Below are 72,089 nucleotides of genomic sequence, written 5' to 3'. Positions count from 1 at the left end.
AGAATAAGGAAAATTCAGATGATCCTGATTGAGTAGTTCTATTTGTTGAATGCTGTGTCACTAGAAGCAAACCTGTTGAACTGAAATTCAGGTAAACACTTCCACATTGGATTTTGAAGTAAACATCATCATAAAAATGGGTATGCAAGACATAAATTGTGAGAATGATTTAATTGAATGGCAAAGCATTTTATTTTGTGTAAAGGCACTGTATGTTATTACTTTTAGAGTATTAAATGAAAAAGAGCCCTCTCAGAGGACTCTCTAGACATTACTTTTATATAAGATCAAGTCAGGCAAGATGATCTAATAATCCATTGTGACAATAACATTTATAAATCTAGGAAAATTTTAAAATAAACTATAAACCCAAAAATGGTGTGGTATTTCTAAGTCTTAATTATTTTATTAAGACTTAATTTCTAAGTTTAACTAGATGTAGTTGCAGGGTAGGTCTGCCTTTTTTTTTCTGTTTTTGAAAAATTGTGGTGACTATGTAGAGCTAATACAAAGTTTGGGTATTTGTGGTTTTTTACTAGTTCAGGTGTCGCTGTGGAGCAGGACGGGAACGAAAGACTCCAAGTTAGAAGGCAAAGAGAATGAACTCTGATTTATTTCAAATGTGCTGCTCTATATATAGAGAACATCGTGCGGATTAATTTCATTTGCCTTAGAGTAAAAACATCCCACACCATTGGTGTGCAGTGAATGATGCACGGTGGCAGAACCTATCTATAAACAATGTGAACAACAAGATAGATTAGAGAATTATTTACATTCTTTCCCAACTGCTTCCCAGGCTCTCACCTGGTTAGAAAACCTTTCTCTTTCTCTCTGACTGAGCTGAGAATATCCACATTCAGGGCAGTAATAAGAAAGCATGTATGTTCAGATGTTACTAATTAATACCAGTTTAAGAATCTACATAAAGAGATGGACTGAACTACTTTTCTTTTGCTTTGTCTCCTCTTAACAGCAGCAGGAAACAGTCAAAAACAATTGTATTTACTTGACTGTTGTATACCAGTTTCACAGACCCAAAGAATTATGTTTAAGTGAGCTGCCAAACCTGGTTTGGTGCCAGCCTGAGCACTCCCAGTTTATCACCAGCTGACCTGCTGCTGCAATTCTAATACCTACTTTCTTGCTCCTATTCTCATATTTCCCTATGAATAAGATTCTGCATATCCCTCTTTTCCTGGGGTTAAGACATGACTGGAGAAGTCTGTAGCCTACAAAGCTACAGCTAATATTCACCTGAGTGTCTACCTGTGCTTATAATCTCCATAAGGCATTGGAAGCACTACATTTTATGGGTATCTGTATCTAAACTTACAACATTCACTGTAGCCTGACACTCTCCCAATTGGTTTCCAGCAGAATTCATGCCAGTGGGCACAGTCTGGATCTGATTTGGAGGACGGCGATGGAAATAGGGATCGTTAAAAACACCCCATTATCATATGGTCTGGTAGTTGGCTACAGTGCAGTTCTACAAACATGATTTAGTACAGATGTTTCATTTAAACTCTAGGTTTATAAAGGTACACATTTTTTTGGTTTACTCTGATTATAACCACAGTCTACTCCTCCCCAGTAATCAACTGCTAGAATTTGTCAAATGTTGTCATTTAATATGTGGGTCACTTCCAATGCTGTGTTTGTTGCATGGAATGCTTCACTTCCATAGAAACAGATGTTTTAACTTAACAGCAAAAAGAGCTAAACAAGTGCATGTGAAGGCACAGTGCAAATAATGTGTTTCATTTCTGTTATTTATAGCTGTCCACAGCTATCATAATTTTTTTATTTGAAAATTATTAAATCAATTACAAGAAGTTTATTTGCGGATACTGCCAAGCACGATGCATGTTAGGAGACTGTTTCTGGGAAAAGTGTCTTCTTCTGGGCCATGCAGAAGCATTTCAAAGAAGTCAGTGCATTTCTGAAAGACTGCAGTACAATAGGGTCTACACACTAGGCCTCAAAGTATATGCAAAAAAGAAACCCTCTTTAGATCTCCCAGCTGTTCTGGCAGATCATGTCAGGTGTCAGGGCAGTGGAGCTAATACATAGTTAACTCCTCAGCATGTTTGAAGAGCATCTCTTGCCCTCTTTAGTACAGCTGAGGTGGTGGTTAGAAGGAAGACTCAGGGGAGAGGGCTCTCTCTGCAAAATGGCTGAGATGAGAAGATGGCTTTCTTCCTTCTTTCAGTTTTATTTGATTGAAATACATCCTATCTAAACAAGGAATCACAGTTGTATGAAAAACTACTAACAGTCTTATCTAAAACAAAAGCGGGAAATATTTTTTGAAACACAGAACTATATACAAGTTCTACAACACAGTAACAAGTCAGCCATCTGTGAAATTCTTTGCTCATTTAAATCCTACCTGACTAGTTTCAGGTCACTGTAGGAGCCACTGATTTTTATAACAACAGTAACGTTTGAAAGCAAGCCATGCTGCATAGTTTCCAAAACGCAAAGGCAGAGTAATTCGTAACAGTGCTGTAACATTCCACATCCAGGGACAGTACACATAAAGAGAGAGCTGCCTGTACCCAAGGTAAGAGCTGATGCTCTAACATAATTTCCCAAACAAACCCAATAATTTTTACACCTGAGCCATGGGCAAACCTGAAAGTACAGCCTAGGTTATTTAAAAAGTTCACTGTGTTGGTTTTCATGCCCACCAATTACCCTGGACATGTACTCCACCTCCTATGCTGGATTCTCAGGGCAGTAGTCAGAGCCAGGCCAGATGAGAGAGATATCTGTGTTTGGAAAGTCTCAGCAAATGTGGGACACAAAAGCAGTAAACAAATCAATGGGATGCCAGACCAAATGTGTTCCACATTTGTGAAAATAACAAAGTTGAGTCAGGAAGAAAGGTTTATGTGTCTTCTCATACAATCCTTCCCAAGGTACTTTCTTTCAATCCCCCCCAAATTAAATCCAGCCCAGACAGCAGCAATATTTGTGAGTGCACAGCATCAACCAAATGTATTGCAAAGCCACTGACAGCTCCATGGGGCTTGGCCTGAGCCACGGCTCCAAGGGTGAGCAGGTGTTTCCTCCCACAGTCTTCCTCAGCAGCCAGGCTCATGGATGTGCTGCCACACAGCACTGCTGGAGGAAGAGCCTGTGCCTCACCTGCCACTTGCAGTGGACCCAAGCTGAGGAGCCAGGCTGGCAACTTCTTCCCACACAACTCTCAAATCTCTGCCCCTGCCATGAATTCCTGCAAGGGAAAATCTCTGGATCATTTCTTGAGCCATGAGAAAGACCCTGTGACACCTGTTTGTGCCAGGGATGGAAAGCCTTTGCAAATATCTTTTTGAGGGACTTGTGAAACCACGGGAATCAGCTCACCTCTCCTGAACAGGTTAGACTGCATATGGTAGCTCCACAATTTGGTGAATCGTAGCTATGCTGCAGGAATGGGAAGCAGGCAAGAGGCAGTATGGGACAGAACTGTTGTTCACATAAAATTTGAAAAAAATAAATTACTGAAAGCTTTATTCAAAGTTTCTACTAATTCATTTTTGTATTAAAATTGTGAGATGCCAAAAAAATTACTCATGGCTATTAATTAAAAGAGTGCTTTGCCACATCCATAATGAGAAATGTGAATTTTTGAAAGCTGGGTAATCTGGAAGGCTTTTACAACTCCTCTCTGTATTCAAATTCAGTATTTGATGTTCACATATAGTGAGTCAGCACGGTCCAACCCAACCCTACAATAAAGAAAAATAATGTCAGCTGATGGCTTTAAAACCTATACTTCAGATGAAAATAAGTAAGTCAGCATGACTGGCAGCAGAAAAATTTGAAGATATCTTTAGTTAATGTACTTTATTTTAAGGATTATGGGTACTGTATTTATTCAGTTAACTCCTCAGCCTTTTTCCCTGACAGCAATTTTCTACAAAGAAAGTGCTATAAAATTCTTTTGAATTAATTTTTGTCTTAGGAGTAATAAGTAAATTTATGGTACAATTTACATGAATGAGGCTAGTTATTTAATTCCTTTAAATTTAGAATTTCATTGTCCACCTGAACTATATATTATTTTTGATCTTTGTTGCATGACATAATCTTTATAAAGTGAGTGGATGGGTCTCACTAATTTAACTGGGACTTTCATCCAATTAGAAGTTTGGTTAAAGAAAGAAGACATATTACACTAGCACGAGATAAGCAAATTAAAGGAATACTATGGTATTACGTATTATTCTTTCTTAACTAAAAAAACCCATAATTTTCATATATATATATATATATATATATATATATATATATATATGGTCTTCACATTTAATATATGTTCTCCTCTTGAACAAATAAACCAAAAAACCATACGGTAATAAAACTCAACTGATTTGGTAGACCTCAAAATCCAGAATCCTTTTATGCCTCAGCTATGCACAGTTTTGCCTCCATATTATAGTCACACCTATCTTCTCTGATAGGGCTATTTACCACAAAATGAATGTCTGGAACAAGGATTTGAGGATCCAACTTGAAATATCATAAAGAAAAAAGTCTTACTCTGTGATATTAGGTGTGGCCTCTTTCTGCTTTTCTTTCTCTCACACCTATTTGCTGTTCCTTTGTTAACTAATTCTCTAGACAAGCTTAAAAAATAAGGGAAAAGGCATAACATAGTTACAGATTGCTTTCTGTACCTGGAACCATAGACATGTGTCTTCTACCAAGTTTTTCCATGTTCTTCAACTTTCTTATTTGCTGCAAAAATTAATGGAAGAAAATATTCCCCCGGAGAAATCCAGGCCTGTTTGGGAATTTTTCTGCCAGACATCCAGGGGCTTAAGTGAATCTCTTGCCATTCTGCCTTCTCCATGGGATTCCTTTCCCTCCTATGATGTGCATGCCCATGGATGCCATGGATCAAAAAAAAAAGTAAACAAAAAAAAATGTAGGATCAACAGTAAATTCGGGTGACGTCCCAGAAGTCTTCGAATTCTTGAGTTTTTGTGTTTGTTTTTTTTGTTTTTTTTTTTTTTTTTGTTCAGGTCTTTTAGCATTCTCAAGTAAAAGTTTTGTGTTCTGGGGAAACACATTTCTCCCAGCACCACATCGCTGAACATGCAGCAATGCCAAATTTGGTAGTGCTGCAGTTGTTTTGATGGGAAGATCAAGAAGTTAATTCACAAGAGACAGAGGTAAGTTTACCTTTTCTAAACTGCCTAACAAGACTGAGGAAAAAGCACTTTTTTTTTTCCAATCTCTACTTAGAATTTCAAAAATGAATTTGTCTATTAACACTCACACAAAAGTAAATGCCATTTTGCTGACACCAGAATATTTCGGGGAAACTCAACTGGACAAAAATCCACAAGACCTACAATTACAAATCAGTTGCTTTCATGCTAGAAATCTGTCATTTAGAAGGTTCCAAGATAGTATTTTGTGATGTTTTGTTTGGCGTTTTATTTTACATTATTTTATTAAGCCTTATTAAAAGAAGAAGAGCTACTTTATATTTTCAGAATCCTTAAAGATATCATCATCAAGTTCACAAACTTTTCACTGAAACATCTTTTACTTGCTTCTTAGGCCAAAAGACCTTGTGTTTGATAATGAAACAGCTGGACATATGGATATTGCATCTGCATACTGCATAGTAGGATTACTATATGTGAATAAAACAAAAGTAAAAATTTTATACATATAAATATAATACAATACAATAATTATGTTCATAATTTACATTAAATTTTACAGTACATTCAATAGTCTTTTTATCACAGTAAAATTTAAAGGAGGTATTTTGGTATAACCTAAAGCAACATTTTAATTAAAAAATATTTTTGTGAAAAATTTCTGCTCCCTTACATAGGTAAAATAAAATAAGCTTAGCTATTACTCCCAGAATTAGGAGGCAGAAACATCTACTTCTCCTTTATTATTTATCTGGAAACATGAAATCCCCTAAATTGACATTATTCATTTTTACTTCTTGCAAAATTGTATAAAATGATAAAATACATAAAAAAATAAAAATATTGTAGCATAAAACTGAATGAGGTATTTTAACTTCATAGAACTTTTTTCTTAAATTATAAAATCTAGAATTTCTGGGGCTTGAGAGACATACAGAAGCAGATTTTTTTTTTTTTTTTTTTTTTTCACTCGGGAAAAATCTTTTAACCCATTTGGAGTGCAATGACAGCTCAAAATTCCATTCTGAGATTCCAAAATGCTGGAAAATTTTGCACTGCAGGAAAATTAAAGCTCTAACTCTCATTTGATGAAACTTTGGATTCCACCCCACTGAGCTACAGAGACCTCAGTGCCACTCTCTCTGTGTCTCATCTTACAGAGATGTGATGAAACACTGATTTTTTTTTTGTGCATTTTAGCTTAGTATACAAGTGTTCAGGTATTAATCTGATCCTCTTTTCTTTTCCACGCTGCAGAGAAACATTTTATCTTTTTAAGGAGTGGACTAAAGGCTTCTCCCACCCTACTTTTTTTTGATCTGAGCACTTGTGATTACATCTGCAATCTTTCAGTCTCACACTAAATCTTCCAGCACAGCACAGCACATCCCAGGAGACAGCATGTTCTCCTGGCTGGCCTTGCAGCTGCAGGACACAAAGCACTTCAAACTGGTTTTGAGTCAATGCCACATTGTGACACATCAGCAGGAAGAGGTATGAACTTCTCTGGAGTTACACTGTGGGCAATACTTGAAAGGACATTCAGAGCTCCTTTTTACAGGCAGCTCTCACCATTTCAGTGAGTCCATGCTCCACACAAGCTCTGCTCAGGATTTTCCATGTAAAGTACCTTATCTATGCAAAATGCATTTTTGCAGTCCTCCACCAACAAAATCAGAATAGCTGAATAGCTGTGGGTTTTACTCATACTCATCTCCAGCATGGTAAATCCGTTCTGGCCACATCCTTCTCGTGATGCTGACAGGAGGGCTGGGCTGTCCAGCAACAGCAGGAATTGTCTGGGCTGTGGTCAGTCAACAGTTACAGAACTCCTTCTTGCACCTGGAGTTAAACTGGGAACAAAGCCACATGCAGGAACGTGTATATTTTCCCACCTGTTTTATCTCCAGTGTAGTTGTATCAACGAGCTTCTGTTTCCTATTTGAAATCAGTTTCCTGAACACACAGTTCCTATCCTGTAGATCTCCTGGCACCATATGCCTAGGATTCTCCTAAACTCAGTAAGCTTTTGATAAGATCAAATTAGGCATGAGTCAGAAGTTCTTCATGTTCACCACAGAGCTGATTTCTACTCTGCATTTTCCCAGGATAAAATCACAATTGGTTTATTTTTGCAGACTCACAGGACATGTCCCAGAATCGAGCGTTTGGAGGGTAAGGAGAAAGCAGCATCCCAGCTGACCTGTCAACAATACGGTGGAAAGAGAGACAGGAAAATGGCTCCTGCTGGGAAAACAGAATTGTTACAATCTCACTTTGCTCATTAGGGAAACACAGACAGCATCTTTTCCATCTTTGGAAAACAAAAAGACAAATCAAAAATATTATTCTTTGTTGCAACAATTTCAGTGATCTTTAAACCTGAAATTTGGCCTGCTAAGGATTTCTGGCCTCACAGTTTCTTTTAAATTCCTATTCCAAAAATGTTTTCCAAAAATGCATTTGGAGCAACTGGAAGTATTCCATTGTGCAGCTGCAGATAAACCCAATTTCTAACAAGTTGGTTCCAACATCTGCCTCCTGTTTTAACCTGGTTTGAGGGAGTCAGTCCATTGGCTGGTTGCCCCTGTGCTGATCACAGGTTTTGCTTGCTTTGACAGTTCATCACATGCAATATCCAGTTAAATTCCCTGGCAGGTTCAGAACCTTTGGAGAAGTCAGCCGGGAAAGTCATCTTTGTGCCAGCAAGGCACTGCCTGCCCTGCTCTGCAGCTAATGGCCTTTTGTTAAATTCAGTAGCTGTCTCAAGAGTTCAGAAGAGAAATATGAAGCTGTGATTTAATTAAGTAATTTGATTACATAGAAATCAATCCCCTGCTAGGACTGGATAACTGAAACAAAATGCCTACCAAATTTGACACAACTTCTACTTAAATCATTCTATAAGCGTGTGCTTAAGCACGCTGTTAAATGAAGACTTAAGCAGAGGAAGACAGTGCCCTTGTGCTCTCTTTGGGATAACAATCTGAAAAGCTTTAAATTGGGTTTGCTCCTCTTACATCTTTTATATAGTTTCCTAAATCAGAACAATCATCTGCAGAAAAAAAGAGAAACTATGGAAATTTCTCAAGCTGAAATGTGTTTCAAAACTGAACATGATTCTAAAGTTGTTTATTACAACTACATTAGGTATAGATATTTTAGGCTGTAAGGAGTCAAATTTACCAATGTGCTTAGCATACTACTCCTGGAATGCTTGTATTCTCCAAACTCTTTATTGCTATCTATGTCAGGAAAACTCTTGCACATTTTAGGTTCTACCTCTTCTTTAAGATGTCCAAAGTTTTTGGTGGGGAAGAAGGTTATTTTAACAATGGGAGATAATATAAAAGCACAATTTCCTTCCATCAGAAAAGGAAATTACATTGTTTCTCTCTATCACTCTTATGTTTCCAGCTCTGCATCTAAACCTCCACAACTTGGAATAAATGCTTACAAGACACAATACTTACATTTTTCTTGTGGATGTGCAGAGTCAGCCCAAGAGCTGGGATTTAATGATGCACATAGATTTAATGCAGAGATGGATACATTTCACCAGAAATAAAAGGCAAGAGCAAACCTGATTATCTGCATATTCCTTTGTACACCATTGGCCTGTCTCAGTTCAAGTAGATGGAAGCAGACATATTTAGATTAACACCTGCAATACAGCATTGGGTAAAAAATTTGTAGAATACCTGTGTGTAACATTTTCTTCATTTTTTTCATTCAAATTAAGAAAGCCCTCTTCTATAATGGACTGCTAGTGGAAAGGTGTTTTCTGGGTGAGACATGTTTCTGAGCAAGCTCCCACATTCCAACAGCATTTTTTGGTGGTCTAAGCAAAAAAGATTAATTTCCTAGGAGAGTCACAGATTATCACACTTGGGCCCAGCCTCCCACCTCCTTCACGTGCTTCCCCTCAGCCTTGCCAGGAAGAAGGGGCTTTGCACACAAATACTGAGGCACCATGAGGTGCTGAAGCGCAGCAGCTCATCCTCAGTGGAGGGCAGCTTGCAGCAGTGCTGCTGGAGAGATGATCACACCTTCTTTTAAACATGGCACATAATAATGTTGTTTTCTTGAAATGATGAACTATTAAATCTGTATGACATATAGATGAGAGAAGAAGTGTTCACAGGCCTGCTGTAATTTATGAACATGTGGTGCACAGATGTTACATGAGATTTTTCTTCCTTTTACTTTTGAAAATTTGGATTACATTTTCTCTCCTTCTCTCTAGTGTTCAAACTCTGTGTTTGAGACTTTATTAGATATCTCAGCAGGATAAATGGATGATTAATAATTGTTGATGACAGATATTTGGTTTCTATAAGCTGTGAAGTGAAAGATAAATATGATGGGAACAGTTGTACCTATGTATGACAACTAAGCCTCTTTAAGACTCTGTTAGAGTTATCCATGATTTATGGGGATGTCACCACTGACTCTAGATAGGGAAAACCTCTTAAATTTCTCTTATTGTAATCATCACTTTTTCTTCAGATATCAGGGGGGAAATATCCCCTAAAAAAAAAAAAAAACCAAAAAAAAAACAAAAACAAAAACAAAAAACCAACCAAAAAAAAAAAAAAACACCAAAAAAAAAACAACCCAAAGAAATAAAGAAAAAACGTGATTTTTTCAGGGTTGGGAGATATTTCAAAGAACACCCAGTTCCTGTTAGAAGTACAATTAAAGCTTTCTTTAGAGAAATACAGGTTCTGTGCTGCCATGTCTCAATTAAGCCTTGAAAGCAAACCACCAAAACAAGACCATAGTGTGTATGTGCTGGCATCCAGGGCTGCACTAAAGGCTCACCTCTGACTCTACTCCCCACTTCACTGTTTAGAAGGAAAATCAAAAAGACAGTTCTGAACCTCTCCTGAGGTGAGATGAACCATGCTGTCCTGATCTGGATCCTGGACACTCATACACAGAGGTAAGGTTTTGCTTCAAGACCATTTCTTTTGTAATGAGAAGCGTCTGGCCACAGCAACATAAATTCAATTTCCAGTGTTTTAAATTCAAGGAAAAGATTGTAATGGATTAGATAGGTGGATTGACAGGAATAACTCAAAGCAGTTGGTAAGCTGAAAGCCTTACCTCATTGTAAGGCTTTCTATGTCTATCATATACAAAATCCTCCTTTACAGAAATACATCACTTCTGTTCCTTTGGGTCATAGCTCTTGGAGAAACAAACAAACGACAACAACAAAAAACCCTTAATTTTATTAGGAACGCTTTCTAATTTCTTTAGGTCTTAAAAATTACATAAATGTTGCCAATGTAATAATAACTTGTTTCTAATATCAACTCCTGATAATTGCAGAACCCTGAAGTGGAAATTCTGTAGGCAAAAGGTATGCCAGACAGGAACATAGATGAAGGAGAAGAGAGGTTGAAACATAACCAAGTGAAGGCAGCTTTTTCAATGAAAAAAAAAAAGGAAATTTGCCTTACAAGTATATACCTATAGTAGTAGTAAGTGTACTAAAAAAAAATCCATCTATTACTCATTATTATATAATAAAGGTTTTTTTTATATATAACCAACTACTTATGATATTTTCCTCATTTTAAACTTCTCTTCCATCACCCCTGCCCTGGCCCCAAACCCAACTTCCTGGAAATTTAATTCCTCCTGAAGTTAAATAGTTTAAAGACTACTACAAATTTCTCTGACTCTTAATGATACTGCAGAATGATGGAAACTGCTTTTCTGCACCTTTCTTCTCAGCTCCATGAAGTTTTTGTGAGTTAAATTTGCATGTAGAAAGAGACATCTAGTAATTAGTCTGGGAAACATATTGCTATAAGAGAAAATCTGATTAAGAACCACAGATGAACTCTATTCCTCTTAATTAATCATTATGCATGTTGATAAATGCCTCCTCTGAATTTTGGCCTGATAAAGGGCTTTTAAAAAAGGTTAGGAAGTCTGCTTTCTGTTAGTGGAGAAAATAGCAATCATGTTAAGATTTGGCCCCTCTGCTCTTACTTTGAGTCCCAAGCCCACCTACACCTGGAAACCTAAGGCAAGACTGGCAGGAAGCAAATTTAATTTGAAGGGACAGGGAGGGACTGTGTGCTGTGAGAGGCTCAAATACTCTGCACAGACATACTGGCCTCCTCCTTCACCAAGACTTCAGAAAAAATAGCAGATATATATTCTCCTATCTGCCACTTTGATCTGAGCTGTAGTCCTCCATAACAATATAAATTAACAAAATCAATAGAAAACTCCCTTTAATTGTAATTGGGTTTGGAGCAACTTATCTTAAACATTACTAAATTAGCTTTGATTTTGATCACCACTTAACTGTGGACAAAAGGAGTGGAAAACTTAGAAATAGGGAATATGTGCCAAAGTTCCTCTGACCCACCAGGGCTGGTTTCTTTACAAAGCCCCACTCCATCATTCTGAAGCAAAGCAGCAGCTCTCAACTACTGAAACAGACAAAGGAGACTGAGGTGCAGCTCCACTCACAAGGCAGCTTCGTGGCTGGAAGGAGGCACCGTGGGGACACCCAAAACTGCTGAATTTCAGTAGAAACCCTGAGAAAAACAAGTAGAAAAATATTTTAGGCTAAAAATGGGATATAAAGCTCTTTTAACCTGTTCTCATTTGCTGCTGAGGACTGGGAGAAGCACTAATGCCCTGACAGTGTGTTGCCCTTCTGCTGCAGAGGATGCACAGAGGGTCCCTCCAATTGGCTGCAGCAGCTCCTCCGCAGCCTTTCTTGATGATGGCAAAGTCCTTCACATCAAGGATATGTGATGTCATTGTTATTATACCAGTTTTGAACCAATGTCTCCAGAGCTGAGATAGTTCTTTGTTTCAGCTATGCAGACAATATTCTTCAGTTCTGCTGCTAGCAGCAGACTGTATTTCATGTCTGCCCTCCACTTGGCACAAAGAAAGATTGACAGAATTACCCAGCAGGATAGAATAAGCTCCACTTGGAAAAAAAAAAATTGTACAGGTGGGAACAAGTATGTTTTAATTCAGAAATATTTCCCTCTGGAGCAAAAGTCTCACTTGACAGCTTGAAGAAGGACATGTGCCTCTGTGTGTTTCCAGGCCAAAGATGAGGAGGGACCCAACCCTGCAGCTGTTTCCTAGTGCTGGACCACACATGTCAGGTTCAACAGCAGGGACAAAGGGATGAGACCTTTTGAGTTTCTCCACCTTCAAAAAATGCTCAAATTAGCATGCTCTCAAGCATATAGAATAATAACCTGCTACTGTCTGAGGTTACTGAGCAAACTTTAATTTATTTTAGGATTATCAGTAGTTTTCAAGCCAGTGAAAAACTGGATAGACAGCTGCCCTTGTATTTTGATGGTTCTTACATTTTCATGCCACCCACAAGGCATTTATCTGGACTTCTGTAAAGCCTTTGATACAGACCCCCTCGGTATCCTCTTTAATTGGAGAGAGATGGATTTGATGAGTGAACTGTTAGATGAATAAGTTGTTGGACAGTCACATCTGGAGGGCAGTGGTCAATGTCTTGGAGTCCCAATGGACTCAAGTGACTTATGGTGTCCTTCATGGTTCAGTATTAGAACGAGTGTTATTAAATATAGTCATTAATGACATAAAGGATCGAGTGCATCCTCAGCAAATTTGCAGATGACACCAAGCTGAGTGGTGTGGGTGGCATAACTGAAGGATGGGATCCATCCAGAGGGACCTGGATAAGTTTGAGAAGTGGCCCATGGGAATCTCATGAGGTTTAACAAGACTAGGTGCTGGTGCTGCACCTGGGTTGGGGCAACCCCTGGTGTCAATCCAGGGTGAGGGATGAGCAGACAGAGAGCAGCCCTGCTGAGAAGGATCTGGGGGTGCTGGTGGATGAGAGGCTGGACATGACCCAGCCACCTGCACTTGCAGCCCAGAAAGCCAAACACAGCCTCTGCTGTTGGGCTGCATCACAAGCAATGTGGCCAGCTGGGCAAGGGAGGGGATTCTGCTCCTCTACTCTGTCCTCCCACGTGGAGAACCCACCTGTAGAACTGCATCCAGTTCTGGTAGCTCAACATAAGAAAGACATGGACCTGTCAGCGCAAGTCCAGAGGAGACCACCACGTTAATTAGAGGGATGGAGCATCTCTCCTATGAGGAAAGGCTGAGAGTATTGTGCTTGTTCAGCCTGGAAAAGAGAAGGCTTTGGGGTGACCTACTTGCAGCCTTCTAGTACCTGGAGGTACTAGAGTTGGAGAGTTAGTTTTTACAAGAGCATGTAGTGACAGGACAAGGGGAATGGCTTCAAATTGAAAGAGAGTATGTTTAGATTAGATATGAAGAAAAAAGTCTTCGCTGTGATGGTGATGAGGCACTGGAACAGGTTGCTCAGATAAGCTCTGGATGGCCCATCCCTGGAATCATTCAAGATGAGGCTGGATGGAGCTCTGAGAAACTTGTTCTAGTGAAAGATGTCCATGCCCAGGGGAACTAGGGGGTAGAACTAGATGGTCTTTGAGATCCCTTCCAACTCAGGTGATTCCATGACTCTGTAAAGGCTGAGATGGACGTTCACAGTAATTCTAAGACAGTGATGCTGAAGTTAAAGAGTAAGTAGATTGGACAGGTTTGTAGTCTGACCAGGCGTGGTGGCTCCTGTGGTAGTCTGGAAAACACTTACAACTTCTGAATTACATTATCTTACAGATGAGTCATAGGTGTTAATTCATAACCAACCAGCCTGTATTCTTTTAGACTAGTTCTGTAGGACAAGGACAGTTGGAGAAACGTACTGGAAGGAATTTATTTTATAATGGATGTCCAAGTCAGCCATTCAATGTGCAAGACAGGTGTGCACAGGAATACATTTCTGTCATTCCACACATTGCTGTAAATCCCATATCCAAGAGCTGACTGGCTCTGGAAATGTGCATTTTTACAACACACAGTAACAATATGCCAGTATTAAAAATATTGACAACTTGCCCCAAATCAAAGCTAGTTTTCTTTTCCAGTTTTCTCTCTTCACTGCTCAGGCAGTGCAGATCTCTCAAGTGGATCAAGACAATGGATAGTGCATTTTTTTCCTTAGAGGCTGACAGATAGAAGGATGATGATTAGGAGAAAGCTATACTAGACAAAAGAGTTTTAATATTCTTGCTTTGTCTGATACATTTCAAATATACTGCCCTGAGCTAATGAGATGAAAAAGAGGACAAACGTTCCCCTTTCCCTAGCTGATCTGATCTGCGTGCAAAAATGAAGCTCTAAAAAAGTTTAACTGGGTCCAGCTGGGTCCTACGCAGCCTACAAAGGACTAGTTCCACTTAGGCAAATTACAGCAGTGTAAATTCTTCTTATGTCATGACATGGCAAGTGCTCAGAATCTCTACCACTGGGAAAAGTTGTGAAGGGCACTACAAGAGCACATAACACAGAAAAGAGGGATTTTTGTAGGAGGATTTGCAGACTTACTGTAGTAACTAGATGTGCATAACAGTAGACTTTATCAGGAAACTATAGAGGACCCTATCCCATGGGTTATTAAAAGTGGACAGGGCAAAGTAACAGAAAATACACTGCATTGGACAGTTTTTCATTAGAAGCTGGAAAGACATGGTGAACTATTAAGTAATTTTTTTTATCACGCATGTCTTTTACTGCTTTTGAAAATAGCCTAGGTTGCCAGCTAGATCTTTGCTGTGAGACAGCAGCCTCACATTTATAATAACCTCACATTTTATAATAGTTCAGAGAATATAATCTTCTTTCAATAAAGAAACAGTGCATGGGAACCCTTTAAAAATGCATCATTGACAACAATTTGCAGGTTGAAACATGTTGCTTTTATTTTATCTTTCATAAGCCAATATGAATCCAACATTTAACTTTTAATGGCAGGCATGTTGTGCATAAGTGGAGCAGCTTCATGTAAATATGTGAACATATTTAAACAAACAATCTAATGCAGGCTTACCACAATGAATGAAAAAAAAATGAAAATCAATAAAATCCCAAGTTACACTAGTGTGTGCTCATGCAATATACACCTACTGGGACTTAGTTTAAACGTGGTTTGAAATATTTATTTCTCTGATATTTATTTTAATGGAAACTTTCCCAACTGCTGATGGCAGATATCATATGCTTGTGGTGATAAGAAAAATGGCAATTTTTCTGTTCCCGTGGAATGTCTTGTTTTGGCTGTATGCAAAGAAATACCATATTCTAAAGCTGGACTGGAAGCCTGTCACTGAAATGAAAATATGGAAGAAATTTAATTGTTTCCATAATTCCTTATTTGAGTTAAACAAGTCTACTCAGATATGTTACCCCTGAAAACCGGACAAAGTTGCAGATGTTAAGAATTTAAACAGTTTGTGGTTCTCTTGATAGCAAATCTTATTAAATGTGAACTGATATGGTTTATGCAAACATACAAGATACAAAATAGTAGGATCTTTTAATTTAACTCTGATAGCAGCTTCCAAATATAATCTGTAAATATTTAACCAGGGACAAAAGATACTGATTTTTACAGCCTTTCATTAAAAACAAACCAAATAACCTAGTACACTCAATTATAGTATAGTGCTGGCAATGACTGCTGCTCCATCCAATACTTTTTCATAATGTCTGTTACTTTCTCCCATTTTGTGATTGCTCTGAATTTCTTCTCTTATATTATCAAAACCAGGCCTGAATCACTTTAGCTTATTTCTTTCTTCAAACCAAGGAAGAAAAGGTAGTATAATTCCTACTGAATCTTGGAATACTTTCTTTTGTACTAGCACATATTTTCTTTTTCTAAAAATACAACATATATCCAATGTTAAAGCTTGTTGTAAAATAGAGACTAAACTGGCAACACTGACTAAAAGCACATATCCAAACCAATTCCTTTGCATCTGCTTTTATTTCTTGGACTTCTTCAACCTTCCTTAGATTTCAGCTCCATGTACCAAGTAAGCAAGAATTTTGCAAAGGATGAAGCTATCAACCTGCAGGAACAGGCAGAGTTCATCAGGAAAGTTCCTAGCAGAGCACCAACACGAAGTCCCTGTGTAGAGACCACTACAGCACACAAATCACAGCTTACCTCCACAGTTATTGTTTGACTGTTATCCCTAATTAGTAGCCAGTCTGTTCCCGATACTGTCACACGATCACAGGGAGAAGCAGCATGTTACGGGCTTTGTGTCTGGGTGAGCTTTCCTTATGTGCCTGAGGAAAGAGCCATCTTTGGAAAGGAGGTAAAACTGAACCCAGCAAGCTGAAGCCACAAGAAGGAGGTTACCAGCTCCAGAGCTAACCATGACTGGTCCCTGTGCACGTGGCTGGCTGAACAGGGGCAGCCAAAACCAGCTCTGCCACAAGCACGGCAGTCCCAGAACACAGGAACATTGTTCCCAAGGGAAGATGGGTGATCACAGCAGGCACACACACAGGGGACTGGTTCGTGAAGCAGAGGGAAGATTTAGACCTGAGACAGAATTCCTCCTAAAGTCTACAGTGCATGTACTCATCACGCTCAACATACCAGGACATAAATCCTTTAGCCACCTCATAGAAAACCAGAAAAAGATCTCTCCAAGCAACTGCATTTCAGCTATTAACTGTAGGCCCTTGTTTTTCTGCTTTGTTCTCCTCCAGTCAGTTAAACAAAAAGATGTAGAAAAACCAAGGAGAGAAATATGAGCAGCTGAAAAAGAAAAGTGCTGTCATGATTGTACAAAAGGTTGCTGGTATTTACAAAATTCTGTGTATTCAGATTCAATATTTTCCATATGAACATCATCACTTAGTATTAATGCTGAAACCATAAGGAGGATAGGGCCCCCTCTTCCAATAAATAATTTGCAGATACAAGGAAAAGTACAATCCCTGCCCTGAGGACCTTGGAAATAATATCCTGCTTGTATAAGTTGAAATAGAAATGTGTTTATTTTTACTACAGTAAGTGCTTAATACACAATAACTAAACCAAAACTATTATTTCAAAAGGATTTAGAATAATATTTTAATTATCTCAATGTTTATAGAATTGAAAAATCAGGAACTACTAATAATGAGAGTCTCAAATACTTGTATTTTTTCTTTGGAAAATCCAGAGACTGATATAATGATATACACTTGTAAAAAAGAAAGCAGTTGGACAGATGAGCTCTTCCATTATAAGATTTGGCCTAGAGAACAGCAAACAAATCAGCATTCCCTTCAGGGCAATTTACACCTACTGGTCTCCAGAAATTTATACTGTTAAGGAAATTTGGGAGTTTTACTATGCCAAGTCAGAAAACGCTGCAAGTTATTTATGAGACAAGCAAAGAAATAGTAACCACATAATAGAGTATATAATATTTTATTCAGGTTATGTTGGAATACAGAATATAAAAAGTAACACAGAAAAAGAGCAAGATCCAGAAAATAAGTATTATGGGAACTCACATTCTCTTTTCAGATAATTGTTACCAATGTGAATGTTGAGAAGCACCCATGCTTCACTCTCTGTCAAGATAGACTACATATGGCTCTGGAGAAATGTTATCACAATGTGTAGTACTCTTATTAACAGAATATCTGTGACATGCACAGAATGAGAACCTAAAGGTTTGTGCTTAAGTTACTACATCGCCCTCCCTGCCACCCCCCGTAACACAGACCAGCATGAATAAAGCACGTTGAGGAAGAGATTGAAGACAAGTGCACACTTGTTGGAAAAAAAAAAAAAAAAAAGAAAAAAAAGTGTTATTTCATAGAATCATTTAGGCTGAACAAGACCTTCAAGACTGTATTTACAGACTGAGAAATGAGACTGAAAAGCAGTGACACGGAAAGGGAGCTGGAGGTCCTGGTCGATGGCAAGATGAACATGAGCCAGCAGTGCCCTGGCAGCCAGGAGGGCCAAGTGTGTCCTGGGTGCATCAGGCACAGCATCACCAGCTGGGCAAGGGAGGGGATTGTCCTGCTCTGCTCTGCACTGGGGCAGCCTCACCTCGAATGCTGGGGGCAGTTTTGAGTGGCACAATAAAAGACAGATAGAAAGCTATCGGAGAGTGTCCAAATGAGGGCAACAGGATGGTGAAGGGCCTTGAGGAGAAATTGTATGGGAAGTATCTAAGGTCACTTGGTCTGTTCAGCCTAGAGAAAAGGGGAGACCTCATTGCAGTTACAACTTCCCTGTGAGGAGAAGAGGAGGGGCAGACACTCATCTCTTCTCTGTGGTGGTCCAAGACAGGACTCGAGGGAATGGCCTGAAATTGTGTCAGGGGAGGTTTAGGTTGGATATTAGAAAAAGGTTCTTCACCCAGAGGGTTTAGGTTGGGCACTGGAACAGGATCCCCAGGGAAGTGGTCACAACACCAGCCTGATAGAGTTCAAGGAAAGTTTGGACAATGTTCTTGGGCACAAGGTGTGATTCTTGGGGATGGTGCTGTGCAGGGAGTCGGACTTGATAATCCTTGTGGCCGCCTTCCAACTTACTCTGTGATTCCAACTTTGTCAACTAGATCATAGCACTCAGTGCCATGAACAGTTGTTTCTTGAACACCTCCAGGGATGGTGACTCCAACACATCCTTGTGCAGCTCATTCCATGCTTGACAACCTTTTCTGTGAAAAAATTCTTCCTGATGTCCAACCTGAATCTTCCCTGGCACTGCTTGAGGCTTTCTCCTCTTGCCTTGTTGCTAGTTGCCTGGGAGAGGAGAAAAATATTTGGAAAATGCTGCAATACGGACAGCACAGAATAGCATGTGTGAGATGAGTATGAAGTGGAGGCAGGACCATCCCCATAAAGGGAAGTGCTGGCATCCCCAGAAGTGGTCCTTGGGCTCCCTCTTTTCCCTTGTTCCTCTACTGCTGCGAGCAGTACCAGTCTTGCATTCATGTGATTTGCTCTCATGCTTGTCATCCAGGGCCTTTGCTGGATCACCCATCCCATGGAGGAGCTCCAGCACAGACACCATAAAAAAAGCTAAAAGAAAAAGAGGAAAAGACCCAGAAGAGAAAGGAGTACAGAAAGGAGTGGAAATCACTGTTTTAATCTACACCACATGTACAACATGGCTGAGCTACAAGCTCTAGGGAGTCATAACTCTGAATGTCCTGACTTATGTGTATTTAAAATCTGAACTGTTGCATTACAACATGGGGTGGGTTTTTACGCATTTAATTTAATTTTTTTCTTTGGGGAAAAAGAAAGTATGCTTTACTGTACAGTCAAAGAAACACCATGACAGACAGTCAAATAAATATCATCCTCACATTTATTTGCATGATTAAGCCATCAGACAGTCAAGTAAATGGAATGGAGTGCATTTATTTGAATAACCTCCAAGGTATTTTTGGGTACATAAATAAAATAGGGATGGGAAGTCATAGCCCTTAATTTTTCTATTGTTAAAACAGTGCAACTCCAGAATAAGTCCTCTGAAAAAAAGGTAAAATCAATGTAAAAACAAACTAATATACATCTGAAAACTGCTCTGCTTTTCCCATCCTCCCCCTACACAAAGAGGCTTTTAATTAGGAGGACTTAAATTAGTTATGAAGGGCCACATGCAACTACGTGTCTGGACAAGGTTCAGTGCTGTAGTGGTTAACCAGATACTAAACACAAGATAGCATAGTGCCCATACATTCTTGTTTCTGTTCGAATCAGGAGGCTCTTCTCATAACTCCAAGACATTCTCTTTTTCAAAAGCACATAACATCTGCATTGCGTGTCACGGTTTCCACATCCACAGAAGACCAAGAGGACAACAGCATTGGTAGAGTAGAACACTCAGCGTGAAATACTTGAAACCCACAGTTCTCACATTAAAAGGATTTTTTCTTGCTTTTATCTTGGTGGTTGTTTTAGAGACTTCTAGACTAACTCTAGATTGGTCCCATAGCCTAAATGCCCTATTGTGGCTGGAGTCCATTAGATGAGCTCTGGGAGTCTATACTCCAATTTAGTTTCATCCAAAGGAATCTTGTACATATGTGCCAAAACCATCCCACAACGAGAAGCAAAGAACAGTCTAGTCAGTAGGGACAATTGGGAGTCTCATTTTCAAGTGCAATCCTTATTTGCACTGAAATATCAACATTGGCACACACTGTGAAGGAAAGATAACTTAAGCTCATTAACTATGCCTTCTGTATTCTCAAAGTAAAAGAATAAGTCTTTTCTTTTAAAGCACCCAGTTGCCACTACTTCCACAACAAGGACAGATGAATGCAACTATAGTTGAGAAAGCTTCAAGACAAAATTTTGGAAATGCTTCCAAGGAAGTGCATTTTAATTCAGACATTACTTATAGTCCTTTATGACTCAGACCCTGGTATGAAGCTTAGTCACGTGCTTGGAGATGACCAAAAATATTTTAGTATCCAGAAGCATCCAAATACCAAATGAATCCTATTTTTACCACCCAAAACAATAGTTTCATTCAACAATGGTGAGAAACACGAACTGAGTTGTGTTTTAACTCAATAGTGAAGGCCGTTCAGTACAATATTACAAATCGCAAATTTGGAAGAAGTGTGAAGTGACCCAAAGTGATGATTATAAAGCAAAGTAACATTATTAAAAAGTTATATCAAGCTAAGGAAAATGTTCTTTAAGTTTCTTGTGCTGTCCTAAGCCTTATTTTCCTTGTGGGTAGGCTCATGATCAAGGCCATGAAAACAGCAAAGGTTATACTTTCCAGACCTGGTGAAACCTGGTGATTTACATTGGAAGCACTAACAACTCCAGGAAACTGCTGTAGGAGCTGGGCATTCTGGTTTGTATCCTGCAATACCCCAGTATGACATCATATCTTTCAGCAGATGAACTGCATCCCACCAGCACCTCAGTGGACATTTCCACATTGTGCTTAGCTCCTTGATAATCTCCCAGGCAGAGGTCACCTGTCTACCTTACTCTCTAGTTTTCCTTTGAAGGAAATTAGCTAGCTCTGTTAACATCAAAGCAGGAGGGCAGATCTGTGGATAGTTCACTAGCAACTCTTCCCAAAAGACAGCACAGACCAGCCTATACTCTGTGGGTCCTGTTCAGTGTAGTCTTCCAACACCATTGCAAATAAACCTACATTCCTTTCTGTCATACCCCACAGCCTGCAGCATATACCTTAAGATTCATATAATGAAATCTCCACTCTAGAAAACTGAAATACAACCCACATGTTACACTTTGATTGGAAAAACACATAAAAAATAGCAACTTGTAAGGCCACCCTGTGAAGCTCAGAAAACTCATACACTATGAACATGACCGGTCTGTTTCAGAGGACAGTAGCCCTGTAAAACATGGATATTATCATCCTGCACCAGATGGTCTGTGGGCCAGGCATCACAGTCTTCTGCAGACACATTTTACAGCATGAATGTACTAGGTGAATTTTAGTTTCTTTACAGGAAACTCCTGGATATCTGAGAAGTTAACTGAGGGGAGTTTGATAGACTACACCCTTCTTGGATCTGGGATGTCAGTGGAGAGAAGTGAAAGTGTTTGGTGGTAATATTACCAAGTGCACCAGTGCAAAGAACAGACAGCGGAGTCACTTCCAGAAATGGTAGCACAGCTTCCCAGAGAAGCAAGAGAGATAATTGACTATAATGGACTATTTGTGTAGCCCCTTGACCTGGAAGACTATAAAGAGGAAGTCCTATATCGGTCTCCTATGGAGAGGTGATATGTCAAAGTCTAGCAAGCCAAGCAAGATGGCAGGACAGTGATTCTGGTGCCAGGTGGCTATAAATTTTCACCTGTGGTACCAGGCTACCAGCCTGGAAGCCTGTGAATACAGGGTGAGAAATACTGCATTCCCAGGAAGCTTGCACCCATCATGTTTAACTGGTGTCTTTAGTGTGATCTCTTAGATATTTCAACTTTGATAGAATAAATTGTCTAGTAAAGAGGTTAAATCAAATATTTGTCCACTGGGGACTAATCTAGATTAAAACCATTATAATTAAGAATAAAATTTTAGTCCTAAATGAGTGGAACTTCAGCCTGAGTAAGGATGTACTCCAAGCTACATTGCCATGCACTTTTGTGCATTAAAAGTGGAAGATGCAGTGAAAATAAGAGTGTTTTTTGGCAAGAAAGGAAATTAAACTATGTTGAAAATATCTAAAGCAATACATTTTATCCTAGTAATAAACCTTAATTACTCTATCACATTACCAGAAGGGATTTCATTAATCTCTTGAAACAAATCAGTAACATATCAGTAATCCAAAAAATGTTTAATGATCAATCTAAAATGGAAGTGAACCAAGCCGTAACTTTTCAGGATTCCTTGTAATGACTCACAGAATATGAGCTGCTAGTAACACGTGAGCTGTGAGCTTGACATACAGGCTGCTACTTTGAAAGCATCTGAAATTCAGTAGACATTGATTCAAGTGCACTTTTAAAAAGCTGTTTGCAGCTTCCTGCTGAAGAAGCAAAAATTCAGTTGCTAAGATGAAAAGTCAAGGGAGGGCCAAATGCAAAAACACAAGAAAAACTTTTTTTTTTAAAACCCAGTACTGTTATTCACTACAAAATTAAGGCTTGATGTAGACAGTATATGTACATTTGTTTAACTTTACCAGCATGAATTTGCAATCAGTTAAGCAAATTCCCTGTGGCAAGCTGCGAGTGAGCTTTGCTCAGTGGGGCACTGACTTGAGTCTCTCTCCTTTAGTACCAATTTTCATGAAGTGTGTAAGACCTTAATAGTTTGGGGACCTTTAATCCTCAGTCAAATTTGGTTAAAATTGGCTGATAGTTCAGAAATTATTAGAGGACTGTTAAACAAGCACATGAATGGATAGAGGAACAAAAGAGCTCTAGAATCAAGTAATTTCTTTCTTTATAGAGTTTAAAATAAAAGGGGTAAAATGAGAGTAGGCTGTGAATCAAGGAAGAAGTTCATACTGATGTTCCTCTTTGATTATCAAGAGCCTTCCAAAGATGATGGTGGAAATGTCATCCTCTGAAACCTTTCAAACATCATTTGTCAAAATTTTTGTGAATAAATAATAAATTATCCTGTAGAAAAAGCTTTTTGACAGTGAATAATTAAGTATTTTCAGTAGAATTTATAAACTACATACAAAAATGGTTCATCATACCTCTCTTCTGGTGTGCAAAAACATACACATATGTAACATACAGAAATGTATGAAGGTATGAAACTATTTTTAAATTTAAATCTTCACTAAGTCTTCTTTTGATATGAAAAAATATCACTAAATCAGAAAGGAAACCCATAAGACATTAAAAATGACACTATGTATGCTAGTCCAAAAATCTGTCCCAGGTGGGCTATATACTAAACCATCATTTCAGAGAAGTACAATGGAAATAATTGGATTTACTTGGTATTTGTGTCTGAATGACTCATCCTCAAATTCAGCGTGGGTGTCTGGTTCTGTGCCCTTTGTCATCAGTCATTCTGAGGAAAAACAATCTGAACTATCTCCTCAAAGCACATGGATAGCTTTATGGAAAAAGCACCCTGGCAGTTAGTAACAATCTCTTAACTTGTACAGTTATCTTCCTGTGTTTGTTGTATGCAAATTTACAAACTAAACCTCAGGCAGTTTACTTAGTCTCTCTGTCAGTATTTAACAAACTATCTTCCTTATGAAAAACCCAGTTCAAATTAGTTTCTCCTTGGCATCCATATTGTTAAACATAATCTTTGCAGAAATACCTCACCTAAGAATAGTAGTTGTATTTTATTTCACAGACCTAACTTCAGCAGTCTTCAACTGATCTGAGCCCCATAGCACTCACGGACATATGGCGATGAGATTTGGTAATGTAAATGCAACATTCATTATAGGGTCACTGGCTGGAAGGTGGTGTTAAGATTCTGGGATCAAAAAAGCTAAAGTATGATCATATCGTTTATTGCAAAAAGACTCAGAAACATGCACTGGTATGCACACCCACAGAGCCATACATACTGCTTATATGCAGCAAATATTGCCTCTCTTTAAAAGAAAGCCAAAAAAAAAGCTCTTGAATGTCATATTCACACATCAGCTCTGATTTACACAATTTTATTTTTATATGGAGCTTTTTATTAACATCAAGAGCAAAAAGAGAAAGCAGGCAATAATACAGCAGAATAAAGGAAATCCCAACTGACAGCTCACTGGTAAACAAGTGAGAACATTTGCATTTTCAGCAAATTGCTAGATTGCAGTGCAAGGTTGTGGGGTTCCTATGTATTCACCTTAGTAGTAGCTACAGGTAAGACAGGTACTATTGCTTTCCTTAAATTAATGGAGTAGCTAAAAGATCAAATTTAAAAGTGTAAAATTTATCTTAAATTCTTCTCGGAAGTTAGTAGATAAAAAAGTTTTTCTTTTGAAATGTGAACATCCTATTGAGGTCCTACAGAAAGGTCCTACAGAAAGTCAATGGGCACCACACATTTTCAGCATCTTTAAAAAGAATTGGAAATTTACATAGAAGCCACACACAGATCCACAAGGCAGAAGTCTAATCCTGGTCAAGTCAGTGGTAACCTGCAGCTTTCAAACCTTCTCATTGATAGGAACATGGTCAAGGTTTCACCAGCAGTTTAAAAGAGGCTTCATGAGTTTTTGGAGCCATATCTTTCTGTCACGTTTTAAAATCAAACCAACTTTTTGGAATTCAGAGCTTGCTTACAGGCACACTTTTCCCATGTCTGTCTGCATGGGCCAGGCACCAGGGGCAACATGCTTTTGTACAGACAGCAAGTGATTTCCTTCTCTCCTGGCAGCCCCTCGTAAGAGCTATCAACTGATCAATGGATGACAGAAGGAATCCTGCTTGTGAACTGTGCCAGACTTCTGACAACAATGTTTAACTACCCACTTAAATAAAAGTTTAGAGAATATGGGTACTTAGTTACAGTATGTGTTAATGAACCTCCCCATCCATACTACCTACAGGACCACTAAAAAGATTTCTTTTTTCAATACAGATGATGAAAATTCACCAAGGTTTGCAATTTTGCTATGCACATTTGGCAGACTGCATTATGGAACTTGAAGTCTAAGACCCCAGAGAACAGCTTGGTTTTGCAGCTCTTCCTTTAGGAACAACTCACAGCAGCATCACAGATTTTCCTCTTTCCAATTACAGTCCTGCATGGATGTGCTGACCTGAGGAATATTCAATAACCAAGATCTGCAGTACCAAGCCACAGAGGACACACGGATCATAGGATAAAAACTGGAATGATTACTGATGCCTCCTTTGAAATGTAAAATGATATCTACATGAAAACAATGGGGAAAATGAGATTGTTCTACTCACCACCAGTATTAAAAGCTGCCATTTCAGCCACATATTCCATGTCTTTAGTAACCCAGTTATCATTAAAACAATTTTTACATGCATTCTCTGCACATCAGTGAATCAAATTACTCAACCTACTAATTATTTGGCTACCATTCTGTGACATGAATAATTCTAAAACTAAGCTCCAAAGAACTACTTCCTTCAGTTTAAAGGCAAAATTCTAATTGGCATGCAGGAAGAGCTGACAGATTAGTCAATGGGGGTAGCTAATCAGTCACTTGACTTTTTGTTGCACTGAAAAAATTCCTGAAGTTACAGCTAAAGTTGGTTTAACATGAATACACCTGCACTGAAATTTTTCTCCTCCTTGCTCAATGGTATTATCAGAAAAGGCACGTCTAAAAATTGCTCTCTTTCTGAGAGAAGTTAACTTGCGGTGTCAAACTCAGAATGCTGTGACACATAAAAAAGGGTTTCAGAGATGGCCGCTACTTTCCAAGCTTAGGTCCTGAAGTTTCATCAAAATTCAGTCACTTGATATGCTTTTGTTGCTAAAACCCACCATGACGATTGTGCCAACAACCTTATTAATGGCCAAGGTGATTAGAACACTTAAAACTCAGAAGGAATGGATGAAACTTGATCCAACTGCTCTTCCATAATTCCACAGGTAAGTTGTACCTACACTGTACTTGAAGCACACAAGAGAAGTTTTGTAATTTACCCTAAGTTCAAAGTCACATTCCTACATTCGCTGAGGAGAAGGCAGGTTAGGATATGGCTTTGGAAAAGATTAACCTGTTCCAGGATATATACTGACCTGAAAAGAAGAAATATGGCATCTCTGAACATGTGTAACAAGTAAAGACAAAGGGTTTTAAAACTAGAAGAAAAATAAATCTGAAAGATGCTTTTTTCTACTATTATGTTCAGGATGGTTCTATAAGATACCTGCCCTAAGCCTTGTGCTAAACAGCTGGAATTCTCTAGAAGACAAGATTCTCATCTCCCTGATGCTCCTATAATCTAGATCTACTGCATTACCTCTAAGCTCTGAAAAGCTTTTTGCAATACTGGCAAGTGCTTCCTATACAAAATATTTCTGTTCTACAAGGAGAACTGTGAATTTCTAAATCAACATTTTGGATTGTTATAATCAATCTGTATTTGTCACACTGCATTTCTATTTATTATGTTTGCTTTCAGTGGCAAAATCAAATCTAAGGAGCATTAAAGGAAAAGTTGATCAATCAATCAAATAATGAAAAAAGTATGGTCACAGAAAAGTATGGTCACTTCTAGCATGATCAGGGCAAAAAGGTATTTCCTGTATTTCATTTTGCACTCCCTTCTCTCAGCTTAAGAGACAATTCGTTTTTTTACATTACTTGAAATACATCAGGATCGTTTTAATCCTTAATTAGCATATCCTGAAGTTAGCTATTCCTTGTTTGCAACAGATAAAAAGATCTGCAGGGACAGGACTTTAGGACTTTCCTTTGTTTAATTTTCTTTGTCAATGAAAACTGTTACACTTGAGCCCATGGATTTAAATGTGCATTAATCTTGTTCACACTCGTTCAGTGAGTAGTTCCATTACAATTAATGAGGCAGATAAAATCTTGATCTAGATTTTACAATCCTTTTTTAATTTCAGGATAGCTAATGTAAATGGGATGGCATATGAGCTATCAGCAGTGAAACCAAAATACAAATACATTGAATTGTATTCTAAGCTACTTTGATGATCAAAACCTGGAAAAATGAATTTTATTTCAGTGAACTGAGAAGACTTCTTGTTTATAAGGCAGCCTGTTGAATCATCCCTTATTTTCAAGCCTACATGAAACTGCCTGAACAGTTGTGTTCCAAAGCTTTAGAAGTATACTGATTTATGCAGGGGCAGAATAGCTAGTAGCACACATGCAAATATGAAGACACCTTGTAAGACTGGTGTTTTATAGTCTGTCACCTAAGGTGTATTGTACACTCTGGAACCCCACTATCTGCAAAGTGTTCTGCTTTGGGCAGTTTCACGTTAGTTTCTGTTCTCAGGCAGGCAGCCAGTCTACTGGCTTTTCTATGAAAATCAGATATTGCTTCCATTTATGTCAACATTTAAGTCAATCAGCTCAAACATTTTCATTAAGGGATATCACTAAATATTGTACCTATATAAACAGTCCAATGTTTCAAAATCCATACCCTTTTATCCTTAGGTAGGACAAAGCAACACATAGATGAAAAAAAAAAACTTAATTTCCAGAACAGCAATAGCTAGAGCCAGACAGTTTTTGTCCAAGCTCAGAGTTTACAGATATTGAGTGCATTTTCATTTTATTTGTAGTAACAGCTGTTATTTCTACACACATTTTGCCAATCGGAGGACAAGCATTTTCTTCTGAGTAACTAATCATGCCTCCAAGGGCCTGCATTAGCAACACAGACATCCTTTTAAGGGAATAGAAAACACCACCTTTGCTATAGCTTTGACCTAAACCCAAAAGAGCAAGGCCCTTGGGGTCATGATTTCAAGCAGCACTGCCCATACCTTTCCTCTCAGTCATGTATTAGATCATTACTTCACCACTATGGGAAAAGAAGTATGAACAAGTTCACTTCTACTTTCATATTTCTCATGAGTTCAGCAGTTCCTAAAGTCTGATACATAGAAAGGTCTTGTTGCAGACTGATTATAGGCTGGTTGCCAGAAAGATCAAGTAAGGTATTTTAAGCTTCATCAACCATATGGATGAGCCTTGTCTTTTTAGAGGATGTATTTTTTCCCTGAGGATTTTCAACATTTTAAAGTTTTACTATTTAGATTTTTTAATAATTTCAGATTAATTTAGGATAACTGAGACAGCACAGAAGTCCACCAAACTGACGGTAATTTTCCAACAGTGCTATGTTCTTGGATGTTAAATTTCTTTACCTTGTGTGGCTATATATTCATAGAATGGGTAAGGTCGGAAGGGAACCCAGTGGGTCGTCTGGTACAATCTCCCTGCTCAAGCAGGGTCAGCACATGGCATAGGATTGTGTCCAGATAGTTCTTGAGGGCGACCACAATTTCTCTGTTGGAGAGAGGGCAAATCTGTTTCAGTATGTGGTCACCTGCACAGTAAAGAAGTTCTTCTTCATATTCAGGTGGAACTTCCTGTGCATCAATTTCTGCCCATTGCCTCTTGTCCTATTGCTTGGCTCCACTGGGAAGAGCCTGGATCTATCCTTGGACATCCTCCTTTCAGATATTTGTAGATATTTATGATGTCCTCTCTCAGTCACCTCTTCTCAAGGCTCAATAGGCCCCTGTATTTAAGCCTTTCCTTGTAAGAGCTCCAGATTCTTAATCATCTTTGTAGCCCTCAGCTGGACCAGCTCCAGGACCTCCATGTCTCCCCTTTAATGAGGAACCCAGAACTGGACAATAGTCCTGATGCAGCCTCACTAGGGCTGAATGGAGTGGCATATTTTCAACTGTAGATACATTAGATAGCAATTAATAATAAGTGTTTAAGGTTTGCTGCACTTGATTAGCAGCAATCAAATATTTCTTGAACAGGAAAAGCTGATGTCATCTTTGTTTCTCAGGCTTGAACATCAACAGTCCCTCCTGCCCCTTAACACACACGTGTTTTGAAATCGTATCTTCAAGTCCTCCCTATCTACTTTGTTTGCTGCTGGGTAAGAGACTCTTGTATTGCTCTACATTTTTGCCACTAGTTACATGCCTGAAGATCTGATGTAAGTGTAGCTCTACTTGGCTGCCAGGAAATCCTGCTGAAAATCAAATCTCTCATTCTCTGACAGATGAACAAATAAGTTCAGGGGTTGTCTTCAGTCCCTGTAATTACTGCAGAAGATTTTCCCTTCTGGTATCCCCACTTTTAAACTGATTTGACCTGCAGGTTACAAAGGCATGAACAGGGGTCTCTGTGCTCTGTGGCACGACAGCAGAAGCCTTGCTTCATTAGTGAGCCAGCTTAAAAACTGACTCACATGTGACCTTAGAAATTACTGCATATGATATAAAGGCCGTTGCATGCAAGAAAAGCTGTCCATCTGGGCATTTTCACTAAGGTTTTACCAGGTCATAGTCACAGGAAGCAAAAGTTTTAACAATCCTATCTTAGTATCTTACTATTTCTACTATTTTAGGTTCTCTAAAGTCAGCAAAGCCCACCTCAAAAGGTTCCATAATGGGCTGCCAGTTTAAAGCTCCAGCAAGAAATAATCCTTTTCAAGTCTCTCCTATACATACCTGAAGGAAATATGTGATGAATTAAACAAGAAACTTATCCCTTGTACAGACCAACTGAAATTGGAAAACTGGGAATTTCTCCAAAAATAGAAAAATGTCCTGAAAACATTCTAAATTTTAGGTAGAAAAATGGAAATTTAAAATATTGTAATTAAGCATACAGCATAATTAAAAGCAACCCTTAAAACAAAGCCCCAAATCCTCTAGAGAAAAATATGTATTAAGTGCATGATGACATTCACCAAATGTATTTCTCCAAAATGTGTGACCTGAGCAAAATGTTAGGAAAAAACTGGAGTTTTTCCTATTTCACAGCAACTTCAGAGCATACAAACAGTACAGGATCAGTGCCACAGTCTGTATGTTCTTTAGCAATGATGTTGTTAATAGTATCTTCAGAGGAGGTGCAGCATACCCAACTCCATTTCAGTGCCTGAGAAGTATCCCTATTACTTCCAAGAGAGCTGGGCATTATTTCATATGAATATTTCCCTTGCAGACTGATTTGCATTTTATTGTCCAAGTTAAATAACCTCTTCTAAGAGGCACAAAATTTCCTAGAACCTATGTCCTGCCCTGCCTTCATTCCCCAAAAGCGATCCTGAATAGAAACATACATCTGTAATAAACTAGATTTTGGCAAGTTTTGCTCACCAATTAAAACTATTAAAGTTAAACAAGTCTATTTGATCAGAACTGAAGCTTGGAAACTGCTGGGAATCCATCTCCTAAAAGGTCTAGTACAGAAACACCAACACAGTTTTGTAATAACTGCTAAATTATTGCACATCACAAGTTTTTCTTGGAGGAACACAGGACAAAAATTTTCAAGTCAGTTGTATTTTTACTGAAATATCAGCAAACCTTAGGGATAACCCTTACCTGATGAGCAATATGTGATGCAGCACATGCACTTCAGGAATGCCCATCCATGTGCATAGTCTCTCCCATTCCACCAACTGCTGCATTTGCCATCAGGACAAAACAAGGTGTTGGCAAAGGCAGAGGTTCAACAGGAAACCAGAGCCTCTCTAGAGTACAGGACAAGCAGCCCCTAGAAATAAGTGCATAGGCACTGGTCATCCACAGCAGCAAATATATGGTATACAACACACCTGCATTCAGCAGATGCAAAACCTCTTCCTGTGCATGAACACAAAAACCTTCCACTAATTGTTCTGTTTTGTTCAGGGAGCTCATCCTTCTCTTAGCAGACAAAACATAAAACTAGAGCCCTATTTACATATGATCACAAAGAAGTTTAGCCTTAAGATTAATAACTTAATGCATACCCCCCTCCCCCAGTGTAATTACAAAAAGAAAACAGTAAGCATCATTTGCTCTCCTATGTAACTACACATGCATAAAGCATGTTTTCCTACATGAGGACTGCTAGGACAATTATGCTTTACTGAAAGCATATGCTGTTGTTTTTAGATGAAGATGTGCTCATATCATTTGAAGGGTAATGTAAAAAAATATTATTGCTGTAGTTGTGCTGTGCTTCCTGATCAAATTTGCTTAAACTGTGATGCCTCACTGACAGTATTTCCCTCCACTCCTCTAGGGATATATATTCAATATCTTGAGAACACACTGCCATAAGCAATGGCTCTTTTCAATATCCATATACAAGAATATATCCCACAGTTTTCACTATCTGGATTTCTTCCCAGAATAATTTCAGGAAATTTCTAGGCCATTCTGTACAAGTAAGCTTTTCTAAAATAATCTTCGGGTATACACTGTAGAAGCAGATGGGTCACAAACATTGGAGCCCAGCAAGAAACAGATCATTAACAAAGTCAGCATTTGCACACTTGCTCTTCCTTAGGACTTTTTGTTTAAAACTAATGATTTGTTGGTAAAAAAATAACATCATCCATTTTGGTCTCCTAAGCAGTCTCTTAGTTATATCTGTGGTATCCAACTATGTTTGTCCAACACCTTCATTCTTCATGATGTTTCCAGAGTTTGTGCTACTGATACAATGCTTTGCCTTATTTGATTATATAAAGAATTAAATTTCACCTTCCTGTCCACATGAGAACACCAAAATGATTATTGAATAAAAATGTGTCACATCCTTTTTTTCTGGAAAAAGAAACTGCCCTCAGAGATTCAGTGAGTGGGCTGTTGGAGAAAATTAAGTGGCAAAACAGAGAAGTCAGTGATGTATCAAAAGACTTTTTAATTCCAGTTCCCTTGGGAACTGTGCCATGTTTTGCTTGACATTACAAAAGATTGATAGGTGTGAATTATACTCTTCTGGAGGTGAATATCAAAGCATAGTAAAAAGTAATACCATTTCAATTGGATTTCCCATGTCCTGCCCACTGAATCAAGTTTTCTTCCATTTCACATAAAGCATTTATCAAAACTTTTCAACACTGAAAAAAAGAATGAAAAATATTAACAGGAAACTGGAGTGGCCAATATGAGAATAGATCCTTCATTCTTAAATATTTCTAAAAGACTGTGACAAGAAGTGATTTTTAAAAGTATTTCATACATTAAAATAGAATATTTATTTACTTTATTTGACTTACTCTATAACTCCAGTAAATTCATATTTTTGTCTGATGTAACTATGGATCAAAATTTACATGGAAATATTTGCTTGAACATAATTGCACTTGCAAGCATTCTCTCCCACTAATAGTCAAACTTTTATCTCAATCTATTCTGACACAAATCACTGATGTACAGCTAAACAACTTGGCAGGCAGGAAAAGCAATATTTCAACAATTCTTCAAGTTATTGTTGTCTCAGCACAAAAAAGCCCATACTTACTTTATGGAAAATACTACCAGTCTCTAGAGTGTATAAAACAAATTGGTTTTAATGCAGCAGTTTTGACTCATATTAAAAGCATGTGGAGATTAATTTATTTTTGAAGGTAAAATGAGTTAACTCTGCCAACACTTACAGAAAAAGTTCTAATGCTCTTAAGCACTCCATAAAAACCCCCAGGCAACAAAGTTCTCTTTTAGTGACAATGTAGATATCATGTGAAACATTAAACAGCTAAAAATTAAAATGTATGTACTAGATTCTTTTTTGCAAACTTTAAGGTATAAGCAAGAAATTTAATTTCTACATTCAGTCTAAATAAGTCCGTTTAACAAACTGACACTATTTTTAGGATACAATTATCCAGTTTGATCTGATATTAGAAGCAAAGTGTCAATAAATACATGCATTTTTATACTGTTTTGTAAATGAATATTGAATAGAATACTGCCACCTTTTGGCTATGATCTGGCCTTAAAAATGCAACTTCTTTGTAAAATTTCTAAAAACATTAGATATGTATTGATTGTTCTGAAGAAATCAGTCTGTCAATGGGCAAATGTTATGCTTATCATTAACATATTGTTGATGTAAGAACAAAACTTTTCATACTGAACTGCATAGTATTATCTTATTATTTTAGGATAATGAGAAAGTATTTTCACAAGGGCTTTTGTCTTTAGCAGAAAAGACGCATCCATAGCTTTGACAGCAAGCTAATGGAATTACTACTTTACAATCACAGCGATTCTTCTACTGCTTAGAGTTAAATAATACTTCAGTGCAATTCATGCACTCAACTTCATAAATACTGAATCACAGACTGATTCTCAGAAAATTCTTGTGGATGAATTGAGTCTAATCATAAGCATTTAAAAATGCTTATATGGCAAAAGGTTAAAGGCATGTAAGGACTCTCTGAAAGAAGGACTCTAAAACTCTTATGTTACCATGAACAAATGATGCTACTAGAACAGACAGTGAAGAAGAATTGGGATTTGGGGTTAATCCCTAGCAAGTGTTCCAAGTCATTGCAGAGAGATTCTCCCGACTGTGGGCTAATCAGGTTTCAATTTAATTCATTCATGCTGAATAAATTAAATAAGAGGATTTGATCCATCTTTAGGGAAGAGTGTGCTGATTAAAAAAAAAACAGGAAAAATAAGTACTCCCTTTTTTGTTTCAGTATTTGTTTTATCTATTGGGGTGTCTAGTAATCAAGGTACACAGAAAGACTATCACTTCTCTATGGGCTACTTTAAATCAGATCCTATAAGCCTACAACATGTTTACTATAAATTCAGCTATCTGAACTCTCCATTTTTGCACTGTCAGACAAAATAACTAGTAATTTGATGAAAAATGCAAAACCCCCACTAGACTGTTCTAATTAAAAGGAGAAAGGTTCTTACCCAACTCCCTATAAAATGCCAATGCCATAGAGTGGAATACAATTTTAATTTGTAAGCATTTTCATACCCTTATGCTTTAAAGAACATGTTAAAAAGTAATAACCACTAATCATTTTGCTACTTTAAAGGCAGTGTTCTTGTATCCTTTTCCCCACTATTGTAAATACTTTGTATGTCAAAACTTTGTTAAATCCTATCAGAGTTAAGTAGAAGGAATTCACTAGACTGGAAGCTTAATTTCCATCAACAAGTATAAATACTATCCTGACAGCATTTTGGAATTTCAAGATAGCATTCACATCTAGAGAAGAACAAGCAGCAAGACTGCTATACTTTTAGCCACTAATTCAGTAGTTTCCCCTTTTAAACCAATCCTATTTAAAATACCTGCATTGTTCCACATATTGGCTATTGGCACAGGGAGGTTTTACACAGAGACCAAAACTGTGCAGGCTCAGTTGAAACTTTTTATACAGCAAATTTGTTCTTCAGAATTAAGTAAGTGTATAAACAATTCACTTTAGACACTTTCTTCCCCATCTATCCTATTCCAAACTTTTTTTACCAAGACAATCTCAAGAGGACAACTAGGAATATTTACAAAATGCCTGGTTTTTGGAAACAAAATTTAAAGCGGCATTTAACTTTGACAAATAGCCCTCACTAACCTTTAAAAATTTGCCTGTAGGGATAAAATGACAAATGACTCTCACAATGGGACCTATTAGACTTTTAGAATATTGCTTTAACAGGGCCCTTCAGGAAATACTGGTTCAGATTATATCAGCACTTCCATTTTTCAGGGCCTAATAACTCAGTTTGAAAAAAAATAACCAACCAAAAAAAGCAAAAAAAAAAAAACCCCACACACACACCTTCCCTGGGGGATGGCAACTTAACACATGATGTCATGAATGAACCTGGCTTCAAAATTTAAAACATGTAAGTTGCACAATGTTCTGTGCCTGTATGTAGTTCATGATGCTCATGATATTTCAGTATAAAAATATTGCAGAAGATTAGCATAGGCTACTGAAATGTTTTCAGTATTTCGGGAGGGGAAGAAAATTTTGACCTCTTTAAATGTCTTAAGGTAATTTAACATAGTGATGAAAATGCTGTGCTGCTGCAGGCAGTATTAGCTGTTAAACTTACTCTCTGGTCCAAATCCTGTATCTGTTTCAGATCCCTTAAAAACTACTGAAGTCAACAGACAAATGCCCACTGCCTTCAACAAATTTGGATCAAATTCCTTATGCCACAGGCAACCCAGACATTTAGAAATATCAGTCTTGTTAGGCAAGGAGGGCGTAATTATTGAGATCTAAGACATCATAGTCTGTTAACTGAAAGCAGTAATATTGTAGAGAACAACATTTGTATTAGAAGTTCAACAGTGAGAAAGGAAAGTCAGCTTCCCCTTCACCTTCCTGGCTGAGGCTGCATTCAGAGAGGAGATTCTGAGCAAGCTCACAGAGGCAATAACAGCATTATGGTGTAGCTATTGTTCTCAGATGGAAGAGAAGCCCACAACCACAGGGTGATCAGTTCACAGAAGTGCCTAAACCATTTCTCCTTCCACTGCATTTTCCTGAAGCAGCCATGTTTATTACATATCTGCTAAAAAAACTTAAGTGGTGGACTCAGTAGAGGAATGTTAATAATAAGCGAGTATCTTTATTTCAGATATTCCTTTAGTAGTAACAATTGCATCTTCCCTTTTTAATCTACTCTTTCATTATAAAAATTTTCAAGGTGTTCTTAAAACTATATTCACTGAGAGTTCAAACTGTCAAGGCCATACAGTATGATTGATAAATAGTGAGAATTTAGAAGAGTTGGAAAATGTAAGAAAGCCTGTCTCTCAAACATCTTAACATGGAACTGGCAACAAATTTACAAAGGGTGCCTCAAAAAAGAATTTAAAAATAAAATAAAATCCAAACCAAACTTTGTCTGCTCTTTGCTTTCTATATCTTACACCCATCAGATAGGAACACCAATATTTGTTCTGCTTTGAAAGCATTGAGTTCACCTCACATTTTGTAAGGCAGCAATCTCTTTACTATGGCACCTTATTGACTCTTTGAATATGTCCAGACTGGTCTGCACGCTTTGCGGTGACTCTCGGACTCAACCTCCTAAATATCCAGACCCCGTAAGTAAACCTGGATTTCCTACCAAAAGAAAGAAGTGCACTTACAGCTCCTTCTTAAATGGAAAAAAAGATGACAGGGTGCATAGGCAGTACAGAGCTCTTCATGAGCACAGAGAATTTGTTTCCTTTTCTGCCCATGAACTACTCACCTATCTTTAATACTGTAACTCATGTGCTGTTATATGACTTGTTCCAGCAAATGTTTTAGTTGGTTTCTCTTACTCATTTTTATCCCTGTTTGGATCTGCTGTGCCATCTCCCACATTGTACCCCACTAAAATTGTCTTTAGATTATTTCTTTGAGCTGTCTTTGTGTAATTTATTATCTCCATATGATCGTCTAGTAATATTCTTACACAACTTTATCTCATGTATCAATCATCCATTCTATGTATTGTCCCACAATTATCACAATGAATGTAGGCTACTGCAGCTGTGGAAGAACAATGCCTTCAAAGACAGCTCTTGAACAAAAGGAGAGAAATGAACATCTTCACCACAACCCCCACCCCCGTGAGAAATTGTGCTTTCCACTGTCTTAGACTCATTACCGACTGGAGGCCCCTACAACAATTAAGTACTCCAAGAGACCAGAGTGAGGTCAGATCTCTTCCTCTTTTCCTGGTCTTGCCACCAAGCTATTGTGCTAGCTCTCAGTAAGTCTTTATCATCTCCCTGCTTCAATTTTCCTCCTCAACAAATGCGCCTAAAATGTTATCCCTTCTGGAGAAGTTAATTTGAGATGAGTACAGGGAACATTGTAAGATTGGAATGTTTTTCTTGTGGTTAGCATGGTGACGCAGTCCACTTCCCATGGACAAAGCCTGAGAATGAGCAGGGTTTCTTTTTGTATTTTCAGGCATCTTTGGTGCATTGCTGTTGCAGGAAAAAAAAAAAAAAAAAGTTAAGCAATAGCAAGCAGGTGATAAATGTGTTTATACCAGTATGAATATCTGAAACTGAACTTTATACCCTCAGGAAGACTGCTAGTTTCCACTGGCAACTAGTACAGTCTGGATATAAATTTTAATAACATTGTGCACATAGCAGCACATCCCAACTCCTTCAATTAATACAGAGACAGAACCTCCAATTAGGAGGCTGACCATGCATTGTGTTTTTACACAGACTACTTGAGAATACAGGAGACTAGGGGCCTCAAAGAAGGTTCCCCCCCCCCCCAAAAAAAAAAAAAGATGTGGCTTTGGAGAAAAAAAAAAAAAAAACAAACACGCCTGGAAAGAAGGCAGTGAAAATCTCAGCTGCCAGGGGGTGCTCAGGGACCTTGGTCTGTAATGACTGAGGCCAGTAGCTACGAGCAGTGGCACACAAAGATCCAACATGGCTTTGGCTCCAGCATTCCTGGACCAGCCATGACCTCCCTGCTGGGAAGGGAAGCCAAGACCTACTAAATATAATGCTGGGGATGAGCAAGTCCATGTGAGATAATCCAATAGAGTGAAAACACTAATCTTGTTGGTTCTTGAACAAACCCAAGTAACTAGATCCACTATGGCTGTTGGTTCCTCTACCTTGCCCATGAACATTACAGGGTAGTATTCTGTAATGTATACTGCAGCAGAGTCCCATCCTTTCTGAACAAATGCTGCCTGACACTGATGCATGAGGCTGTGGATGTATTAGACTATTGTGAATACAGCTTTTTTGTAGGATCTGCCATGGTGACTGTGACCATTATCGTGGGCTCAGGAAGACAGGTACAGTAAGGTACAACCCTCACCCGCGTGTGAAATATACTGCCTGTATTTATACAGCATGCTCAGCTGACATCTCCAGATTGCCTTGTAACCCATTTTATATAGCCCAGAAACTCCCATAGCAAGGCACCTAGCACTACCTGCAAATATTCACCACCACCCCTTTCCAAGCTACTCACTTCTATGAAACTACTACTGGCAGGCAGGACATGGCTTGGCAGCCCCGCTCCTGCCCTACAACAGAACTGGAGAATGGACATGGGGCTGCAATTTCTGACACCCCATCCTTCATGCTACCAGGGCCAGCCTAGACTCCAATTTATTGAGAAGGCTGACAGCAGACAACAATTCTGAGAAATTACAAATTATTCCTTCAGTGAATGCAGGTAAATATGCAGGTGCCAGGAAACATAAAGACTGTCTCTGGTTTTAATTGTAAGCTCTTCCTAAGTTACCTGAAATGAATGTCCAGTCCATATGCTCACAGTACCACATCTGTCCTGTCCACTTTACTAAACAACAACCCTAAGTCTCTCGTCTCTTAAAATTCAGCCCTGCTGCATGAGAACGCTACCCCATGCAGATGAAATGACATATTTGGCAACCTAAGCCAGGGTGTATGGTGGTTTTTTTAAAAAAAATGTACATAGAAAAATAATAAGTAGAAGAGATACAGCTCCCTTCCACCTTTTTCTGACTCTGAACTGTTTTCTGAGGTGAAGATTTTAGCCAGGTCCACCATCTGATTACAGAGCTATGGATTTTGAACCTAAAAAAGACAGAACATGTATGAAGCATTATACATCTCTCTTTCCCTGTTCCTCCCTGTTTCTCCCCCTAAGCTCTTTAGACAGCTTACTTGAGCATTAATTTACTGCAGGATTGATCTATCTGTGTTCCAGTTAGCAGGGCTTCTAAGAAGGTTGTGTTGTGCTTATTTTAAGAGCTGTGGACTTCTGGGTCAGAGCTGACCAGATTCTAATGAACCTAGAAGGCAGGGCATGCAGTGCTTAAATTTGTGTATTACTTTAGAATCCTGTACTTAGGAGTCAAATTTAGGGTTGTGAATGTTACACATTTGCAGCCCTTATTTGAGCAATATAGTATCCATAATGTGTCATAATTACTGAAGGGAAGATGACCAATAACACAGTAATGAAATAAAAATTAATGCAGTAGTAAATAAAGCAGCAATAAAAGTTTACAATATAAGATAAGATGAAAACATAATAAAAATTAATTCCACAGAAACTGGTAAACTTCTGCAGGTCCTACCTCACATACATGAATGTGACAAAAAATTATTTTAACCTCCCTTACTCAGAAAAAGCTCAGAGAATATCTTACATTTCAACAAATGTACCCACTTGCTACATAAAGCTTAAAGTTTACAACCCTTTTACCAAAGTCCTCATGAAAAAAAATCCTCTCAATTTTCTATGAATTAAAAAGGTTTTTAAAATATTTTAAGTAAATGTCTTAAGCTAAGAGAGTTTCAAGCTTCATTTCCTGAACAATGAAAAGGGAAGCAAATATTTAAATCCAAAGACAGAAACTGTATCTGAAACAGAGGTCAGGAAACTCACATATTAAATTCACATGGTTTTCAAATTATTGTTTCAAAAAGTTTAGTGATATATGTATCATCTTCAACTCAGATTTTCATGTACAATCATCCTATAGCTGCTTAATATTTCATAATTGAATCTAAACTGATCCAACAGTAAAGGATAGAAAAAGAATATACAGTAAGCACTGCTTACTGTTCATTGGCATGTAGAGTCCTTTTCAGATGTGAAGTTACCAAGATCCAAGGGAATGGCCTGAAGTTGTGTCAAGAGAGGTTCAGCTGGAATATTCGAAAAAGGTTCTTCACCCAGAGGGTGCTTGGGCACTGGAACAGGCTCCCCAGGGAAGTGGTCACAGCACCAGACTGAGAGAGTTCAAGCAGCAATTGCACAATGCTCTTGGGCACATGGTGTGACTCTTAGGTATGGTCCTGTGCAGGGCCAGGAGTTGGACTTGATCCTTGAGGGCCCCTTCCAACAGCTTGTTCTGTGATTCCGTGAAAATAATATTCACTACAAGTTGTTGCACATTCATTATACTGAAGCTTTTTCATAATAGCCCATTATTTTCCCCAAATATCCTGGGGATACAACATTTAAAGATATCTTCCACTGGGAAATTTCACTTTTCCCCCTCATTTTTATTCTCCTTTTCTTCTTTTTAAAAAAAAATCAAAAGAGGGAACAATTTCCAGTTATTTAATTCATGACTTATTGTACTTATTAATGTATAAAGCTATTTTGAAAAATAACTTTAGAGCATGCTTATTTTGAAAAGTCTCATTTTTTTCTCTGATCTCCAGCTCAAGTATACTTGAACTCCAGTGCTTTTCTTCAAATCTCTCTCCTGTGAACAACTTGGGATTGGAAAGCAAAACCGGTTTCTTTCATGCTCTTCCATCATCACCAGTAATAAAGATCTGAGATTAAATTATGCCCCTTCTTGTTGATTCCAATACTCTGGGATAAAAAGCTTTACTTACAATTTCCTTTGCCTTATTTTGTATATTTAAAGTATACTATGTCATACTTACAGAGCCAAATTCATTTATTCCTTAGCAATCCAGCGAAGCTCACTGAAGTATTCTGTAATTCCCAGGCATAGTTCTGCCTTATAACAAGCATTTAAAGTCTCTCTTGAAAGCACAGAATTAGACAAGCTGGTAACACTTGAGATGCATTTGTTATTTTCAAACAAAATTATACTTACTTCTATCTTTTCTTGTTACCATGATGAACATAATGAAAATTGTACCATAGGCTGGAAAGGAAGGGACTATTCCTGTGTAAAAGGTCCCGCTCTCCATTTCTTTCATATTACTATATTCTCTAAAAAAATCAAGGTAATAAACCAAGAGCAAGCCCATATTATATGGGGTTTTTAACAATTATCATTTTAACCCTATCATGTGTCAGTATATTATGCCTGATGTAACTTTTAAGAAGATATTAGTCAGCAGAGACATCTGCATTTGTAGGAGATTAAAACTTTTATTCCACCAGGCATCTTGGAAGTATAAGCCATGAGAAAGGGAGTATTTTTCCTGACAAGCGGAGTGTAAACATGAACCCCCTTTCCCTATGAAATTACTATCTTTTCACTTTGTCTTGTTCTTCCCAATCACCTTTGTGGAGGGAAAGGGAAAGTATTTTATTTACCTGTTTTACAAAAATCTGAGTTTGGCTGGAACCTTGACAGAGAATATATTAGAACTGACTGACTTCACTGGATTCAAATCATCAGTGAACCTTGCAACACAATAGCTTCATAAATTGTTTGGGGTGTTTTATAAGAGAAATAGTTCAAAAAAGACAGAAAACATCACACTGAAAGTTGAGGATTGAGCCTAACGCAGTCTAGAACCCATTGGTAAAGTACCATCAGGTAAGCATTTCTGCCCTTGGCTTTTTAATATCTTCACAGTTTCAGTTGAGAAAAAACTGCTTATCCTAGTTCCACTAGGAAAATGGAGAGTAACTCCACTGAGTTAATTATAATTACATTAGACTAGTACTTCAATATTCTTAAACCAGAAAAAACTGTATAAAATAATTATGAAGTTATAATGTAGTACAGAATCACAGAATGAATCAGCTTTGAAAAGACCTCTGAGATCACTGAGTCCAACCTGTGACTGAACACCACCATGTCAACTTGACCATGGCACTGAGTGTCAAATCCAGTCTTGAACACCTCCAGGGACAGTGACCATCATCTCCCTGGGCAGCCCATTCCAGTGACTAATCACCCTTTCTGTGAAGAAATTCTTCCTAATATTCAACCTAAATCTCCCCAGGCACAGCTTAAGACTGTGTCCTCTTGCCCTGTCCCTTGTTAACTGGGAGAAGAGCCCAAACCCCACTTGGCTACACCCTCCTTTCAGGGAGTTGCAAAGAGTGATTAGATCCCCTCAGCTCTCTCGGACTCTCCTCATAGCACTTGTATTCCATAGCCTTTCTCTGGACACACTCCAGCACCTCAATGTCCTTCCTGAACTGAGGGGCCCAGAACTGGACACAGCACCAAGGTGTGGCCTCACCAGTGCCGAGTACAGGAAGACAATCCCTGCCCTGATCCTGCTGGCCACACCATTGCTGATACAGGCCAGGTGTCATTGGCCTTCCTGACCACCTGGACACACACTGGCTCACGTTCAGCTGCTGTTGACCAGCACCCCCAGGTCCTCTTCCACTGGACCACATTCTACTACTTGCATTTTGGACTCTTGTGTTTCCTCTTTTTTTTTTTCCCAGATAGTTTAAATAGCACATCAACATAATCATGTTTTTTTTTGATGTCTCAGCTGAATTATGAGATACCCTTTTTATAGATTTAATGCTATCCAGAAACAGTTGACAGCACCAAATTCCTCTAGATGATACATTCTTGATTTTAGAAATTTTTCTGTTTTAAGCAGAATATTTATGGAATGCAGGATTTAAAAATTGTTTTCAGATACAAAGTCAAAAGAAAAAAGATAGAAATATAATTTCTGAATTACAAATACAAAAAAAAAAAAAAAAGCCCAAAACAAGTTACATAAAGTTTGAATCATATCAACGGATGTGGAAGAAGTTAATAGATTCAATTTCCCTTTGATAATATGAGACAGAAAAATACTTTACTATGATTTTCTAGTGATTTTTACTTCTAACAATTCAAAGAATGTTGGATTCCACTGTCATGTTAACAATAAGATAAATGACAACCAATTATGTAAACAGAATCCTTCAGATAAAATTTCCTCACTATTTAGGAATTATGAAATCAAAAGACTTAGCCCAAGCAAGATACATTCCTGTTGATTTATTTATGATAATCTTCTAGATAATTCTAGCCAAATGGCTTTTATTTCATTAACCAAACTAGCAATCTTAAGTACACTGGTGCTAAGAATCTTAAGTACAGAATTTCCAGAAGGGAAGAACTTCAGTAGGTTAGGGGACTTCAGCCTCAAGCCTCTTCTATGTCAAAAATGAAATTTGGCCTAGAGGTACTAAGCTTTGTATAAGTCGGTGCAAGAGTTCAAAATAAACTCATATTTCCTGTTATTCAGTTAAGACTGGCTAAGACTGTTTTGCCATGAAAGCTTAAATGTATTTTAGAAAAATCTTACCAAGAGGGTGAGTATCTCACTAGATGATACAGCCAAAGCAGTTAAACACCCTCTTCTTAAAACAGTAATCCCCAGCACAGTGTAAGTTTCACTGAGGGAATTTAAAAGAGTTTTCCTGATATTTTGCCTTGGCACAGTATTGTTTTAAGTCTTGTGGTCTTTCTCTGAAAGGCTCTCCCCAGCTAGTTCTTGACACCTTTTCTCTCATTACCTGTTTCTTGCAGACAGTCACTCATCAGCTAAAACCAAGCACTGTACAGGGCCTTGGATGCTTTAGCATTTTGTAGTGCTGAGGGTCTTCCACTGGCAGCTCTGTAATCTGACTGTCATAAGGAGAAACCAGTGGAAAGTTTGAACAGGTCCTGGTGAAATCCACACTGTTATTATGGGAAAAATAATACAGGAGGATAGTTTTCACCATTAGAGATTATCTATGCCATCAGTGATATGTAGGTATCAAAGTAAACAGTATCTACAACTACTATGAAAAATACTGGGCTGTCTTGCAGGTAAAAAGGGATTCTTTCTCACAGATGATGTTCTGAGAAGAGTATTACTAATACAAAATTACACATATCACAGACTTATATGAACAATTCAGTGTCATGTGAAGAATTACTTAATTAATGCTGCATACTTTTTTCCCCTTACAGGGCATCATTAAGATGCAATGAAGTCCTACCTCTAAAAACCAGCCTGTCACATCCCTAATTCTATAGTCTTTACATCTTTCTGTTAAGGTGGGGAGAACATCACTAGCTGCCTGAATAATGGCTTAATAAGTGTTACGACCTTCTTATTCCTCACCTCCCATTTACATTTAAAGCAAACCATCCAAGTCTAAAATTAACCTGTACTACAACTATACTAACTTGCTATTCCACGTGAACAGCTACCATAGACATAGTCGGTAGTTATATGAATCACTAAACAAATTACTATAACTCTGCTCATGAAAGGAAAAGCTTCCTCATGACAAAGGTTTTAGTCATGCTTTATGAGAAGAGATGAGGCTTGACTTACTGAACTCAACTGTGTGTCCTGACAAAAATCACTAGAAAACTTACAAAGTGTAACAGGAAAAGAAACCTTTTATCTTTCTGGTGAGTTAACATGATGAATTACAGAATCATTTAGGTTGGAAAAGACCTCTAAGATCTAGTCCACCATTAAGCCATGTCCCTAAGTGCCACACCCAGACATGTTCTAAATACCTGCAGGGATGGGGACTCAAGCACTTCTCCAGGCAGCCAGTGCCAATTCTTCCTTACCATGGCTACAAGTAATACGCAAGTTATCAGCAATACTACTGATTCTTCAATTTCTGTGGCTAAACTCAGCAATACATTTCTGCACTTGCTTGGAGTTCCCTGTGTAAGCCATTGTGCAGTAGCTCCCCAGCCCTTTTTCCATCTCACCTGGCATGACCTCCCCATGGAGAGCTTCGAAATATGGCAACATGGACCAACCCTTAACAAACTTTTCACGGGGTGCCAAGGACAGCTTAGACCCCTTTTTAGATTCTCATCACCAGATTAGATCGAGATCAAGTCAAGCTCACTCGCACACGACGCACAAAGTGTGTGGGCTGGACTCACAGCCCACAGCTGCTTTCAGGAGATGTTCGCCCCTCCAGAAATCCCACTGTGCCCCAGAGTGCCCAAAGTGCCGCCCAGCATTGCCTCACGCGCTCCACCGGCGCCTTCACCCCACGCAAGGCGCGAGCAAGGCCGTGCCGCAGCCCCCGCACCGCGCACTCGGAGCGGCCCCAGAGCCGCACTCGGAGCGGCCCCACAACCGCGCGGGAGCGGGGAGGGGAGGGGAGGGGAGGGGAGGGGAGGCCGCGGCCACCGCCCCCATCCCTGGCTGCTCGCCAGGGCCCTCAGTGCGCAGGCGCCGGCTCCCCGCCGCTGGGGGGCGGGGCCGCGCAGGCGCAGCGCCCACAAGAGCCGCGTCGCGCCTCTGCCTTTCCTCTTTCCCGGCTCCAAGATGGCGGAGTACGACCTAACCACCAGGATCGCGCACTTCTTGGACCGGCACTTAGTCTTCCCGCTGCTGGAATTCCTCTCTGTCAAGGAGGTGCGTGTCTCTCCTAAGGGTGAGGAAGCCGGCTGCGGGAGCGGGAAAGTGGTAGGCCGTGCTGCCAGCTGCCGATGCTTCCCGCGGGCCTGGGTGCGCCGGGGCTCCCTCCCGTGGGCCGGGGCGCTGCGCGGGCCGGGCGCGGCCCGTGGGGGATTCGGAGCCTCCATAGGGAGGTGCTCGAAGCTCCTGCGCCGCGTGAGTCGAGGGGCGAAGCGTGTGGAGCTGCCCGGGGAGGGACGGGAGCAGAGCCGAGAGGAGGCCTGAGGGAGCCGCTCCTTGATCACGCCGCGCAGCTCCTCGGCCTCTCGCTTGCGAGGCAGCACGGACTTTCCTACACTTTCTCCTTCCTCGGCCTTGGTGTAGTGTCTTTCCCTCACCTATATGCGGAGAAAGGAGAAGTCAATGCTCTCCCTTGCAGCCGCAGTCCCACGGCGTGGGATACCCTCGATAGCCCCGCGGCTCTTGGTGCTCGGGCCGTACCTCAGCCGGAGCTCAGGGCGGTCTGTGGGGTTACGCCAATGATACTAACTAATTTTAATTTGAAACCCATGTCATCACGAATTTGTGTTGGAAACAAATATAAGTCCCTTCTGGAATTATCCCTTGTTGGTCTTATGTATATTTTTAAGTTATATTGCTACAGAGAACCTAGTAATGCTGGGGGTATCTCAGACGAGTGCTTAAGATACTTTAGACTAAACTCTCATCAATCGAAACTATTTTAAAATGGGAGCAGAATGTGTAAAGTTATATAAGTTTTGAATTTAAAGTAGGTCTTATTTTTAGCCTTCAGAAAGGAACTGATGAACCACGCGTGCATTGAGACGACCTAGCCAGCTGTCACGTCTAGCATGTGGAGTTTGCTTAATGCCTGTCATCTTGGGGGCATTTTTACTTTAGCATTTGTATGGTAGCTGAAGTTAATTAAATAGTTAATTTTGTGGTGTTAGTTTTGAACAGCACAATATTCATAGGTGAATTAAACTTCTACAGATTCCATATCTGCGATGTTGTAATACAGCTCTTGTGCAAATATGGTTTTGAGGAATATACTGGGTTTGGCCCTCGCCTACATCTTCAACATCTAACAGCAGTTTGCAACTCACTGATAAATTATGGAATATGAACTCTAAAAAACAATTTGAAAAGTTTTAAAGTACACTATTTGATTACATAGCTACTCTAAATTTGTTTTTTATGTTATAGACCTAGCAACATATTTTACATTAATCTGCACTACAGTTAAATTGTAACTGTTAAATTGAGTTTAACCTTGTGCATCTCTTCTGAAATTCACTTTAGATAATTTAACTAGTCCTCACTGTTCAGCATTTTATTTTGTGGAAAGTATTCAGTACTTTGAAAGAAAGGTATGGTTAAGGTTTTTTTATTTTTTAAATACTATGTAATTTTGCAATAGGAATTACTATTCCTATTAAGAGACTAGTAATAGTTACTTGACTTCTAATTAGCTTTTGAAGTATCTTCCTTTATAAATAGCAGGAAATATTCGGTATTTTGTCAAGACTGTAAATGCAGAGAGGCTTTATAGTAAGTACTGTTAATTATAGAGCAGTGAGATTTGATACTTAAAACAATTCAGTTGTACAGAAGTCCATAAACTGTGCCATAAAAGTAATACATAATATGAATTGAAACTCCTCAGCATTGTTCAGATGAATCTGTTAATAATTCCTGTTTCAGATATACAATGAAAAAGAGCTGCTTCAAGGAAAACTGGATCTCCTCAGTGATACCAACATGGTGGATTTTGCTATGGATGTGTACAAAAATCTTTATTCCGATGAAATTCCTCATGGTAAGCTGCTCATTTAGATGTAAATCTTGTTTTTCAGCCTTTCTGTCTAAAATAATAAATAACTAGTGGTAATTGCTTGTTGCATTCAAAAACTAGAGTACTGTTTAACTTTGGCATTACCAAAAGGATGAGCAATACTGAGACAAGCAGAATGCCCTAATCCTGGGAAGTTTGGGTTTGTTGGTCTGTCAGAAACTTGACCTTTGAGTGACCTCTTAAGTATTTCAATGCTGCTTTGGTAATTTCAAGCGCTTTAAAGGTGTTGTGCTGCAACTAATGGAGTTGCAATAGCTTTTCATCTGTCAAACACTTGCACAATGATTTGGTGACTTTTTCTTTAAAGCATCCAGTATGTTAAGATTAGAGTTGCATTGTAAGTAATTCCATTGATTTGTCTGTCTGTGGCTGACTTTTAGACTTTGAGAGCGAAAGATTTTTTTTTTTTTTTGAAAATGTGTGTTTTCCTCAGTTTTGGCAATATAAGACTTGCTGCTTCTCTAGGAGAAATTTATGATTATAATGAATGTGATCTCTTTCTATCTTATCCATGATTTTGATAACTACTCTGTTTACTACTTAAATTTCTATAATCTTTGGGGACGTTTGGGAAGGGGGAGAAAACAGATTATATACCTTTGTCTACTTTCCATTCTTCATGGGTGTTTTAATTTTAAGAGTTTTCTCCCAGTTCTTTTTTTATGGGTTGGGTGTTTCATTTTGTTAATTTCTTCCTGACCTATTCTTTCAATATTCACTGTCTTCCTATTTCTCCATCTTTTTTCTGTGTTGGTGAATTCCTTACCTTTTTCTTAGTATTGGGACTACAGTCTGTTTTGCTGCATCTTAGGAGGAAGAGACTTGGGTGCTGTTGCATTCTTCCTCTGGGTCTTGCTCTTTCAGGCTCTTGAAGCTGCAGAGATGGCCACTCGCCTCTTTGGAAGAAGAGAATTGATAGGTTTATGGACATGGGAATCAATGTTTTGACCAAGTCTGTGCTAGCGTTAGGTGGCCATTGTTATGGGCATGAGTGCTAGCATTGTTATAGGCATGTGTACTTTGATGCATGGGACTTGTAACATATAATGAGAACCAGAGGGTTTAACTTCTGTAACTAAAGAAACAGTTGTGATAATAGCTTCACCTTTAGGTTACTTCACAGTTGTACTGAGTAAAAAAGTCAGGCTGTATCAAGGCTATAAAAAAAAAATCACAGAGCTGAGTAGGTATTCCTCTTTCTTTCCCTGATTCAGCCTTTTTAAACTGTTGAATTTTACTGTTATCGGTCGTAATTAAGGAGTAAAATACTAAAGAAGTAAACACAAGAAATAGCAATTCTAGCAGACTTCCACAAAATAACTACTCCAGATGTCTTCAGAATTCTGATTATAGCCAGTTAATAAAGCAGATTGCCTTAGAGTATAACTTCATAAGGTCACAGCTGCAAGAAAGTTGAATGAACTTGCTCCCTTGGAGAACTCTTCCTTCATCAAAGACCAGCAATTTCCACGTTGTTTGAGAAGCATATAAGAAAAACACTACCTCTCAAGATTTTTTATCATCAGTTTGCCAGGGTTTTGGTTTTGGTTTTTTGTGGTTTTTTTTTTTTTTTAATAATGACTTACTGTTGTTTGATGTGTGGCTTTTATTCAATTAATATAAGCAGAGCTAGTTCTTTGACTTATTGTTCAGGGTGCTTGCTTGTGCAGCTACCTGTGGAAAGGCCGTAACTTCTGAGATCTTTCTGGTATGTGTATCTTCTTGTATCAGCGCTTATCAGAATGTGTATATGGGCAGGTGGTTCTTACTTGTGGAACTACTGGCATCATTAGAAGTTTACACTACCCTTTTTAAGACTTCACTGTTTACAGTACTCAAAACTAAGTTCAGTTACACAGTTACATAATTAGAAATGTCCCTGCACGATTTATAGTTGCTTTTGTCTTGTCTTCCATGAGATCAACTTACAATTATACACCCAGGAGATGTCACAGGAAAACATACTCGTATTCTTAGTAAGTCAACTGAATGTTTTTTCTTTCATCTGTTTGTTCTTCTGCTTTTATAATCTCAAGAGTCAACTGAAAGTGGAGATAATTTCTCCTTATTGGAGCACTTCCTGTCAGGCAAGTTTTTCTCATATTTAGGTTGGGTCACCATTATGGTGTTAGGCACCTTGGATGTCCTGTTCAAATATCTGTGTAGTCAAATCATGAAAGAAATATTGACTGTTCACTGTGGCATTGAGTGTTCTGGTGTGTGGCTCACTTTCACAGTTTCCTGCATTTATCTCCTGGGATTTAGTCTTGGCTTCTCTGATCACATGTGTTTCACATAGCCAATGTCAGGGTGATTTTTCCTTATTTTTTTAAACATAAACACTTTTCTAAATTTTAAGTCTTCATTTTATTGCATTGCTAGCACTTGGTGAGGAATTTGTGGTCTATGTAAAATAATCACCCTAAAACTCTTAGTTGAATTTCCTAACACCTTTTCATAAAGGGCTTAATGTTTCCATTATGCAGAGTGTTCAAAATCATAATTTTGCAGGTTGAGCTCCTTGAGATTTTTCCTATCCATTTTTAGTTAAGTGTGCTTTAAATGTTCTTTCAGAACCTGATCATCAGTCAGAAGAAAATCCATCTTCGTGGTATCATTGGATTGTTTCCTTTTTTGCAAGTTTATTTGGAAAAAGTGAACTTAGTTAAAGGTTGTTTCTCCCTTAGTGGAAGCCTAAAGATAACTCATGTAATATAGACTCGGCTCCAGCTGCACCTGCTCTCTGGTGGCCTCCACATAGGAGAAAAAGAACTAAATGTTAGAAGTTTTTACTAAGTTACAGAATTATTATACACAGCTGGATTTGAGGATTGACTGAGAGGACAGGTGACATAGGTGTTGTGAAGATGTGTTCAAGTGTCAGCACCATGTAATTACAGATTGGTTCATGTAAAAACTGAAAGCATTATATTAAAGTCTTTTTGTTTGTGTTCAGCTTTGCGTGAGAAAAGAACAACTGTTGTTGCACAGCTGAAGCAGCTTCAAGCTGAAACAGAGCCTATTGTCAAGATGTTTGAGGATCCAGAGACTACGAGGCAAATGCAGTCCACTAGGTAATTTCTAATGTAATTTGTCAGGATGGCTTGTTGGTACCTCTCAAGTGTTGCTGCTGAGAATGCTTTCTGTGTAGTAACTGCAAGAAAGACATTTTTATTTTCATAGAGCATTTAAGTAATGTTTGTGGTCAGGTAATTGAAATTGCTGGACACAGTTTGATCTTTTCAGTGCTTTTCCCTGTTGTGCAAAAGACAGCTATTGTTTTTAATGTTCCCAAAACAACTTGGTACAAGTGACAGCCATTATCCAGTACAGTCCAATCACTGGTGCTTTTTTGTTTGGCTTTGATTTAGTTTAGAGTTTTTTGAGGGAAAATACAGTCTGAAACAGTTCATATTTTCTCTTCTGCCTTCCAAAAAATGGTTATGGAGTGTCATATTAGTCTTGGAGGCCTGGTGGATGGGTATCCTTTCATCCTCAGAATACATATTTCTTCAGGATGTTCTATCCTTTTCCCACTTACTCTCTCCAACCCCAAACTGTTCCAACTTGGTGTAAGGTTGTGCTCATAATAGTCTTTTTAAGATGCATCCAATTTCTTTCAAATTTTCGTATGGGAGTAATTAAAGTAGAATGAGTTTGTCTGCACGTTGTATCTCAGGTCTATCAGAGTTTTGCCATGGTTAAGCTTGAATTGGGCTCTGTAAGAAAGAGTTCAGCTGTAGTCACTGAGGAGTAACTGCACCTTCAGCAGAGATGTGGGCAGGTATTTGTTTGGCATAAATTACTCCCTGTTTCCTTTAGATAGGATTCACTGTTACTGCTGTTGTAAGTGTGTCTAGCAAACTGGAATAATAATTACATCTCTTCTTCAGCCTCACCTGCCCTAAAATTTTAAAATGGAGCATAGTGTATCAGACAGAGAACCTATGGCTTAACTTGAAGATTGTACTTGGGTTTATTATTGGCAAGCTGTGTGCATCCACTGATACTGTAACATTAGGAAGGCTGTAATGTTACTTTTGGAATTTCTTAGAAAAGTATTGAATGTACAAAATCTCTTTTCTAGTCTGCGGAAATCTTCTGTATGAATGTTTTTTTTGTGAACAAACACCCTGAAGAAACTCCTGTGGGTCCCCCAAGGGAGAGGAACTTGATTAGAATTTACTCTGTTTCAGATACATGTTATCATCCTTTTTTTCCTTGCCTCTGTTTTTTGTTCCACTCTTTGCATTGTTTTCAGAATTGGTTATAGATCGATTTAGATGTTGGTCAGTGCAGCAGTTGTGAGGTGCAGTGTATTAGGTCTCAATGCACACATGAAACAGGTGTCAGTAGGAATCATGAAATCTGTTAGCTTTACAGCATGTCAGGAGAAGTTTGTTTTCTATCCTGATACCACCAGAATGTACTTAAATTTCTGTTGTAAAACTACTGTTAACTAAATAAGCTGCCTTTGCATCTGATTTCAGAATGGATGTTCATCTCAGATAATTACATAAAGAAAACAGAATTGCATTTGTTTATGACTTGTGATAATGCAAAGCCGGGAGTCACTTGTTTTTGTTAGTATAGCTTTGAAAGTATTAGTTACAATGGCAGTTGAGCCTGTCTTAAAGAAAAGTCTTTCTCCATAATTATTCAAATCTAATTGAACATACAGAGGTCTTATCAAATTCTTACTTTACCTTTAGCCAGTTTTTTAAATAATAATTAGGCTAGAAAAATGTTACTAAAATGCCAGCATTTCGAGGGGAATATGCTCTGTTACTTGATTTTCATTCACAAAAGTTGGTCAATAGTATGTACTTCAAATTGGAAATGCCTTGTTTAGGAGCAAGAGGTACAGTACAGTCAATAAATGCATGGAATATAACTTGCCTAATGGTATAGAATATTAGGCCTACTACTCATCTACAGCAAGTTTTGGTTTAGAACTGCATGTGATTTGTGTTTGTAGAATATCTGGAAACTTCACAGCTCAGACGTTCTAGTTTTGGTTTATTGGCTCAGGAGTAGTTCTAATGCAGATTATTTGGGTTAGATAGTAATAGGTAGAATTGGACTGAAATATGTCCCATCTGTCTAGACCCGAGTAGTATGCTGTAGATAGTAGAAACAAGTTTTGATTATTTTGGTAATTTCTGCTGGTGATTTTGGATCTGTATCACATTCTGATAGCTGCATATTATCAGGACTTTAAATAATGACTTTTGATCCATGATGGCACTGTTTGGAATATCCACCTCAGGGAGATAATAACTAAAGGAGATTTTGCAGGTAGAAGTTCTTTCAAGAATAAGCCAAAACATTTCACTTCTCTAAGCAGCTGTTGGAGGATGTTGACAAACTCACATCTTTTCAGTCAGTTGATTTCAGAGTAAATGGGAAAATATTCCCTTGCATATAATTGTTAAAGTATCTTTGTCTGAAGGAATTTACAGTTTGCCTCCTGGAAGCTTAAACTTCTCTTTGATCTAGGTGATACTGCTTGTTCTTTTAGTCTTAAATAAAAAACAGTCTTCAGAGATGTGATCACATGATTATAGATATTTAGAACTTAATAGTATGATTATGTTTTATGGTTCTGTGTTCTGGACATATTTGCTGTGATAGAGATATTCTTGTGACCCACTCTCAGTGCTAACAGTAGGATATGTTTCCTTCCTACTTCTGTTTACTTTACTCTTTGACATTTTTTCCCATCTCCTGTTAAAATCAAGGTTGTCTAGAGTAACTTCTGAAATTGGAACCTGAGAGTGGGAAGAGCTCAAATTCAGAATTTAACTTTCATACTGAAAGCTAAGGTTGCTATCGAATTTAAAACAACTTTCCACTTTCTTAACTGTAGTTATTATTGCAGGTGGCATTCATTACTTAAAATTAGGTTGATTTTGAAACTACATGATGCAGTAATAGGTAACTGCAGCTGCTTTTGAACAAGTGGAAGAATTTTACTTTACATTTGTGTTCAGTTTTTTGTGTTTTAGCTTTAGAATTGTGTTGCATTATTTAGTGTCACATGGTGGCTATAAATTTATTTTGTAAAAACAGTGCTTTCTATCCTTTTATTATAGAGATGGTCGGATGCTGTTTGACTATTTAGCTGAGAAGCACGGGGTAAGTGTTGTAGCTGCTGGAATTCAGTTCTAAGTATGTCCACCCAACCTCCCTCACAGCTGACAGCGTTTTGACCAAGTATGACCTAGCATTTTGTCCTGTCCCCTGTCAATGTAGCTAATAGGTTGAATTCCTAATACTAACATATTTAATCCCTTGAACTTTTAATTTTTGTACAAGCAAAAAAAAAAAAAGAAACCTGAAACTTAATGCTGGCTGCACCTGTGTAGCTTAGGTGTGCTTTACTTTGTAATGAAAGATTTCACCTTTCTCCGGTATTGGTCTAAACTTTCATTCCATGGCATGGATTGAGAATATAATAGTTTTCTATTGTCTTTTCTTATGTTTAATGTCTTTTGAAAAGCTACAGATTTCAAATCTTACTCTACTATTAAAATCAGCTTGTGACAGTGCAGTTTTTTTCCTAGGGAATAAAAGCTTTTATTGTATTCCTTTTCAGTTTAGGCAGGAGTACTTAGATACACTCTACAGGTATGCAAAATTCCAGTATGAATGTGGTAACTACTCAGGAGCTGCAGAATATCTCTACTTCTTTAGAGTTCTGGTAAGTTTTGATTGGTTGTTGGTTTGGGGTTTAGCTTTTTTGTTTGTTTATTTGGTGGTGAAATATTTAAACCAGTAAATTGTCTATATTCAGTCTTAGCATATAATACTTCATAGCTTTTTGGGGCAATTACTGTATGCCAGAGTGTACAGTAGTGGTTAATAATCATCACTATGGTTCAGCAATTCCATTATTTTCAAGCAGAAGTCAAAATTGTTCTTTAAATTTGTATGTCTTATAGCATTTAATTATTTAATACAATTAAGTGAATACTTGTTTTTTAAGAATACTTGATTTTGTGCACAGATGTAGTCAACAGCAGTGAAAAGCTTGCAGGTAAGTTGAATGTAATTGCTGGTAATGGTGAACTGCCAGCTTCTTATCTGAACTGTCATCTCTCCTTTCCTGAATTCTGTGATGGATTTAAGAGTATAAATCATCTCCCTATGAAATGAGACCGCTTAGATGATAAAAGTAGAACCAGATCCGTCATCTCTGAAGCAACTCTTTTCATCTTGTTGTGTAATTCATATCATTTGTTACTGGTGGGAGTGAAGTTTGAGAATAAAGATTTGATGTCTTGTAATAATCTCAGCACAGTAAATTTATTGTGCTGTGAATGTGTTACTTTACTAACAAATAGAAATTTAAGGTAACTGCTTGAAAATCCAGATAATATAGCTGGAACAGCAGCAGTACCTAAAAGCAGTTATTGTGAATAGCTACCTCTAAGTGATTTGGAACCAGCACATAGCATGTGAACCTTACCAACCTTACCAACTACTAAACTGGCACCTGGATTTCCTGGAAGAGCTCATAAGTCAGTATCTCATAGATTTGTGCAGTGATTGCTGAAAACATTTAGTGGTTTGTACCTTGATGCATTTTCCTTGCTAGTTTCTATTCCCATCTAAAAGTAAACTTAACTCTCTGAAATACTGTTAGAGTATACTACAAACATTTCTGTAATTGACTGTAATTAAAGAAGAAAAATTGGAAAATGTACCTTTAATCAGAAGAACAGGGCTTAAAGTTGAATGAGTTGAATTATTAGTCTAAATCTTGATGCTAAAGCTGACTTTCAGTGTTCTAGGTTCTTTTTATGTGCCAACAGGGGAAGTGAAGGTTACATATGTAGGTTTGTGGGCAACTGTCCTTAATTCTTCATGGCTTTTCTGAGCATAGCATTATATTCTTGTATGTTGAGTAACCTCAAAAAATGAAGTACTGATTTTGTGCTGATAATAGCTTAGTATAAAACTTTTGGTACTAATTCTGATGGGAGAAGATTTGTTTAAAAGCCCTGTGTGATGAAACATAGTCTGTGAAAGAACTATTGTAACCAGTCTGAGAACAGAATTGACATTGGCATAGTGCAACTCATTCCTGTGTAAAACTGACACAGCTTGACCTTAGGACTACCCTTCCAGGAAGCAGGTTCAGTGCTGCCAAGTTGCAGTTCCACTGGACGTTGCTGTAACATGTACACTTCTGGGCAAGGCATTAGCAGGAAGAGTTTGGATGCTAGCTTTTTGAAGGTGGTTACCTACTATTATGAGTTCTTTAGGAACCTGCCTTGTAATAACCTTGTTTTACTAGTTTAGAAACAATTTTTTTTATGGTGGAACAAAAAAGAAAACCCAAAATAAATTTGGAACCAGTGTGTCATCTGGTGCTCAGCCATTTTTAATTTTTTTTTTTAACTTGAACTGTAGCAGCATGGATTTTTGTCTTTCTTTCACAGGATTTCCTAGTTTCTGTGTAAGAAATTTTACTACTGTTTTTTTTTTCTGTGTCTAAACTGTTTTTCTGAAAAAAAAAAAAAAACAAACTTAATTTGGAAAGTTAGGACTATGCAAAATATCTTGTAAATGAAAAATACTGCCAGAAAACACCATTTGTAATTTTAAAAGTAAATAATTTTTAACAAAATACTAAGAGTGTAGTAAATAATTTTTAACAAAATACTAAGAGTGTGACTTGGTTGCTATTGTTGAACGTAGGTTCCAGCAACAGACAGAAATGCTTTGAGTTCTCTTTGGGGAAAACTGGCATCTGAAATCCTGATGCAGAATTGGGATGCAGCCATGGAAGATCTCACAAGATTAAAGGAGACAATAGATAACAATGTAAGTAAAATCTTGGACATCTTAGCATGGTGAGAGGTTAGAGGTGCTGGAAAGTTTTATTGCAAATCACTTGCAGGTTTTTTTAGGAGTAGGTTACCACCTTTTCACTTGATACTTTATTGGCAGTGGGAGAGTCAAAGGATGCTTGTGAATAAATGAAACATTATTTTTCAAATTGCTTGCCTCTTAACACTTTGGATTTTCATCTGTGTTTTCAAAAATATTTCCAATAAACAAAAAAATCTTAGGGATGTGTTTGAGGGCAAGGTATCATTGTGTGAAACTGCTGTTTAAATTTCAGGTACTTGTACTATTCATTTTCTGGAAATAATAAAATGCATGTAAATAAAACATATTATCTGATGAAGACAGTGCTTTATGACAGAAATTGCAATCAGCTCGTGTTTGGAAATAGTTTTCAGCTAATTCGGCTTTCTTGACAAAACTCTCCTGATTTTAGATGAGTACCAAGAACTTAAAGGGAAGAGTGGGGCTGCAGTAATAATTCAGAGCACCTAATTAGATTAGGGACCTCTCCTCTTTGCTTGTGGAGCTTCACTGGTCTTACCAGATGTGAGAGTTGAGAGATGTTCTCTCTTCTGAACCAGGGTCTTGAGAAAACAGGTTTTTATTTCTGTCCCCCAGTCGTTCTTTGTCTATGTGGCAGATAATTAGTGTTAACAAATTTTCTTCTGTAATTTTGTTGTCTTTATGATTCTGTATGATTATAATAGACTATTTTACTTGTTTATTAAACTCCCAGGATTTTTTTAGGATTGATTTAGAGCAGTCTGTTGTCATGCTCTTCAGAGGGAGAATTACTTACCATGTCAGTTCATCCTCAGTGTGTTGTTTTGCAGTTTGTTTGAAGTGCTGTTGAAATTTGGAGCCAATACAGGTACTTGGAGCTGAACCCTTGTTTGTCCATTATCAGCAGGTTTAAATAAAGATAATTACTTTTTTTTGGTTGAAAGTGATTATAGAGTTTCATTGTCTGAGGGTCTATGGCAAAAAAAGAAAAGGTCTTGTGAGAATTTAGAAAGGAAATAAAACAGAAAAGGTAAAAAAGCCAAGTAGTTACTCAGATCACATCTGAAGAGGAAATACAAGGAATTCAGAATTAAAAAGGGATGTAACTTAGGTTGGTATGGTGGTCTTGGAGAGCTAAAATCTCTGCTTTTACCATAAATGCAAATTGCAGGAAACAGTTTGGAATATAATACTGGAAAATTTATCTTGCTTATAACTTTCAGTAGATTTATCATTGAGATGACAAAAAAGCTGGAGGTCAAACTCAGCCTGACAGTGATGACAGTTACAAAGAGCTGATGCGAAATCCCAAAATTTTGGGCAATTACAGGTTTCCATGGATTAGTATTCAAGTAAACTTCGTGTTGTGTTTGACTTGAACCAATGTTACATTTTCTCTTAGTCTGTCAGCTCTCCACTGCAGTCTCTTCAGCAAAGAACATGGCTCATCCACTGGTCTTTGTTCGTATTTTTTAATCATCCTAAAGGGAGAGACAACATCATTGACCTTTTTCTCTATCAGCCACAGTAAGTTGTGTTGTACCATCTGGGGGGTCTTTAAATGAAACTGAAGACAAATGATAAATATGCAAGCTTGCTGAGCTTAGGGCTGCAGGGTGAAGGTATTGTTCTATTCTGATTGTAGAAAGTTATTTTAAAAGATTCTTGGGAAATCCCAGACGAAAAATGAAAATTGAAACACTGTGTCTGTTTGTGAGAGGGTTGACTTACGTGTAGATCTAGCAGTCTTTGTTGCTCTCCTTTGGATGCTCTGATAGCTTGATACCTTTCTTACGTTGTGGCACCCAAAACTGCATCCGGTACCAAGGTGAGGCACTGGTGCACCCACTGCAGAGCAGAACAGGACAATCCCCTTCCTTGCCCAGCTGGTGATTCTGTGCCAGATGTCCACCAAGACACGGTTGGCCCGCCTGCCTTCCAGGACACTCTGTGACTCACATTCAGCTTGTTGTTGACCAGGACTCCCAGATCCCTTTCTGCTTTCCAGCCTCTGATTCCCCAGTCTGTACATAGATCCAGTGTTGCCCTGTTCCAGATGCAGCATCTGACATTTGCCCTTGTTATACTTAATACAGTTGGTGATTGTCCAGCCCTCTGACTTCTTTGTCAGGATCTCTCTGCAGGGCCTCTCTGCCTTTGAGGAGCTCCTCTCATTTTAGTATCATCAGCAAACTTCAGTATACCTTTGAGTTCTGCATCTTACCTATGTTTTTTCTTTCTAGATATCTCAATGCAATTCAGACAATGTGCCCACATATCCTCAGATATTTGACTACTGCAGTCATAACAAATAAGGATGTTCGTAAACGTAGACAAGTGCTGAAAGATCTAGTCAAGGTTATTCAGCAGGTAAGGACTGCAGTATCTGATATTTTTTGCCTCTTTTTTAAGGAGACTTCATTATAATGTTCTTCTAGTAATATATCTGGGTTAGGATTTGAGGTATTTTGATGCTTGTTTTTTATCAGTGAAAGATTTACTGAAGTAAAACAATATCAGTCAGTGGGAGGATGAAATAATTTTTTCTACTTTCATATACATGAGCAGTATATGTACACATATATACAGTAGAGTATGCATGCAGTTCTTTCTATATTATTAAATGCTGAAAATTCAGTGAGATGTGAAATGGCTTTGGATCTGATTCTTCTTTTTCAAATATCTCTACTGTAAATTCTTGTATGAATAAGGGTCCTTTCTTACATTTCAAAACCACTGAATTGTGTGTTGATTTGAATTCACATGCGTTCTCTTGAAAATGGTTCTGTTGTCACAGTCGCATGAGCATGGAGATACAGAGAAGAGCAATAAAAGTGTTGCTTGGTAGCAGTCAGTGGGGGTTATGGCCCAGATTTTTATCTGAAATCGGCAAGCCACTTGTATACAAACCAATACACTTCAGACACTTGATAGTGTTGTGAGTAACATTGTATCTGTGCGTATGTATATAAATGTGACAGTACTGTTGTTATAAGGTAGCAGTCAATTGTAATCACTTCAAGCATTTGGGAAACTACCTGTGCAAAGCACAGTCACTGCAAAGATAACATTTTAGCTACAACTTAATCTGTTTTTAAGCATTAATGTTCACAAAAAGTAGTATAAGCAATAAATCAGTGGTAAGTGTTATAACTCAGCTTTTATCTTTATCTAAAATCTGATTGTAATATTGAGCTTCTAATGTAATATGAGTATCTAATACTTGAAGTAAGTAAAATGTTACAACTTCTTGCTTTTGTGTAATAATGCACACCATTAAGGCACTCATTTCGAAAATGCCAACTTGGGCTTTGGTTTTGAAATTGCCTATCAGATTTCTTAGTACTCTTCTACTCTGTATAATTAATGATATTAAATGATGATGTAGTAGAGGTTTTAGAGATTTGAAATAACTTGTGGTGTTGCTTCAGTAGTAGTAAAAGATTTTGTGTGCTTGCAACATCTTTGCAAGTATTGAACAGATAGCTAAGCAGTTTGAGAGATGCTCATTCTAAGACCATTCTGCAAATAATGGTTAACAAGTGCAATTCTGATGTGAAAAACATGTATTAAACTGTATAAAACATGTATAAAACATGTATAAAACTAAATAATGAGATTGTAAATACCGTTCTTTGAGGAAGGAAAAAATAACTGATCAGTAGAGAAAAATATCTCTCTTAGGAATTCCCTTAATCTGTTGATTTTACTGTATGGTAAAGCAGATACTGATACATACTGACTTAAACTGTAGTAAAATATGCATTAGAAACACTTAAGGGGATGTTTGTTACATCTGAATTTACACAATTGTATATAGATGTAGCATTGTCTCTGCCTGGTAATTGAGAAAGTTGAGTAACTTCTGTAACGCAAAAATAAATTGAAGTAGCTCGTATATAGAAAGTAGCAGTTTTGTTAGCTATGTTGTCTATGAAAATCAAATAACCATTCAGTTTAAATTATGAAGGATTTGTTGTTCGAGTCATTATTGAAATCAGAATTTAGGAAGACTATTCTGTCTTATTTTATGAAATTTGGAGGTTTGACACAGAGACTGCTCTAGTCTCAACAGTTTCCTAACCCAAAGATTGCATCATTAAATGCTGAAGGTGAAACTACACCTCTGGTTGTTTTACCAGACTACTGGGAGGAAGCATGTTTATGTAGCTTTTATAGGGGGAATTTGGAAATTCAGCTTTTTTTTAAGGTGATATATGGGCTTGTTTCCGCTATTATTTTTTAAGACTATAAGGAATACTTGAGTGACCACGTGGCCTTGATTTCTGATGTTGTTCCTTTTTTTTTTTTTTGATAGGAGTCTTACACATACAGGGACCCTATCACAGAGTTTGTGGAATGTTTGTATGTTAACTTTGATTTTGATGGAGCGCAGAAGAAGCTGAGAGAGTGTGAAACAGTAAGACTTAAAATATTTATAAGACTTCTTTTCCTTTAAATAAAGACCTCTAAAATTTACAATGAACTGCTAATTTGTTTGAAGTGGTGTTTGATTACATTGCCAATGTTTTCTTATAAACCTAAATTCATGGTTGGGTGGTGTTGAGTTTCATTCTGTAACACTTACATGTGACTTACTGTTAAGGATATAGCTTTAATGTTATAATAATGTTGTATTTAAGAAGTTCTAGGAGAAGAAGCAAATAGGTAATCATGGGTTTGGCTGAGCTTCAGGTTTTCCATTAAAGTCTGAGAAATGCTTGAAGATGCTAAACAATGAAACAATGAAAAATATTGTTCATCTATAGCTTTTTTGCCACATCTTTGGACATAGCAGTAATGTTTTTAGGTATACTGTGGGCTGCTCTTAGTTATTGGCAGTGCCTACCAGTAAATTTGTACTCACACATTTGCTCTCATGTTCCCTTTCTGCTTACACTTGCAGGTGCTTGTGAATGATTTCTTCTTAGTGGCGTGCCTTGAGGACTTCATTGAGAATGCCCGGCTCTTTATATTTGAGACTTTCTGTCGCATCCATCAGTGCATCAGCATTGGGTAAGTGAATGTCTTCATTCCTCAGTTCAGAAAATCAGTCATGGAGGGCAGTTTGACAAACACTGCCAACTTCAAGAAGTATTCAGTTGTCAAGTAAAATCCTCACTGAAATCTCATTTGCATAGTATTCTTTCTAGTTTTATGACTCTGATGTGATGTACTTGAATTATAATTATATTTCAGAGTTTAATTATTCTGTTTAACTTCAAAGCAACCTCTCTACCACCCCTAGCGCCCCCTCTGCCCCCTAACAAGCAGTACTTTCAAGCTAAAAGTGCTATGTTTTTAAGTGAGATCTCTGCTGAACTTAATGCAGACTTTCATATCCAGTGTCACCAAAGTCCTGATGACAGTACCTCAATTCCACATGTTGAGGTAGAGTGTTAATATTAAGTAAGTACAAACTCCTTAATACAAAAAATTGCTTAAATTTATTTTTATTTGGTAGATACAGATACCCATGTCTGTCTTATAGGTATGTTTTTTGAAATTTATTAAGTCACATTGCTTTTTCATTAATTAAATAGAAAACGATGGATTTTATTCCCTGTGACAAAAAGTGACTCAGCTGTAAGAATTGTTATTAGCAAATATGTCTGTTTATTCAGATTTATTTTATAAATGCAGGCTTTTCAAATGGATCAGCTATGATGCCTCTTTTATATATATATTAAAAAAAAAACTGAATGGGAAGATATTATGTATGCTTGAGATCTCTTTCCACATGGCCTTTGCCCACATTTCCCATATTTCTACATGCTTAAATTAAAAAGGAAAAAGTCAAGTGAAAAACTCTGAATTCTGTAAAAAACCTTGTTGACAGAGAGCAGTGCAGAGATCCTTGAGAGAGGAGAAATGAAGGCTGCTGAATTGATCAAGTTCAATGGAATCTTGTTACTAGCTTGTATCCAGAGCAAATGTGTGCATCTAATCCTCTGAGGATTTAGCACTGCCTGATTTCAAAGGAAAGGCTTTGAGAGAAAATTGCCTTAATATTGCAAACTTCTTGGAAGGATTACTTTTTTTTATGGATAGGTATAGTTGGAAAAAGGACTGATTCTTACTAATAATCTTTAGTCATTGGGTGACATTTGTCTCTGTTGCCTTTGGAAATTTTTTTTTTTTACCCTTCATATCAGCTTAAAATATTCAGTGGCTTTGATATTGAAGGCAAACAGTGGATTTGAGCATTTTAGTCAGCTGTGGTGTATTGGGTTTAAGCATATAGTCCTAATAGGAAATGGAACTACATGCTGTGAGCAGAACTTTTCCATACTTAATATTTGTTTTTATAAGAGGGCTAATGCTTTGTCTAAAGTCACTTGAAGCAGAGTACTGCATGCTTACGCATAAAGGGGGTTTGAATAAGTATTTGGCAAAAAAAAAAAAAAACATACATGTAGTGCTCTTAAGGATGAGTTTCTGGGGAACATAAAGCCCAATAGTGTTTTGCTCTTTCTTACAAATTCTTTCTCGTGGTGTGAATACTGCAGATATTCAAGCACAAGTTTTCAATGAAACTAGGTGTTTAAGCTTTTTTAACTGGAGACTAGATGTCTTTCTGAGAAGTCTCCTCTTTGCTCCAGTCAATGAGCAAAGACTTAGCAATGTGTACTTTAAGAATTTTTCAAGTCTTGTATCAAAAGATATTGATAAACTGTGGGCAATGTACCAATGATTCATTATGGCAAAAATAGCAAGCTTTATCAAATTTTGTGGTAGGCAATTGCCATTTATTTAGTGTTTATTACTTAATAGTTCATTTTTTTGTGCTGTGTGTGATATTTCAACTTTAGAGATGATAGAAAATATTATAGTTGGCTGTCCTTGTTATGTATGAGTGATTCCTAAATATAGGTAAGAGTGTCCTTTCTTTATAAGCATGATAGTGTGTTCTGAGGCAAGTGATAGATTTGGACTTGAGACATTTTTCTCAGAGTGACATGAATGTTTCTGTTACATACCCCTAAGTTAATTGCACATGGAGTCAGTCATCAGTAATGAGGTTCTCAGTAGGTCATTGTGTTTTCAATGATATCAGCCATAAATTTCTTTGCAAGCTGTAACAATCAATATATTTGGGCTGATTAAATTAGGTACGTAAGTATTTCTTAGAGTATTCAGAGTTGCTTTTGAAGGAATTGGCCAGTAATTGAGTAATAGATGAAGCTAATTCTGTTTTAGTTTGATATTACTGTATTTAATTGAAGAGCTGGATATGCTTAATTCTTCTTTTGTACTGCACATAAAAGAAAACTTTATATAAGATGGGCTTGTTATGTAAGATGGACTTGTCATATATGAGGATGTGGGGAATTCAGTAAATGAAATTTAAGTAAATGAAAACTTAAATAACGCTAGCCCTAGCATGACCCAAATAAGTGAATTTCCTTACAAAACTGGGGGGCAGAAATGATCTAAAAAATTACTTTTGCCACTGTTTTGGTGAAATTGCCATTTGAAATTGACTGTTACTTGAAATGGTAGACCATTCTTTAAATTTTAATAGTATTTCATTATAATTGACTTAATTTTTATTGAATTATATCAGGAATCTTTATAAACAGTGGTAACCTATAATACAACTTCTGTTCCATCCTTTCCTTAATATTAATGGTGTTAATATGTATTTGTAAATCTAAATGTGCCACTATTATTTCAGCTGTCAAACTTATATGAGACTAAGCTGTATTTTATATCTTGAGAGTTTTAAATACATGTTTTGACTGTGGTAGGAGAATGGTGGTGTTTGTTACAGAACTGTAATCAGGATAGATCTTCCATGCATTTGCTCTGGAAGGATAGAGAATACTTTTTTGCCCATGTGTGTTACTTTACCAGGAAAATACCTCTATGTTACACATCCATGCACTTTGGGTGGTCCTGGCTGCTTCAGTGTAGGCTGCAAGGAGACTCTAAAAGGAAATCCAGTTGCCACAAGTGCTTGAGGAAGGTTGTCTCTTGTGTCAAAGATGTGTTAAAGTTCTAGGTTTTTTAACAGAATTATTCTTTATTCACTAAAAGATAGTTGCTACCTGATAATGTTATTTTATACTAAAATTTAAAATCGGTGTAAGTCTCAAAGCTACAAGGTGAGATAAAACAGATTTTACATCCTTTTTACTCTGTCATTTTCATTCTCTGATTTTTAAGTTTTCCAGATATATGTTCAGGAAAATAATACTTGTGTAGTGTTACTTCTGTTGTGTTGCCACATATATGCTGTATGTTTGTTCAAAAAGCACTTTTTAATTGAAAAAAAGGCACTTCTGAAGCAGCTGAGCTAGTAGTAAAATGTAGATATATTAGGAAAAGGTGGAATTATTTGCTAGTAATGAATGCAAAATACTTCATAGTTTCTGGCTTGGAATGATTCTCTAGAAATCTGTGCCCTCTTCCCCTCAGATTACATGACAACTTTGTTAGGGAAAAAGGAAAGTGTAGGTGCTGTAGATTGGAAGTCAGCTGGTTTAATCCTGTGAACCCAATTCCAGCTCTGAGCAGGTCCCACAGCAGTATTCTATTATGCTACTTAGTCAGGAATCTGCAAGTAAATCCTCCTATCTCCAGGAACGGAGGTTCCACTCTGTAATCCCAAAGCTGGATCGCTTAAGCCCCATTGTAGTGGCAGTGGCCTTTCTTGTGGAAGGGAATTTACTTTATCCAAATCGTACTAAGGTTTCTAAAAGGGAAATATGAGAATTATACCTACCCCCATGAACTTTCAGTTTAAAATTTCTTTAGGTTCTAGTCAAATGCTTAACATCACTGATTGGGGGTAATAAAATGATTGTACTTTTTTTGTATTTAAAGTATCTCATGTTCTGTCCAGGTGACTGATAATTCCACAAAAATTTCCATCCTTAATGTCTTCTGCTCTCTTCAGCCTTTACAATTGCTCATTTAAACTCAGACTAAAAGGTCTGCTGGAACAGTAGCAGCTGGGGTTGGGTTTTACTTCCCTTTACTTGGCCAAGTTCAAACACTTGTTACCCATTTGTTCTCTTAGTTTGCTTGAGTCAGTGTAAATCCAGTATTTTAAGTTACTTAGGGCTTTTTTTTCTATTCTAAATATCATGTTTATCTGTGGAAAAAAATGGAATTTGCTTTTATAGTTGGGAGAAAGGTGAGAGATCAAGACCATATAGGAGAGACAACTGTATAAAGAAGTGTATTTAGAAGTCCAGTCAGGTAGATGACCTAACAGTTGATAGTTTATAAAGTGTTAACATGATGCAGATAATCATCAAGAAGAAAATCACGTTTTCAGGTGGAGAAAAAGATGTTTAGGCAAGATTCTGTAAAATGGTGAGAAACTGACCTCTTGTGCAGCTCAGCATAGCCAGCTGCCTTTTTACTCATGTCCGTAGCCCTTACCTCATGTTTGTTTCCTTAGTCTGCAAGCTGATGGAAGAATGAGCGTTACTAATGCCCTGTATGAGCCAACTGCCAGCAGGCAGCTAAACGAGTTAGCTGGAAAGCCACAGGAAGCACTATTAGGAGGAATTATTCCTGGACAAGAGTGCTTGTTTCATTAAGAATTTTCCTTTCTCTGTTCTCGCCCACCTTCCTTCCTTGAAGTTGCAAGAAGTTTTAACATAGTGTATCTGTCATATCTTCTATACCAAGCTCTGTCTAATGGGTCTTGTTCCTGAACTTTGGAATGAAGCTTTCTTGCTAAACATTTTTTTTTGACTAGTTAATCTATACTTTCTTGACTGCTGATTGCATTTAAGTAAGAATAAAAGCAGTTTTTTTTTTCTTCATTATAGTGGTGGTGGTCTTATGTTAATAGTGAAATTACTTAAATTACAATTTTTCCAAGAATATTTGTGTAGACAAGGTTTAATAGGAACATAGGAAAATTGTGCAGGTCAAGATTTAAAGGCAATATAGTGTAGTTCATAATGAGTAAGTATACACTTTGGGAGATGTAGTTCTTATTTGCGCTGGGGGTGGGAGATACGCAGGAGAGCATGTATGTAATTTTTACAGTCATTTCAGTCAAATTAAAGTAAGCATCCCAGCTGTGCAGTGGACTGTGCCATATTTTGTATTGGTTTGACTTGTATTCCATAGTCCCTCATTATGTTTACCAATATCAGAGATATTTTTTTGCCATTTAATAAGCTGTTTATCTTTTAGTATGTTGGCAGATAAACTGAATATGACTCCTGAAGAAGCGGAAAGATGGATTGTTAATCTAATCCGAAATGCACGGTTAGATGCCAAACTGGATTCAAAGCTGGTAAGACTGTACATAGAATCATGGAATGGTTTTTGTTGAAGGACTTTAAAGACTGTCTAGTTACAACCCCCCTGCAGGGACACCTCCCACTATACCAGATTGCTCAGAGCCTCATCCAACTTGGCCTTGAGCACTTCTAGGGGTGGAGCTCCCACAGTTTTTCTGGACAACCTGTTCCACACTCATAGTAATCTAATCTAAACCTACTCTCTTTCATTTTAAGGCCAGTTGGATCCAAGTTAATTTGTTGAGTTTTTCATTAAATTTCTTTTACTTAATGGGCAAAGAAAAACAATAGAAATCAAAACTTTCTGTTCCTGGATAAAATGTAGTAGATTTCATTTATTGTTTTTTGTGCTTGTCTGTAAGATCTGTGAAAGTTCTGAAAGTGAAGTATTGCATTCAAGATCCTTGCAAGCTGAGCAGTTGTTAAATTTGTTCTGTCTTTGCTGGCTTTTAGGGCCATGTAGTCATGGGCAACAATGCAGTCTCCCCTTATCAACAAGTGATTGAAAAGACCAAAAGCCTGTCTTTTCGTAGTCAAATGTTGGCTATGAACATTGAGAAGAAACTGAATCAGAGTGGTAGATCTGAGGTCAGTATAAGTTTTGTTTTTCTGAATTCTTGCTGTCTTTTTTAAGAGAGGTAAATTTAAGTATAATGCTAACCTATGCCTTAATTCACCAAATGTGCCTACTAGTTCTAATACTAAGAATTACATTGGAAAAGACTTCGTCATGGGGAGAATTAGACAGTGGTTCTTGCTTTCTTTTAGCCTTTCTCTTCATCATTAGATTTTATTCTCTTGCATAACTCTTTGTCATTTGCTGCTCTGCTTCCTTTAAATGGTCTCCTTCACCACCAGGAAAGGGCAGATTATGAAGTGTGACACTTATGAAAGTAGTTATAATACTTTTCCCAAGTGAGTTGTACTCAAAAGTATTGTAGGTGCATATGTGGTATTGAAAGGAGAATGAATGGTGCTTAAGATTGGAGCATGGAGGAATTGAGCAAAACCCTAACTGTTAAACCTGTTAAGTAAAATTCTAGAAAATGTAATTAAGTCATTGAAAGGTTTAAGTAGAATCAGTGAAAATGGGAAAATTGGTAAGATCATCTGGTTTTGATTTCCTCCACATTACAATATGGGAAGGTCTGTGAAGGAGAACAGCACTGTAATGGGGATGGCTCTGAGGCCCAGCTATACATCTTTAAAACAAACAAAAAAATTCAGAACAAACCACACCGTAAAAGAGCTTAAACATTAAAAGTTTTATTGCACTTCCTCAGTGCTTGGCAGAAATACTGGTGGAAATTGGATGGGAAGTGCACTAGTTTATTCTGTTAATGGGAAGTTGTATGAAACTTGTGTCATTACTTTCTTTTAAAAATATAGCTGAAAAGTTATTCCTGTATTTATATTGGGATCTTCTAGAAGTTCTTTTTGAAACTACTAGCTTGGGGGACTCAGCTGTACAACTCAATTACAGTGTGTGTGTGGCTGGTATATCAACACTTGGCTTTAATCTTACAGGGTATCCTTCATTATTAAGAACATTCCCAGTGTTTAAATTAATGTGTTGTAAATTTCAGTAAGTATTAGGTAATACAGTAATTTCTTCTAATCTTTATTCATTTTTTAGGCACCCAACTGGGCTACTCAAGACTCTGGATTCTACTGAAACACTTCTACAGTGGGGACAAATCTGTTTATTTGACTAAAAAGCACATAAATATGCAACCTTTTTGAGAAAAGTAATTATGTGTTAGAGCTTATGTTATTGGAATAAAATTGGCTACTTTTATCTGTCTGTGTTTGATTTAAATAGATTCTTATGTTTTAAAAGGACTTTTAAACATCATAGTATTCTACAGCATTTTTGATCACATTTTGCAAAATTTAGGATGACAGTTGTCTAAGGTCTGTTTGTACCAAAGGATGCTTTTGCTCTCAGGGCTGTCTGAGTTTGGAAGCAGGGATTTATAGATTTTTATTACCTATTGCAGATGTTGCATGTTAAAAAAATTAGTGTGTGGAAAAAACAAATAGACCATGTTTGAACATGTGGTCAAGCCAAAATCATCTTCTGTGCTTCCATGTTTTTGCTTGTTACAGAAGAAGCATGGAAGAGTGCAGGCACTTGTAGCCAGTATCTTCTGTGTGAAACCTGACATAGCCTACATGTAGAATAATTTGAGTAGACTTCTTGTGTTCATGCTTCAGAATTTTTCTTGTTTGAAATGACATTTTTAATCTTACCCTGTGTTGTTGGAGTATTTTTGGTTGGGAGAGAGGATTACAAAAGGCCTGACAGGTGAGCTGCATATGGTTTACAACTTTCATACTGAAATTTGATGTTCTTAAGGTGAATGATGCAAACATAAGAGAGCAAAACTCTAGTTCAACTGTTGGATTTTGTAGGGGGTTTGTAAGTTTCTAGGGTTTTCAACTACTGTTTCACACTTGCCTGGATTTCCTTAGCACCTTTGCACTGCAGAATATACCTCAGTGTCTTTAAGAGAAAATGACAGATCCTTTTTCTGAGTTCTGTGAAGTATAGTGACTGATCACTGAGGTGAGTGTGGATGTTGGAAAGGAAGAGGCATTATCACTGCATACAGTTTTGTGTTTAAGGTTGAGGGAAATGCCAGTGACTCACCTTCAGTTTGTTCCAACTGTGTGCCCCAACTGTGTGCCTGTTTCCCTCTTAACTCCTTAAGTTCTGGGATTCATCTATATGTGTAAAGTTATTGCAGCTTGCTAACACTCCTACTTATTCTCTGGAATTACATGTTGCCTGGGAAAGGAGAAACAGTTTAGTGATGTTCGGCCTTAAGGCTAAGACCAGTTTTTACTGTTGTATTACTGGGTAGATTCACAACAAGACAAGTCTTCAAGCTGCATGGAGACAGGATCAGTGGCAATGGACACAAATTAAAACATGGGAAAATTTCAGTTAGATTTAAGTGGGAATAACAATGTTTTTAGCTTTATTACTAGAAGATCATCAGGGACTAGAAGCAGTCACACAGAAATTTGGATTTACTGGGTACCTCAGCATCCTGATAAACCTAAACCTGCTTTGAGGAGGGAGTTGAACTCTGGCCTTCAAAGGTCCCTCCCTTGTCTGAACTGGAATTTAAGAAGTGGTAGCAATTAGCAGTTAAAAGTAGTTTGCTGCTGGTCTGTAACCATGGTTCAAGAAAGCTGGTCTACAGCACAAGGATTCACTTAATGTATAACATTGGTTCCTAGGATGGGGATGAAGAGTTCTGAAACAGCGCTGAAGTTAACAAGTTGCTTTTAGAGAGCAGTTTCCTAAGGCTGAGCATGCTCTTTGCCAAGTTCCTTATTCCGCAAGTTTTCTGTCAAGGGATGGATTAAATTGCAATCTGTAGATTGACTCTATATTGTTAAAGCCCCAAAGCAGTCACATTAGAACAATCCAGACTGTGTAATAGCCGTGTTCCCTGTGAACACAATCATAGAAGTGCAGTTGTGTAATAATTAAAGAATTTTTAAATGAGATAAAATAGGAATGTTTCTTTGTAAACAGCAGGGAAAGGGCCCATATGCTGCTTTTCCTCTGAGTGGAAGAATTTACTTAAAAGTACAGATGTAAAATAATCTCATCCCAGGAGGAGTGAAATACTGTGTTATCATAGCTTTCTGTTCTCTGTGTTTTGGACCTTTCATGTACCAGCTTTGTAGGCACAGAAAAGGTACATGCAGATTGTAGCACTATTGAAATGTTTGGTAGCTTTGTGTCATGGCAGTTCCGTGAAGTTTTTAGGCTTGAGAGTGTCCTGTAAAAGTGAAAGCCTTAAAGTAAAACTTCCATTCAAAATTACAACAGGACCTTCTGTAAAAGTATTAAGCAACAAAATATCTTTGTCATCTCTACACTTTAATTCTTGCACCACCACGATATGCTGTATGTGTCAGAGGGTCTCCCATTAAAGATTTTAGTCCAGCTCACAAACCCCAACACTTCTATGACCTTTACATTCAATAGAGAAACAATCATTACTCTTTTATTTGGTCCTTCTTAGGAAGCTCAAAGGATGGAGATTATTCAACTTGTGTATGTAAAACTATTGCTTTGTGGGTTGATTCTGATTTTTTTAAGGAGGATGGCAGGCTAGGAGTTTCTTGTTTTTGCACTGTCATTCAAATCCTGGTGCTGTCATCACTGACAATTATAGTACACAGGTGGGTTTCAGGACAGGATTTCAAAATAATTCATACTGATTTCCAGAAGAGATATTTACTAGTCAGTTTACTAAAATAGAAATCATATAATGGATGTAAGATTCAGAGCAAAGTATATTCACTGGTGACATCTCAGGTAGATGTAATTGTATTGTATGTTTTGCTTCCCATTTTCTGAAATTGCAATTTTAGTTGAAAGGGATTTTAAGCTAACAATTTATTTTTAGTACTTCTGTCAGTACCCCTCATCTCTGCTTAGAAGAAGTTTAGAAAATGTGCTTTGCACTTTTTAAAACAAAAAATGAAACAGAAGGGTGGTTGTATAGTTGGAGAGTGGTGTGTGTGTTCTGAAGCCCACCTGCTGTTACACATATGAAGTAATGTTTCTAAAAATCATTCTTGTAAATTGATAGATCTCACCTTCCCTTCAATGGCTGGAAGGGAAATGCCTCATTCAAAATGTTGCTATGAAGGACTTTAGTTCCAGGTACCTCTGGTGAAGTAAATCTGTGCTCAGCAGCCCAGTAAGAATTCAGTCAGCTTAGTTTCTGTATGTCCCAACACTGCTGTTCAGAGAGGAAAGCTTGGCTGAATCTAAATCTCCAAGAACAAGCCCAGTCATGGGCTCTCCTGGTGGTGCTGCAACAGCCCTGGGCTCTGCCAGTGGTCACCCGAGGGCTTTTCTATGTGGCTGAACGTGTGCTTGCCTGGGACTGTCCCCGTGGTAATGGGGAATGTGCTGCCTTCCCTGCCTGGGCAATCACAAATAACTGAGTTACGATTGAATTACACAGGCAGGGGAGAGCAGAAGGAGGAAGGCAAAGTTTGTTCCCAGGCAAAGGGTGATGCTGGCCAGACCGAGTGTGCAGTAGGCTGGCAATAGATGAAACTTTCTTCAAGCACGACAATTGCAAGTTCTGTCATAACTTTCCATTGACTAAGCTTTAGCAATCTCATTAGTAGCAATATTTTATAAACATCCAAGAATAGTTGTTCTCTAAATTGCATGAAGATAAGGTCTACTTCATGTTTCTTGTTTTGGCTTTGCTTTTACAAAAAAATATGTGTAGTAACTGCTAAAAGAAGACTTGGAAAGGGAAGAGGAAAACTGTTTTAAGACTTCCTTCTCTTTCCTTTAGTTTTTTGGTGTAAGATAGAGAAATTTTGTACTTCTGCTCCAAGGACTCTTTTAAAATGAAGGGTTTTTTATTTTTTTCCATAAACTTGTTGAGCGGATATAATGTTATAATATCAAGTTTTCCCTCTTTTGGAGAATATAAAGATTGTTGTTTTCCCTTTAAGCAACTGTAACATGCAAAGCTGTGATTGTCTGGGGGTTAAAATATTTCATCTATTTCGAGAAGATGTGTTGCCATGTTTGTAATTATTTTAATAACATTTTAATAGTTTCAATAAATGTCTTCTCAATTCCCATTGTAGAAATGCCACCAGAAAGTAAGCCTGCAAAAGCCATTCAAGGATCATTAACAGGAGGGTTGTGGTAAGGCAACAGTGCTTCTTCTGGTAGAGGGCTCCTTTTATAGCATGTGAGAGTGGAAGAAGTTTGTGAGGGACTTTCACTCTTCCCTGCAATTGTTTATGTAACCTATAATATCCAGGAGGGAAGCAAAATCAGATGACTGTAAGCTGTACATTAAAATAAAAGCTCAAACTAAGTCCTACCTGCAGCTTGGAAAGGCAGACATATTTTCTACTCCCAAGTCATCACTAGGTTTTATAGCCTAAGACTTTGTTGTGCCAACAAAGAGCACTGACTGCTGGAATTGTTGTGAGTCAGAATCAGGAATAAGCAAATGCAGGAGATCAACAGAAA

At 37.8% G+C, this 72,089-nt stretch overlaps 1 protein-coding gene and 1 long non-coding RNA gene across 2 annotated transcripts; one reads left to right on the top strand and one right to left on the bottom strand.

The window, feature by feature from the left end:
• Positions 1-35,579: 35,579 nt before the first annotated feature.
• LOC128792034 (uncharacterized) lies at positions 35,580-38,563 on the bottom strand. Its single transcript, XR_008432288.1, has 2 exons — positions 38,482-38,563; positions 35,580-36,952 (listed from the first exon to the last, which is right to left on the bottom strand). It is a non-coding gene; the product is annotated as an uncharacterized LOC128792034 (long non-coding RNA).
• A 6,342-nt stretch (positions 38,564-44,905) lies between these two features.
• Positions 44,906-67,847, top strand: EIF3E (eukaryotic translation initiation factor 3 subunit E). The gene is made up of 13 exons (XM_053939799.1): positions 44,906-45,058; positions 46,766-46,880; positions 49,873-49,990; positions 53,012-53,054; positions 53,515-53,619; positions 55,623-55,748; positions 57,181-57,305; positions 58,022-58,148; positions 60,097-60,198; positions 60,685-60,794; positions 65,940-66,042; positions 66,503-66,637; positions 67,686-67,847. Exons 1-13 carry the CDS (start codon positions 44,969-44,971, stop codon positions 67,722-67,724), a joined length of 1,338 nt encoding a protein of 445 aa, XP_053795774.1. The 5' UTR covers positions 44,906-44,968; the 3' UTR covers positions 67,725-67,847.
• Positions 67,848-72,089: the final 4,242 nt, after the last annotated feature.

The sequence above is a fragment of the Vidua chalybeata genome, chromosome 1 (assembly GCF_026979565.1).
Source record: "Vidua chalybeata isolate OUT-0048 chromosome 1, bVidCha1 merged haplotype, whole genome shotgun sequence".
Lineage (NCBI taxonomy): Eukaryota > Metazoa > Chordata > Aves > Passeriformes > Viduidae > Vidua > Vidua chalybeata.
This window is presented reverse-complemented; position numbering and strand designations above follow the sequence as displayed.

What these genes read in the sequence shown, in the direction of transcription:
- EIF3E (XM_053939799.1), top strand. Translation starts at nt 44,969, where the DNA reads ATGGCGGAGTACGACCTAACCACCAGGATCGCGCACTTCTTGGACCGG. An exon ending in CCAAACTGGATTCAAAGCTG is followed by an intron (nt 66,043 to 66,502) that starts GTAAGACTGTAC and finishes GCTGGCTTTTAG; the next exon opens with GGCCATGTAGTCATGGGCAA. An exon ending in ATCAGAGTGGTAGATCTGAG is followed by an intron (nt 66,638 to 67,685) that starts GTCAGTATAAGT and finishes TTCATTTTTTAG; the next exon opens with GCACCCAACTGGGCTACTCA.